Below are 72,089 nucleotides of genomic sequence, written 5' to 3' on the forward strand. Positions count from 1 at the left end.
TTCCATGAAGTAAACAACAACAATTACAAGTAGCCTACAAAAACACATTTCCAAGTCATCATTTGTATTTCATTTATTGCCAACATAAATTATGCGAGACATCATCTTAACACTTCTTCTTCATTATTTCTTTTCCCAAAATAAAAGGCAGGCAAGCTTCTACGTGATACAGTTTCCTATTAAATGCTTCCGTCCTCTTGAATATAACTGCCGAAAGGCGCGGCGCGAAAATATGCGTGCACTGTCGACTGTGACTTTTCCAAAATAAACTAATTGGCATCAATTTTGAACCACGATGTGTGTGTGTGTACATACAGTAAGAATGCACACATTTTCAACATAATAATGAATCATAAATAGTATTTTAGGTTAATAAAAAAATAAAAACAGAAAGTATCAGAACTATGTTGTAAAGAAGAAATAAAGGGAAAATGTGTTGTTTAATAATATATACTGTATTGTATATATTAATGTAAAATCTGTGAAATAGTATACATATAAAAACCTTGAAAATATTGAGAAAGTGGTGTAGATTTTCAATAAATATGACGACCCAGTTATGCAATCACTCTAGAAAATGTATAAAAATGAGTAACCTTTCCTTAACATTTGTACATGTGACCTGGTTCATGGTCTGTATATAAAAGTTAAAATAATTTGCTTTTGGAAGGGGGGGGGGGGGGGGCGGTGGTTCGTGTTAGTGGTGTGGATAATTAATTAATATCTATAATACGTCAGCCTCATTAGAAATTATGTTACAAATAAATACACCAGAATGACTTAAAAATTAAAAATAGATTATGAATTTATGAATAGTACAATAGCAAAAAATAATTTAAAAAAAATATAGATGGCACAGTAAATGCAGAAAAAAAATGTTAAATAGTTTATGGATGGTGAGTAATGTATGCTGATAATACAAACTGGCGAATATGTGCAGTAATATTGACACTCAGTCACGCAATTCCTCAGTTATTTGATTTTCTCGTAGAAGTACTGCTTAAAATAAGTAATGACATCACTTGCAATACGAATTATCATAATCCACTTCTCCAAGATGGTACAGCTCTAAAATAAAGAATCAATAATTACCTAGCATTTCTATCATGTTATAAGGAGTAGTCAAATGGGACCTTTGTTCACTTTAGCACAATAATAATAATTTTCTTATCTTTATAATTTCATATTATTAGATCAGTATTGATGTTCTTTTGTTAGTAAACTGAATTACACACAACGTATTTAAATATATATAAAATGACTTTAATGCTTATGCCAATAATCTCTCCTTACTACTCGATAGTAAACAGACAAAGGAAAAGAGCAAAATAGTGGAAGCATCATATAGCATGAGTTCTTATTGGTTTAACATTTTTTCCCATCACAAAAATTAGATGAATGTAAATTTCAAAGTTAAATTTAATTTCATTTAAATATAGTCTAATATGTCAAATGATGTAAACTTTAGAATGTTTAATATCCGCCAGTATAAAAATGAGAATACACATAAATAATTCAATCGCAATCTTTTCTTAGAGTGCACTTGCTTTAAACTGTATAGCAATTTAAATATGATATAACAACCTGTGAGGTATGTGAAGGACCTGTGCATTGCCTGATGGTCCAGAATCCTTGGTACGCTCCTTCCATCCCTTGGTCATGCGGTAGAGACGTGTGGGGTCCCTTTCAACATTAACTGCAACCTGAAAGGAAGGAAAATTATGACTAGAGTTAGGAGTAACCAGATTATTGATAGATTTACAACAAGTCTCAAGTTATTGTTTTTTTTACAGCACTACCAGCAGGCTTTTAAATTCCAGCTCAAGTATCAGTATAATACGCCATGTGTGTCAAAATATAAGCTGAATCAAAATGTGATAAATATGTAAATTCCTTACTGTTTCTTTTAACCTATGTAACCTCTCTTCTTTTTCTTTGGCTGCTATCTGTTTTTGTTTATCCTTAATTATTTTCTTGTTAATGTTATCTTGGTCACGCTCTTGAAATCGTTGTATCTCTAACTGACCAAAACGTCTCTTTTCAGCTTGTTCTCTTTCTTTTTGTAATTCATTTTCAACATTCTGTTGTTCTTCCATTTCGCGTTTACTTTGAATATAAGATTCCACCTTAGATCTTACTTGAATCTATAAGTAAGTCACAAGATGTTATGTAATTCCACTAAATTTTTCAATTTTTGATAATTATGATTACCGTAATAACTGTGTGAATAAATTACCATAAATTTCTTTGCAGCAGAAACAAGAAAAATTGATTTACTAAAAGGTTAAATGGCAGCGTGAAAATAACGCTTAAAAATACCCATTGGGGGATAGGACGCCATTTGACAGTTATAGCTGTGCATTTTTTAGCTGCAACGCAAAATAATGGTTTTTTTATTGACCGCCATTGAGCTTAAGCCAACTGAATTGACTTTCTCTGCGCATTTCATTTTGGGTAACAATATCCGTCGACTACCACCCGTCCATTTGAACAGTTATTTGGGAGCAAAAATTAGCAGAAATGCAGTCAATATAAAAATTATATTTGAAATTTTGTTTTTTAAACGGTATACCGCAGAAACAGACCCAATAATAAGATGCTGAACTTTATGAAACATTAACCAAAAAAATCAATATTATTGATTTGGTGAAATTGTAAAAATATGAATTTACCTCTCTACCAACATACTAATTAACAGATTAATTATTTTAGTAATTGATTAATAAATTTATTATTTTTCAGAATGAAGAGTTTGAAATATGGAAGGTGGAGGGGGGGGGGGGGGGGGGAGTCTTCAGATTTCATATAACTTTGCCAAAAGCAATTGAAAGTGCATCACTCTTCTTTCCTTAACTAAGTAAAGTTTTAAGTAAGTAAAGGGAATCAGTAATTAAAAAAGCATCATATTGGTTGAGACCATGGTCTGATTCTAAAGCGATAAGCCCTTTTCTGGACTCTTTTGCTAGCCTTACAATTGGAACAAGAGAAAACGCCATGTAAAAGTGATGCAACATATTCTAGAACTGGTCTTATAGTACAGTATACACAGTGATTAAGTCAGCACATATTGGCACATTACATTACATATAAAAACGTCTGGAGGCTCTAGAAACAATATCCTCTGTATTAAGATCTCACTTAAGATTAGTTTGAATAATAACCCCCAGTAATCACATATGATAATAAGAACTGATCCATTTCATAACTTAAGTTAGGCATAGTCATTTCAGGAGTTTTTTGCTTTAGAAAATGTATATTTAGAAAATGTATATTTATGTATCTTTATACAATTCAGCAAAATAGCCAATAGACAAACAAAAAAAAGGAGGAACAAACCACTAAGCACCTTCCACCTACAGCATATAAATAATGTTCATTTTTTGAAGCAGTGGGCCTAGAATTAGATTAACAGCAAGTGACCTTTTAAAAAATCACCAATAACACCACATAAAGATCATATTTTATTCATAGGGTTGAGATTTTGAGCTGCAGTCAACAAAAAGTACATTGTGCTTCAGTCTTATTTGTTTTATGTATTTGTCCTGTCATTGTCATGTCTTTCATGTTATACAGTATAGTTCTTTATGATAAATATGTTTGTGTTTTTATAAGTGCAGCCACATTAACGAGCATTGTTCTTTTGGTTTTTCTTTCATATTTAAAATTCTAATCCATATTATTTAATCACATGCAATTTGAATATAATGTAAATAAGTGCATTAAAACTGCTAAAAACTGTTTATTTTTAAAAATATAATTTTTATACCCATCGATCGAAAAAATGCAAATGCAAGGTGGCCAACTAGTAGACCCAAGTCAATGGCGGTATATTAAATAAATTTTTGTTTGCATTGTAGCCAAGAGTTGCACAGCAATCAGGTGGGTGTTTTTTACTGTTGTGAGAATGCATCCTGAAGTATCCTGTTTCTGCTGCTGCCAAGAAATTATGGTTAATTTATTTACAGGGCTATAATTAATCCTTATTTTTCACAGCAGAAACTGCATGTCCATTGTTTTGTTTAGGAAATGTCTACACACACAAGGGACATTAGTAATACAATTGTTTCAGAGCATGTGACCTTCAGCTTTCATTAGGCCTACTTTTCCCCAAGGCATTGATAAGCTGTCAGGATTACTATGAGATAATATATGTGATGTGTTCCTGCCTGCTGCAAAATCAATGGGTCAGCATTGATGAAAATGTCATCATTACCCAATTAAAATAATAGACTCCTTTGTTTTCTAGTGTACCCTTTTTCTATATGTATTCGTCTTTTACCAATATTCTATCAGTACCTGATAATGATCTATGGTAGAAAGTACTCGTATAATAAATATTTTATTTTGAGGCAGAAACAAGAAATTTGTCTGTTTTATTAAAATAAACATAGTCTATTTACATTGATATTATTTACAGGCATAGAAGAAATTCTAAACCACCTGGACACATACTGAATATTATTAATGAATTACTTTAGTTTTTGTTTCTCTTCTAATGTGTAATTCCCAGGTTTCATTTATAGTCTAGGACCTGGGTCAGATTTGTATGCATTTAATTTAGGAGAGAATATCTCAACTGTTATAGGATAATTTGACCCCAAGGAACAACATGGGATATGTGCCAAATTTGCTATCCGGGGCGAACATGCCCAAAACTGGGGTCAAAGGTTAAAAATGTGTGGTTCTTATATCTCGACAACCACTTGTCGTACAGATTTGGTTTTGGTGACAAATTGTTCAGAATATACATATTTATATTCGGTCTAACACAACTTTTAGCGAAAAAATGACCGGAAATGCTTTTACTGACCTTTGACCCAAAAATGACCAAAAAACACATTTTCGGGTTAAATTATTCTTTAAAATGCAAATGGACAAACTGTATGGTATCAAATGAAAGCATACATAATGTGCTACCCACTGCTACCCAACTTGTATTGAAAATATTTAATTATGAAGCTAATTGTGTGGAAAATGTGCATATTTTGATTAATTTTATAGAAAAAATGAATATTTGGTAGCGTAATTGTTATGTTTATTTATATAATATTAAATAATTTAAGTATTTGGAAAAACTATTTGGTATCAAATGAAAGCCCATAAAATATTCTATCCATTTCTACCCAACTTGTATTAAAAATCTGTATTTATGATGCTAATTTTGTTAAAAATGTGCATATTTTATTATTTTTTTACAAAAATGAGTATATTAAATAGTGTAAATTTATTTTGGTTTATTTATAATATTAAATAATTCAAATGTTCTTTTGGTGTCAAATTGTTCAGAATATACATTTATATTCAGTCTAACACAACTTTTAGCGAAAAAATGGCCGGAAATGCTTCTACTGACCTTTGACCCCAAAATGACCAAAAACACATTTTCGGGTTAAATTATTCTTTAAAATGCAAATGGACAAACTGTATGGTATCAAATAAAAGCATACACAATATGCTACCCATTGCTATCAAACTTGTATTGAAAAATTTTAATTATGAAGCTAATTGTATGGAAAATGTGCATATTTTTATTACTTTTATAGAAAAAATGAATATTTGGTAGCGTAATTGTTATGTTTATTTATATAATATTAAATAATTTAAGTGTTTGGAAAAACTATTTGGTATCAAATGAAAGCCCATAAAATATTCTATCCATTGCTACCCAACTTGTATTAAAAATCTGTAATTATGATGCTAAGTTTGTTAAAAATGTGCATATTTTATAATTTTTTTACAAAAATGAGTATATTAAATAGTGGAAATTTATTTTGGTTTATTTATAATATTAAATAATTCAAGTGTTTGGAATATCTTGGTAAATTTACCAAGAATTTTTATTGTTTTATCACTTTTAGATATTAATTATGTTGTATTTTTTTATATCTAGGCTAAGGGTAGTCTAGATCAAATTATCCTATAACAGTTGAGATATTCTCTCCTAAATTAAATTCATACAAATCTGACCCAGGTCCTAGACTATATGACATTAATTTTAACTAAAAATATGATTCATATTGGGTGTTAATTTGTCCAATATGGTACATTTATTGGTGGACATCTTGTATTTGACACCCTTAAGCTTTTTTAGAAAAATTGCAACATCTTTTTTTTTTTATTTTACAACTTAGAGAAACTAAATCAGCTGGAATTTTGCTTTTAACAAAAAATGACACACACTTGAATTATTTAATATTATAAATAAACCAAAATAAATTTCCACTATTAGTAGAGTAGAACTAATTAAAAAAAGGGGCCAACCTCAAAAAAATTGCAACAAAAGGTTTTTCAACGGATTTTGGTAGTATTGGGTGTACTAAATAACAGAAAAAAAGTCTCAAGAATTTCGACCACCGGAAAGTGTTTTTTTTCAAGATGGCCGCCAAAATAGATAAAAAGTTAAAATGTCCATACCTCCTAAACTACTTGGTCTATTGATATGATTTTGGTACCAAAATACTCATAACATACATATTTATATTTGCCCTAATAGAACATTTTGGCCAAAAATGACCGGAAATGCTATTTCTTGCATGTTTGACCTTTGACCTTGATATGTTGTATCTTGGTAAAAACTGACCGTAGAGAAACAAATTGTGGCTCAAATTGTTCAGAATGTACATATTTACATTTATTGTAATGAGAAATTTTGTCAAAAAATGGTTGGAAGTAAAGGTTATTGACCTTTAACCTTTATCTAGGTAGAATTTCCATATCTCGGCAACTATGTGTGGTAGAGATTTAAAATTGGGCTCTAAATACTGAGAATATACTTATTTATATTTACTCTAATGAAACAGTCTGACAAAAAATGACCAGAAACGACATTTGTGACCATTGACCTTGATATGCTATATTTCGATAATGACTGACTGAGATACACCATTTATGGCTCAATTTGTTCAGAATATAATTATTTTTATTTCGTATAATGGTCTAATCTACCCATGGAATTAAGAGCTTTCCTGGGAATCCAGTAACTGTAATATTTATAAAGACTTTTAGAATATCAGTTCAAGTTCAAATTGTTCAGAACATACTGTATACATTCTTAATAATAATAGTGAATAAAAAACCGAAAAGTAAAAACAAAAACAAATATAATAACTTTTAAAATACGGTATAGCAGCAGTTGATTGGATATTGTGCATGTATTTAGTACGGCATCCTAAACAACTGTTTCAACCTCGTCTTCATCATCGTCATCAATCTCTCTGTCTACGTTGTTCCATTCTTCTAGTTGACACACTCCACAAACTGAAGTACATGCCAATCCAGCATCTACAACTGCAACGTACAGTTTTACATCCAGTTACAATGGATGATTTTCAAAAGTTCTTCTGAAGCAGCAGTTTCAATCGTCATTATTGGCACAAATGTTTTATTACAAACTTTCCATTCCCACTTGGTAGCATCCATGGTATTATCCTTCTTTATCCATTGCATGATTTGATAGTATACTTTAAGACTGTGACATTTTGTAGCAGATGAGGTTGGTGGTAGTAGTTGTTGAGGTTTGATAAATGATTTACCCTCAGCAACTTTCTTACTAAACAGCTTGCATCTGTAGCTATTTAGGGAATCCAGTGACTTGGCTCCAAAAAGAATAGACATGGCCTTTAATCCAAACTCCTCGATAGTTTGAAGTTCCTGATGCGGTTGAGTGAAAATATCGGCACACATCAGTGTCATATTCTGGGTTACTTTCTATGTAAATACAACAAACCGAGAAGTGTACTTCAGATCAGACAAAGGAAAAGATGGGCCTACTAGAGTGATTAATGTAACCAGATTGAAATCTGTTTTAGGATATAAAATGTGAAATGCATTACCCATAGTGCATGCATTCACTGGTTGTGATTCGACGTCTAGGATTTTAGGAATCAGCAAGAAAGCGGCATTTAATCAATTGATTGAAAGTAACCCAGAATATAACATGTGTGCCGATATTTTCACTCAACCGCATCACAAACTTTAAACTATCGAGGAGTTTGGACTGAAGGCCATGTCTATTCTTTTTGGAACCAAGTCACTGGATTCCCTGTAGCTACAGCTGCAAGCTGTTTAATAAGAAAGTTGTTGAGGATAAATCATTTATCAAACCTAGCCTCAACAACTACCACCAACCTCATCTGCTACAAAATGTCACAGTCAAATCATGCAATGGATATAGAAAGATAATACCATGGATGCTACCAAGTGGGGATGGAAAGTTTGTAATAAAACATTTGTGCCAATAATGACGATTGAAACTGCTGCTCCAGAAGAACTTTGAAAATCATCCATTGTAACTGTACTACTGGGTGTATGTTGCAGTTGTAGACGCTATGGATTGGAACAGTTGTTTAGGATGCCGTACTAAATACACATGCACAATATCTAATCAATTGCTGCTACACCGTAATTAGAAATTTAAAAGTTATTATTATATTTGTTTTTGTTTTTACTTTTCGGTTTTTTATTCACTATTATTATTAAGAATGTATACAGTATGTTCTGAACAATTTGAACTTGAACTCATATTCTAAAAGTCTTTATAAATATTACAGTTACTTGATTCCAGGAAAGCTCTCTATTTCATGGGTAGATTAGACCATTATACGAAATAAAAATAATTATATTCTGAACAAATTGAGCCATAAATGGTGTATCTCAGTCAGTCATTATCGAAATATAGCAAATCAAGGTCAATGGTCAAAAATGTCGTTTCTGGTCATTTTTTGTCAAACTGTTTTATTAGAGTAAATATAAATAAGTATATTCTCAGTATTTAGAGCCCAATTTTAAATCTCTACCACACATAGTTGCCGAGATATGGAAATTCTACATAGATAAAGTTAAAGGTCAATAACCTTTACTTCCAACCATTTTTTGACAAAATGTCTCATTACAATAAATGTAAATATGTACATTCTGAACAATTTGAGCCATCATTTGTTTCCCTACGGTCAGTTGTTACCAAGATACAACATATTAAGGTCAAAGGTCAAATTGTCAGAAATGGTATTTCCGGTCATTTTTGGCCAAAATGTTCTATTATAGCGAATATAAATATGTATGTTCTGAGTATGTTGGTACAAAAATTATATCAATAGACCAAGTAGTTTAGGAGGTATGGCCATGTTCACTTTTTATATATTTTGGCGGCCATCTTGAAAAAAACCACTTTCCGGTGGTCGAAATTCTTGAGACTTTTTTTCTGTTATTTAGTACACCCAATACTACCAAAATCCGTTGAAAAAGCTTTTGTTGCAATTTTTTTGAGGTGAAACCTTATTTCTACTCTACTATATTTAATATACTCATTTTTGTAAAAAAAATTATAAAATATGCACATTTTTAACAAAATTAGCATCATAATTACAGATTTTTAATACAAGTTTGGTAGCAATGGATAGAATATTTTATAGGCTTTCATTTGATACCAAATAGTTTTTCCAAACACTTTAATATTATATAAATAAACATAACAATTACGCTACCAAATATTCATTTTTTCTATAAAGTAATCAAAATATGCACATTTTCCATACAATTAGCTTCATAATTAAAAATTTCAATACAAGTTCGGAAGCAATGGGTAGCATATTGTGTATGCTTTCATTTGATACCATACAGTTTGTCCATTGCCATTTTAAAGAATAATTTAACCAGAAAATGTGTTTTTGGTCATTTTGGGGTCAAAGGTCATTAGATGCATTTCCGGTCATTTTTTCGCTAAAAGTTGTGTTAGACTGAATATAAATATGTATATTCCGAACAATTTGACACCAAAAGAACATTTGAATTATTTAATATTACTAGAGGGTGAGCTCGCTTCGCTCGCTCCCCCTCTAGAAAGTGTAGACGATGGTTCTCGGAATGTTCTTCTTTTACGTTTTCTGTCGGTTACCATTATTGAAAATGCTTGACATTCGTAAAACTAAACTATTCTGTTTCACAGTGTCTTAGATGATTAATAACATTTTAAAGTATAGTCTTTATTATTTGGTAGGGCCCTTATAGGGCGGAGGTGGGGAGGCGGAGTTCATTTGACTCGAGGGAGGGGCTTATTCGAGGGATATATGTTACATTTTTTAGTTTTAATAATATGGTAACATTTATAATCAAATGAAATCCTCTATCTAATAGATATGAAAAGTGGTAAAAAAGTATAACAAATGCTTGGTAAATTGTAGATAACAGTGCGAAGAATTCTACTACAAATAGTATAATTGTGTTATTATCTAACTGCCGTGACAGAGTGGGCCATTTCGGCCCAAGAAAGAAGACATTACGGCTTGCAACATGGGCAGACATCTCGGTCCTAACAGGACACAGATAGCCTACAGTTATTCCTGCCAGCTTACTTAATAAAACTCAGCTATCGGAATTTCACTCGATTAATGTCTTATCATCAAATCTCCCTATGTAATTTTATAATACTATTCCCCACAATATATTCCGATTCTTTATGGCGTATATTTAATTTGATCTTTATTAATTTGCAGTATAATTACTGTATCTTTCACACGCGCGGTCCGTTTCTAAAATAAACAAAAAACTAAAATGGCTATGACTAATGGCCAACTTTTAAGCTCCAGTCCTACTATAGTATCTGTTTTTTTCTTCTGTCTTTCAAAGGGACACTGTATTGATTGATGGAAAGTGCCTGTTTCCAGTCACCTTTAGGGTCAAATCTATTATTTTAACTGCTCCCTTGTGTATAAAAGAGAGAAAATAGTTGAAACCAAGTTGCTGCAGTGAACTTATCATAAACCCGGAAATAACTTGACCGCCAAGAATTGAAATTGAGTAGAAAATCTACTGTTGAAATCATAAATGTTGTTAAAAAACTCTTTATAATATCTTGCTAAGATAGAAATATGGAAAAATAGCGTCGAACTGCACATTAATGTTATCAAATCTACGTTTCGCGGTACATCTGAGATAGATAAGGTAGGTATCCAAGGCGGAGATTTGTACCGAAGTTTTTGCATTGTGCTCGCCTATGTCAGAATTAACCATAATTTATATATAGATAAATAAACCAAAATAAATTTACACTATTTAATATACTCATTTTTGTAAAAAAATAATAAAATATGCACATTTTTAACAAAATTAGCATCATAATTACAGATTTTTAATACAAGTTGGGTAGCAATGGATAGAATGTTTTATGGGCTTTCATTTGATACCAAATAGTTTTTCCAAACACTTAAATTATTTAATATTATATAAATAAACATAACAATTATGCTACCAAATATTCATTTTTTCTATAAAAGTAATCAAAATATGCACATTTTCCATACAATTAGCTTCATAGTTAAATATTTTCAATACAAGTTGGGTAGCAGTGGGTAGCACATTATGTATGCTTTCATTTGATACCATACAGTTTGTCCATTGGCATTTTAAAGAATAATTTAACCCGAAAATGTGTTTTTTGGTCATTTTTGGGTCAAAGGTCAGTAAAAGCATTTCCGGTCATTTTTTTGCTAAAAGTTGTGTTAGACCGAATATAAATATTTATATTCTGAACAATTTGACACCAAAACCAAATCTGTACGACAAGTGGTTGTCGAGATATAAGAACCACACATTTTTAACCTTTGACCCCGGTTTTGGGCATGTTCGCCCTGGATATCAAATTTGGCACATATCCCATGTTGTTCCTTGGGGTCAAATTATCCTATAACAGTTGAGATAATCTCTCCTAAATTAAATGCATACAAATCTGACCCAGGTCCTAGACTATTAGGAATACTGTCAAATAACTATAAGTCAATCATAGTCTTTTAATTTAACTTGTTTTATTATATTATTGTTTTTGTTATATTTACGTGTTTAATGCAATACTTTGTAATTTTTATATTTTTTATTTTAAATTATAAAAGGATCCCAATGGAAATAAGCTAATAAGCTTTTTGGGCTATCCTGGAAAATCTTTTATAATATAAATGTATTATTTTGTAATGTCACTATTTTATGTTATCACTTTGTATGTGTTTTTTATGATGATTTTCCTAATAAATTCAAATCAAATCAAATCAATATTTTGAGAACATTACATAAGCAATCAGGAAATGTTGACAATACACTGTATGATTTCTATGGCAAAGCTGAATTGACTAAACAAGATAAAAATATGGTTGATATGATTATCACAGTTCAATAGTTTGATTGACCAAATATAAATTAAATTTTGTGATGCTCAGATTTTGTTGTTGAAATCCATGATTCAATAACTATTTTATTCATTCTATTTTAATTCGTTAATCATGTAACCTTTAAATAGTTAGTTATATGCTGTTAACAGTTTGCCATCAATCTTATATTTATTTATTTGTTCGACATTACTTCTGTTCTGTTGTATTTTTTATTTTGAAGGATGCCCCTTTGTATTAAAGTGTGCCAAAGATGTAAAAGTGTAAATCCAAATAAATAAACATGGTATTAATAATACTATAATAAACCTCTGCAATAATAAAACACATCTGCTGGAAGCCAATGTGTATAAAAAGTACAAGTTACATACATACAGTATTTGCGAATGCTGCAATAATGTTCACGTTTTATTGTGTTTATATGCCTAATTGCATTTCATCTTGGAATGGATGTATTTAACTCCATTTCCATACATCCTAATTGGGCAGGATGTTTCTGTCTGATATTTTGACTATTGTCCTTCATTCAATGTATGTTTTCAATTATGTATCATTGATGATGAAGAGATTGTACCTAGTTGACCTTGCCATTTACTTGGGCAGTGTGTAAATGTAGCAATGACATCATTATTGACCATTCAGAAAGTAGAGGATTTGTAATTGGTAAATGAGAAGTGTGTAATTGAGAAGGTTGACTGTATAATCATGGCAGAATTATCTAAATGGGCCTTCATGGTATACTATATAATGAAACAGGTTATATATGATATTAACCAATTGTTTTAAACAAAATATAAAATCAACAGATTATTACAAGGATAAATAGATGGGAATTAAAAATTAATTAAATACCTGCATGAAATTAATAAAAAAAAAAGTTTGTGGTTAAAATGTTGCTATATGATCAAGAATGGGGAAACTATACCCATGTACCTGTCTGAAGCGTTCTTTTTCCCTTTCTTTATCCCTCTTCATTTCCTGTTGCAGTTTTGTCTCTTCTTCCACAGCCTTTTCTAATTCCTTTTGAGCCTAAAGTTAGGAAAATATACATGAATACAGACGATACAATGTATGCGGTTTGGATGTTCTTCCTCACTATATTCTATGTTTTTGGTGGTTCCTAGGCCACAATGACCGACAACACATCAATGCATAGGTCAAATCAAACAGATCGAGATATGCCTTTGTTGCAAATGCTATTCATATAATTAATTCACGTCACCATCGATAAAATGTTATGTTATACAAGACTATGTAAACAATGAAACTTTATAAAATGTTTTTATATTTTTAATATTTTAAACGTTTTTAACATTTTTAGCCTATTTGAATTTTAGCAATTTATAAATTGTAAGGTTTTAGGAACATTCTAATGGTTTGAATCCTTTTAAAGCTGTTTTTAATCCTTTTAAAGCTGTTTTAAACTATTTTAATCTCCTGAATCCTATTCAATTTTAATTTAATACCTTGTCATTTTTACACCGTGTTTCATAACTTATATTTTTTTGTGCAATTATGTGTGTGTACATAATATATTTTATTGTATATCTATTAGAAGAATTTCTGTTGTTATTTTATGATTATGATGGACAAATAAAGCATTTCAGTATTCAGTATTCAGTAAATCAATAGCTCCCTATTAGTATTACATTTCCAAGGCATTTGGCAAACTGGATTCAGGAAATTGGTTGGTTGGATATAATATTAGTAGTGAAACAAAATATTTTGACTGTAATAAGAAAATACAGAATTTGCCTACCTTCCAGGCATTTAGCCGCCTTTGTTTTTCCCTACGTTCTTCTTCAAGTTTTTTCAATCGAACTTGCTCCTTTTTTGCCTTCTCTTCTATGCTTCCCACATCATCTTCAAGTGTTAAAATTTCATCTCGTTTTACCTGAAAATAAACGTGTAAAACGATAAATTTTATCTGGATACAAGTTACACGTAGATTACGCAGCCAAATAAATAATAGTTTCATATCCACTCCTTCACCAAATTGTTTAGCCACATGAGTTTTATTACTATGACATACTATGTAAGAACACTGTTATGGTGTAGTGATGTAGGCTAATCTTGTAACATTTTACAGTAAAAATTATAGTGTTAAGGAATCATAACTTTTAATTTGTAAAGAGTAACTTGTCCTCCAAAAATATGCAATGATATTTTTGTTGGGAAAATTATAGGCCTACTGTAGATAAAGTTTTACAGTTTTGGAGCGCCTTCTAGTCATTTAATTTATACCTGCTTTTGTGATCTCCATTTTTCTATAGCCTGTTTTTTCTCCTCTAATAATTTGTTGTACTGCTGATACCAAGTTTCATGTTGTACTATATCTGTAATGGATCGTATAGGTAACTCATTGACTGCAACATCCATGAATGCTGGTTTTCCCTGTAAAATAATTTAGGTTTTTGGGAGATTACTTTAGAAAATACTGAAAAACAAATGTACAATTCTGTAGATTATTAACAGTATTAATATCTATAAAATATCAAGTAATTCTACAGCAGTACACGTCTATAAATGTAATACTGTATCTATGTTGTGCTTGTGTACACATGCATTCAATTTGAACAAGTCTAATGGTAGGAAGTTACTTTAAAAGATTCCAGATTTGAATCTTGATTGGGACACTGTTTGAATCTTTTTTGAAGCACATATATAATCAATTTTCAATATATCACTGGGCGGTTGGAATTATTTATTTATTATTATTATTTATAGGCTGTACATACATAATTTAACTTTGATTGAAATTCAACCCACAATAGTGATTAATTATGAACAATACTTAAAGCCCCCTTCCCTACGTTTTTTAGATCTAATTTAAGATCACAAACTATATTTAATGTAAAAATAATACTATATGGTCCTATTGCGATAACTTTTTTCGTCTTTAAACGGTTAAAAATGTGAAAAATAAGTCGATTCTAATAATTATAGCGGCCCGCTATAAATCCCAAAATGCATTGCGCGCGGATTGATATTTTTGTTTTTCACCTGTAATTCGCCCACTTTTCGATCGATCGTGAGGCCAAAACAAATGGAAGACTCCTAACTTTTCAGCGAAAATACCGGGTTTTCCCCAATTTGTATCAACGGAGTCTGGCAAAAATAGAAAGACAATTAATGCAGCAACTATACAACGTCAGGCTTGGTATATAGCTAGCGTACGATGTTCGTACTTTACCGATGTTTACCAGCTAGGCCTACAAAACTAAGCCTAGCTAGGCTAGGCCTAAGACCGTCCACGAGAGGTCGATCGCCGCAAGCTACTTAGGTAGTGCATTGTTTCTCACTTTTTATCATAATTTACCATAAAACGTACATTTAAGACAAGGAATGACATGGTTTAATGTTTTTAAAGTGATATATATGTATTATTTTCCAAAAAACGTCCAAAATTGCAGGGAAGGGGTCTTTAAGTCATGATTAAATACACCAGAACCAATGCATACACCCCCACATCCCCCTCCAAACACACACATTAATATACAACAAATACTATGAAAAATAAAATAGCATTCACATTTAAAATGTACTGTAGTTGGTAACAGCTAGTAGGTAATGGCCTGAGGCACATTATGAAGAGTTTTATCACTAATGCAGCAGCATACCTTACTATAAGAGTATGAAAGTTCAAGGTGCCAGATTAGACACTCTGATGTTTATGAAAGTGTTGACCTTCATTTCAATAAATAAAAATTGGAACTGACCAGGAACCATTTATTACTGTACTAGATTGCAAATGGCAAGTGAGTGCAGAAACAGAATTTATTTAGGCAGCATATCCAGCCTAATTTTTAAAGATAAACAGGGGGAGTGGGGGTGGTGGGGTTCGAAATCTGTTGAATAATAACTTGGCTATGGTTCCTATTATTACTATATTCTGTGCGGAGATAAAGTTGGCAGAAACCAAATACAAATTCATACATCATTGAAAATATACTACGATATGAATTTATTAAGATACTTTATAAACCCACTGCGTTGTATTTTTTATGCTGCAACATACATTTTAATATTTATGTATATTATATGAACATCATAAAAAATATTGAATAGATGGAAAAGCATATATAAAATAATAAATAATAACTGGCATTGTACTAATAGTGTAGCAAATGCATGAACTAATGCCTACTACACAATCAACACAAAGCATAATTGCAAATTTGATAAGGTCAAAAAAAGTGGGTTTTTTATTGAGAGTTACTTTAATCAATAGAGCTTAGAATAGTAACACAATCTTACCATCACAGTATTATAACCAACTTACTTTGAAAGTACTACGGATTTTAAGAAATGTTTGATGATCATATTCATCCCATCCTCCTCGATTACCTCCATTTTGTTGGAGAAATTTCTACATATTAAATGAAAGATAAATATCAAAGGCATGCAATTTTGAATATATTAAATGTTCAAATTGTGAGTCACTATACTGTATTTACTGTATTGTTTCTAATAAACGCCCCGCCCCTAATAAACGCCCCCTCTGAGATTTTTCCATATTGTAATGAGTGCTCAAATAGAATTGCATGTGTATCCTTAGATTGTTTTAAAGGGTATTATATTTATTTCACCCACTAGCGATGGACTTATTGCTGGTCAAATAACTAGCAAACGGGATATGGCCTAGATATAGCTTGCACATTAATTGGTTTTCAACAAATAATTAATGTTTTAAATCAGCCTGTTTAGGTAATTTTGGGTGTTAAAATGTACCTCCAATAAATTCTCCACCACCCTTTTTGAAAAAATGCAGCGCCCCCGGGGCGTTTATTAGAAACAATACGGTATTTGAATAAATGCCTACCTCGAATAAACGCCCGCCAAAGAACATCATTTTGAATAAACGCTCCCTTGAATAAATGCCCCAGGGCCTTTATATATTTCCTCTAATAAACACCCCACCACATGCCATAAACACAATATTGTATTAAAATACAGTTGTAGTAGAATTCATTGATTGACATGATCTAAAACTTACCAAGCAATTTTATAAAGTTTTTACTGTAATTGTATCTTATAAATTCTCTATATTAATTATGTTGTTGTTTAAGATGGGGCGCAGAAGGCACAAACAATACAGTAGGCTGGGACATGGTTTCTTTATTTATAATTAACTAGCAAAGGTTTGTAAGTTGATAAAAAAAGTATTTCTAGCCCTGGTTAATAAACAAATATCAAGCATTAACAACCTCAAATGTTATGACTTCTGTGGGGTAGTTGTGAGCAGTAGTAGTAGTGGATGACCTCTGTTTATGTTTAGCTGATGTGCTAGGTTTTGTCTTTGCAATTGGAACACTTGTTATTTTTGACCAGGCTTCAAATCTCTTCTCAAGTGCTATTACTTCCTGGCAACAAATCTTCTCATCCCGAATCAGTTCTTCATAACTGGTAAATTAAATAATGGAGAATTGCAGATTTATATAGTTAGTTATAAAATATTATCATTAAAAGTTACCAACCTGGGAGATCCTAATTGTGTGACAGACTCTACTTGTTGTACTGTTGTATAGACTCTTGTGGGGTGGACACATTTGGCACTTTTCGATTGTTTCATAATATTTTGACAATATCAATTAAAATTGCAGCATCGTTTTCACCCATCCTTCTGCACGCACACGACTTACTAGAGAGAGGGCCGGCTGGAACAACAACGTATTTTTCATTAAAATCACTTTAAAAATGCGGGACCCGCACGATAGTTGGTTACTATGATTCATCAAAAATATAGGCTCCTCATTTAACGAATATAAACATACTAATTTCAGCTGTGTCTAGTAAAACTGTACTTTACTAGAATTTTATACTGAACTGAACAAGATAAATAATTATTCAAATGGCAAAGATACATTATTAGCCTGCCTAATATTATCAATTATTAAGTAACACTAACTGTACACAGACAGTGGCATTATCAAATAATTAAAAAAACACAGAAAAGTTTAAACATAAAATCACCTCCACTGTTAAAAAGGATTCATTTTCATGTTACATCACCAGATTAGAAACCGATACAAATAAAACAAAGCTATAAGTTTAAAGAAAAGCAAAGTTGGCATGATATTGATCTAAATTATTTAATTCGAATAAACACTTTACTCGCTATTATTTTTTCTGATTGCATTATTCTCTAGTTTTTCCAAAAACAAGTAACTAATGATGTACTTTCATAACATAACCAAGATGTTTTTAGCTGTAAGTAATGTTGCCAAAAAAAAAAAGGTCCAAACAAAAAATTCTTAGAATAGCTTAAAAAATTCTATTCCTATTGACTTTCAGAAAAATCGAAATACTGTCACAAAAGCATCTTGAGTTTTTTATCTTCAATATGGGCCGAATTACAAGTGTTTAATTCATTTTTATTTTTACTTACACTGTTTTCTGGTTTTCTTTGAAAGTGTTCATGTGAGTCTCAATGTCTTCCATCATAATTTTTAGTTTTTCAACAACTAAAAATAGTATAAACAATTGATTACATTACTGTGAACATTTGATAAAAAGTATGTATATTAAAAGGAGGTTGTCATAGTATATGAAAAAACCATTTGTTAGAAAGGATGTTGATCGAATTAACTTGGGTGAATACAAAAAAAAAAGAGATTTAGGGCTAGGTTTATGTGCAAGGAATGTTCGTATTGGCATTAGTTATACATTTTAAACTAAAAGCAAGGGAAAAAACCTAGCCTAATTAATAAGTAACAGACAATTAGCACCATCTATCACTAGTGTTAAAAGACATTATATCGAATTACTGTATGTGAAATGCTTCACCCATATATGAATGTGGGTGTTCGTGTACATACATATTTATTGTTGGTTTTATATTATTATATATATATGTATGTCTACTTTTTCAACTTTTAAAACTTTATTTCATGGTTTTCTTTGCGATAATATATATATTTTTCTTTAAAGGGTTTTACGACTACAATTACTTGTCTTTGTAAGATCCCTGGAATATTGTAACAATGTAAATATTTATATATTGCTGAATAAATGTGGATGATGATGATGACTTGGAGATGAGGAGGATGAAATGGAGAAAATATTTTTGGGAATCTTGGTAACTATAAACTGAATTTAATGGACAATAACAAAAAAAAGATGATTCATAATAATATAAAAAAAGGAGTTATAGTCAACTCGAAATTGCACTTCCTCAACAGGATATTCTCTAAAAAGCATAATTTTCTTTAATCCATACATTATACTAGGAAGTTTTCGGCAGAATATGTACCCTCTAATGGTTAATCTCACCATTAAATAATACTATGTATGCATATGAGCATAGCGGTGCAAACAGTTATTAGTAACAACTATAACATACAATTTCTTTTAGATTTTGATTCTGTGCTTAATAAATGCAAAATACATATTCTGTGCATAATTCACTACTTGTATCTAAAACATCATAACCCGATGGGAGACTTTTTATGAAAGTGCATTGATGGTGATTTGGAACTGAAATATTCATTTTTACAGATTGACTTTTAATAAAAATATTATTATGCTCTTAATTCTGCAAAATTTGTAATAAATTCATACATGATTGTAACGTTTCAATATCCCTTGCTTTGATGATAATTAAAATAAAGTTGTAATTGATGGTTTTGCATAAATTAAACTTTAGGCATGCGCACACAATTTGTTACCATATGCAGAATTTGCACATAGTATAAAGTTTACATGTTCTGCCAAAAAGTCTCTATAATATTTAAAACATTCTGAATGAAAACTTTGTAAAACAAGATATACTTTAGGTACAGTATGCACACATCATTTTGTTACCAGAATTTGCACATTGAATATATAAAGTTTAAATATTCCACCAAAAAAACTCTATTATTTAAAACATTCTGATGAATAAAAACTTGGAACAAGATAATTTGGGTAAATCTCCAGGTGTCTGATTAGTTTGAACTTACATTCAGGAGATGGTTTAACATTCTGTAACTCCTTTTGAAAACGACTTACAGCTCCTCTCATTCTATCCAGGTGTTGCTTCAATTTGATTTCTTTAAAAACAAAAATTAAATGCAAACATACTGTGCAAGAAATGTGATCATCAAACAAGGTTTTTGAGAATAATATATATGTATTTTTATTAGTATAATAAGATGAAATACACTATTACTTAAATTACACTTAATGACATCCTTAAGACACCAAAATCGATTATTGTGTTTCGGGCTAATGCTAAAAAATATTTAATTTCTTTATATAATGATTAATATGATGCCGTACTGCTGTTTGCTTTATTTTTTATTGATTTATTGTGTCAATTACTTTATTTTGTTTACTTGTTAATTATATTATTTTAGTTTGATAAGGGTCTTATACGTGACAAGAATAATTTATTCTTCTAGTAATGTATAGACCGTCCTTAATATGATATTTAAATAAAATTAACCATTAATCGAAAAAAATAACAAAATTAGGCACTTTGATAATTATTATAGGCTTATTACAAAATATGATGATGAAATGGAAACAAATTTATGATTAATATATAACACTATCAATTAATGTATCTAACTAACTCTAACTCTCATTAATTAGTCCCTCCTGTTTACATAAATAAAAGTCAATTGGTGATAGGCCTATTCTTAACTTTGACCTCCCCGCGACCTGAATGTGTGAGGTTAGAAGATGGCCGTTTCAAAGAAGAATTATCATTCTAATAACATAGCTAAGGTGAATTTGAGGGTTGCCCAGCATGAATGGCTCCATGGTTTAGGAGCAGATACAGCGCATAGAGGGTCCAACGCCTCAGCTATTATAAAAGCCATTGCTAAACAAATTGGCTCACATGGGCTCAAAGTATCAAGTCTTTCTATTATAGGTTTTATGCCTAGACAATAGGGAGGTTTCGCAACCTTACGAATACGATAACGAAAACGGATACGTCATACATTTGTGAAACTTTTGAGCTGATCCCCATTTCATATTCGTAAGGCGTATTCGTGTTGACGAATATCACCAGTCATATTCGTAACTACAAAACGAGTATAGTTTTTGATCTATTTTGCACATTTTGCATTTGAATCAGGAATGATTCATGATTATAATATAATTATAGATTTATTGAAAGTAATTTACTAAAGTAATTTACTAAAATGCCAAGTCAATTTTGATAAATAGCAGTTTTTAAAGTCCTCACTCGCTTTGATGTTTACGCTAGGCCTAGGCAGCCAAGCACCAAGCAACACGTACCTGCGCTTCGCTCAAATTTACCGCAGTCATATTTTGGACGCGCCTCAATATTTCGTTGCCATGCGAAACAGATTTATTTATGGCTTACGAAAACGAATACGTGTGCGTTACGTATCCGTTTTCGTTATCGTATTCGTAAGATTGCGAAACCTCTCTATTACTGTAAGTCACTGGTAAAACCTTTTAAAGGCCAAGTACGGGCAAAACATTTCTATTGATCATACATTCCAATAATTATCTATCTACTGTTTTCCCTATGTTTCATAATTTTTGGGATTCTATTTGTGTTACACCAGCTTGTTGAAAATAAGCACTTTCTTATCAGTGGGGGGGGGGGGGGGGTTGTTGAAATTACACAGTAAAATCTCTATTCTTTTGTACACAAATGTTGGAAATAGAGAGGCATTTTTAAAAACTATGAAAAATAAACGGTGTGATAAAAATGACTAAATATATGTAATATAACTTGAATTTTACATTTCTAGTATTTTATTTTCATGCTATAGCAAAAATTATCCACTGTATATCAACCATCTTTTTTCACCTTCTAGGGAGTCACCAGACATGTCATTACATTAGATATACCTAACTACTGAAAAAAAGTCTTCCTGGTTTTTATAGCAGAATTTTTGCCAAATTTTGTATTTGACCATTTTAAGGGAAATTCATGTTTTTTCGTCTTGATTTCTATTACAAATATTTGATTTATGTACAATTAACCAGATATTATATTTAAAATTCATGCCTGTACCTGAGCTTTAAGATTATTAGACTATACTTTCTTATCCACTACTGGTAGGGAGGAATTTTAATGAATAGTTAATTAATTTATTGAGCTTAGTTCCTATAGGATGCAACCCAAGGACGATTGCACAACAACACTGCAAGTTATTTGATTAATCTCAATTGCTTCAGTTTGGATGATCCAGCGCTTGTGATTGGCCAAATGACTTGTGTTGTGTATAGGTCATTGCATTACCATAATCATGTAAGAGAGCATCTGATTAGGGTAAACAGCAAAACTGTTTTAATGAATATTTAATTAATTTATTGAGCTTAGAAAACCAATAGAAAAGTACTAAATTTGTGCTAATAATTTCATCGATCATCTACCATCAGCATCGATATAACCTGGAGACTCAGATACTATACAGAGAGTCACCTACCGTATAGGAAATTCCAGATTTATCATCATATTATCATAGTTGAAAAATATAATTTTTATACTAATAGTTGTTTTCCTCTTTTATATTAATGATGACTCTTTATATACCTTCTTTATTTATGTTCAAAAGGTACTGTACTCACAAAACAGTGTATGAATTTCAATGGAAATTTTTAATATGGATTTTTAGTCGCGTACAAACGTGACTCTACAGCTCACTATGTTGGTCGGTTGGTCAGTCGGTCGGTAAACACTAACTCAAATTTGCGCACACAACTTCAGCCATGTATATGGCCTTGTTGTATTTCAGGTTTTAATTTTCTATTGCGTATTGTATTGATGTGTTTTATTGTTCATTGATTTTTGTGTACAACCCATATATTTTTGCTTTTTGTATTGATTTTCCATATCGAAATAAATAGGACTTGGTTTAAAATATAGTCTTTGATGTGTAATTGTGTAAATAAAAATGATAAAAAGAACTTGTTTCAGAGTTTATTTAAATGTTTTTATAAAATTTATTATTGAGTATTTTAAGAGTTTAAAGATGAGGGTTAAAAAAAAATAATGAATCCTAAAATCCAAATATGATCATCATCAGGAGAGACATGTCTGAACAAAATAGTCACCACCAAAATTGTGTTGATCAGTTTCCTTCAGGGGAAATCAGGTCAGACAGACCTGTTCCTTGTACATGTTGCAATGCATGGTAATAAATTAGATGTTTTGACCTTAAGTTAATTTTCATGTCATGTTACTAATTAAGATCCTGTTTCTACTGTGAAAAAATAAACATAAAATAATTACCCAAATGGTGCAGAAACACAAAACATTGTCAATATCTGTTATATGGCAGCGAGAAAATAACTGTGTTAAACCGACACTATTTAACCAGTTGGAAACTTGTAGGTGCAATATGCAAAATAAAGGTTATTTGATTGACCTTGATTCAACTACACTGTAGCAACATTTGATCACTAGAGTAATGCTAACGATTTCAGTTGGCGAGAAATTGAGCAGAAATGCATTTGATATTAACATTACATTTTAATTATATTTCGATTTAAACGGTTTATTCGGTGATACGCAGCTAAAACAGAACCTATGGGCCTGTATATGCTGCAAATATATACCCGATTAATAACTGTGTGAATATATAGAAGAAACAAGCTCTAAAGAACCTAACCTCTTTAAATGTATTGTGTTTAGTTGACATTCAAGCCAAGTTAGTTCTGAATCTTAGCCGGTAGCAATATCGGTGGTATCTCACAAGTAAATATGTTAATGTTTAGCATCCCTGACCATAGTGAAATGTGTTCAAATATGAACTTTCCTTTACCATAATCTCCAGTAGGTAAGTAATACTATATAGTATTTTCATGCTATTTGGTTTATTCCCATAACAACCTGAAACAAATTAAAGACCCCTTCCCTACGTTTTTTAGATCTAATTTAAGGTCACAAATTATATTTAATGTAAAAATAAATATTATATGGTCCTATTGAGATAACTTTTTTGTCTTTAAACGATTAAAAATGTTAAAAATAAGTTGATTTTAGTAATTTTAGCGGCCTGCTATAAATCCCAAAATGCATTGCGCATGGATTGATATTTTTGTTTTCTTCTGTAATTCACCCACTTTTCGATAGATCGAGGCCAAAACAAATGAAAGACTCCTAACTTTTCAGCGAAAATATCGGGTTTTCCCCAATTTGTATCAACAGAGTCTGGAAAAAATAGGAACACAATTAATGCAACTATAATTAAACAATTATACAACGTCAGGCTAGGTATATAACTAGCGTACGATGTTCGTACTTTACCGATGTTTACCAGCTAGGCCTACAAAACTAAGCCTAGCTAGGCCTAAGACCGTCCACGAGAGGTCATTCGCCGCGAGCTACTTAGGTAGTGCATTGTTTCTCACTTTTTATCATAATTTACCATAAAACGTATTTAAGACAAGGAATGACCTGGTTTAATGTTTTTAAAGTAATATATATGTATTATTTTAACAAAACGTCACAAATTGTAGGGAAGGGGTCTTTAAGTATAACCCTCAAGTATTATTTTCCATAAAAAAGTTATTACTTAGGTGGTGCTTAGCCAACCTTATCATGAATGTATTGTATCACATGTCACATCTTGCTCCACAAGATAATTTTCAATGTGTAGGATACCATTTTCTTTTAAAACTGTTTATATTGTTTAGTAGGGCTACTGTATGTTGAACACCAACTAAATTCAGAGGAAACAACTGTGTGTGTATTGTGGTTAAAATATTGATATTAAACTAGATTGTCCTTTGACACAAGCACATCCACAGCTTAGCAAGACACCATGGAGGTGAAAGAACATCCAATATGGCTGCATAATCAGATGCCAGTGTCATTGCCCCTAGCATCTATCACCACAAGTAATTAATTGACATGCTTGTATGGTTCACTGCACTCTAGCACATACAGTAGAGTAATATTATATAATACTGTATTATAATTTTATATATTATCATAAATATATTAAAGCCTTGATATTAACAAAGGAATAATGTTCAATATTACATAAAGATAATTTAAAATTCAATATTTTTTGCAAATAAATCCCACACTCAACTAATAAACTGATTTTTATTAGGTGTCATCATTTATATTGACATATTATAGTTACCTCCGCCTTCTGTATGTTATATGATAATGTTGTAGTAACCACCCTCCACCCTGTACGTATACTGCGTAGAGGCGACAGTTTTTATCTGAAACCAAACATTTAGCCACAATGTTCTATGACCCAACATATTGATTTTGAAGGGGCAGGGTCGAAGGTCAAGTTTACATACACAAAAAAGTAATTCCTTATATTGACAACCTACAGATCACGTTTAATTTTTATTTGATTCTTTCCTATGATCCATCATCTATGCTATAGTTACATTTTGAAGGGAAAGAATTCACGTTAGGGTTAGGGGGGTGGGGGCGCTATCAGCAGGATCTGAACCAGTTTCAACCATCACCGCTGTCTAGGATAGGAAAACTTGCACAATCACTTGAGGGCAGCAGTCAATTCAACTGGATTGAAACATTTTATTTGTTAAAGGGGTAAACCAGTGGGCACATTTTCGAACTCTGATTGACTGTTGAATGACTGTACGATCTTCTCCGGAAAATTCTGATTATAAATCTGAAATTCCCTTGCTCACATGTCTTTGCAATGACTTTTTATTTTGGACTCGAATTGGGGTCAACCAGCGGGCAAATTTGCGAACTCTTATTGACTGTTCAAAAAAAAATGAATGACTGTACGAGCTTTCCTGGAAAATTCTGATTACAAATCTAACATTCCATTGCCCCTGTCTTCGCAATGACTTTCCTTTGGACTTAAATAAGAGAAATCGAAAACATGCTTAGGATTTTTCAAAATATCTAAAACAGTGTACACCATTGGTGTATAGAGACTAGGAGCATGTGGCTAGTGTGTTGGAAGTTGGACTTCTGATTGCTTGATTTGGGAGTCCAATGTTGCATTGGCTGTGTCCTCTCTCCACCCAGGTGTACAAATGGGTACCTGGATAGGTCAAAACACCAACTGCGCTGATTACTGTCTGTAAACATTATGGCAGTACAGTATGTTTTCATACGTGTTTGATAAAAACTAACCGGTCAGGGTAATAATGCGAAAGCTTCATTTGAACATAGAATTTGCGCTATATAAATGAATACATTATTACAATATGTGAGCTCTTGATATAAATGTCAAAAGCTTTTATAAAATGTATCAATAAAAATAAATGCACTATAAAATATATCTGCTGGTCAACTAACAAAAAAATTTTATTATGTTGCAGATTAGATGGTATATTGATATTTCCATAGAAATGACTTACTCTCTGCTTTCCTCTCTGTGTTCAGTTTAAGTTCCATTTCTTCTAATGGGCAAAACTCTTTCCTGAAATCGTTTCGTTTGTTATATAATTGAGTGTTCTTCTCGCGATCTATTGCTGTAATCCTGTATTTAATTCAAGAAAATAAAATAAGGTTTCAATTTCATTAAAGTATTGAGCTTTCTAAACCAACTGAAAGTTCATTAGAGAAAGAAGGAGAAAATCATACAATTAGCTGTGGTTACTATATTCAATGTAATACTTCAATTTCATACTTCATTCTTGGACATCTCTCTAAAAACTCTCCAGCTCAAGTATTTCTTGAATAATAGGGCATTAGCTTTAAAATCAATGTCTTACTTGTGTGTTAACTGTTCAAGTTCCTTGAGAACTTCAATTTTTTTGGTCTTATCCGATTTGGATTTGACGGCCCATGAGGTGCCCTTGTCTACAGACATATTCTAAAGAAAACAAGATTCAAGCAAGTAATGCACTTGTCAAATTTGTATGACCCACTATACAACCCCCGCGAGAGGTGCGTCATGGGTGCGTCATTTACAAATAATTACTGACAGTGACACAGGGGTGTGTTAAAAAACCTAGAAGGTACGTCACATCAATGAATGATGGTGTGTCTGTCACTTTACCACTAAAAATATCATAAACAACATGGTCACAGTGCGTCAAAATGGGTGCGTGGGTTTTTATTGTTGTGATAAAAGACATGAGGTGAGTCTGTAAAAAAAAAGTCATGTTCCGTAAAGAAGATGGTGAAATGAAAAAGGTGGAACCGGTGGGGGTATATCCTATCCGGGGACTAACTAGCATTGTGGCAGAATTATTGGCCTAGGCCTAGCCTACTACTACTAGCTAGCTAGGCCTACTAGAAGGGCCTCCTCCTAGCCTACCTAGGCCTAGCTAGCTAGCTAGCCTAGGCCTAGGCCCCTAGCTAGTAGTAGTAGGCTAGCCTACTAATAAGGTAGGGCATAGGCTAGGCCTAACTAACTATACTTTATACTACAATAATCCATGTATTATTAAACATTAGGATTAAGCCTTTTCTTTCTTTCTTTTAAGTCATAACCTGCCATGGCATGATGTGTAAAAATACAACAACAAAAAGTGTTTTTTACCTTCTTCGCGGACGTCGCCATTTTGCTCTTTTATCACAGAAATTCTAAAATAATGTTTTTATAAAATATATTAGCTATAAATAAAATTATATTCTGTTCTTATTTTATCCTCTAAAAATGTTTTTATGACTAAGTGTTATTTTATATTTAAATTATTTGTTTTACTATTTGAATATCAACATTTATTTAAATCGTATTATAAAATACAATATAAAGTCCGTGGCAACGGCTTAGCAACGCTACGCGCACTGAATGAGACGTTTTTTAACAACATAAAAACAGAGTCAGAGCGAGGAGATAGGTAGCCTAATTAATTGAAATTGTTGAGAATGACCACTCTTAATGCTACTAGAACTATCAATAATTCTGATGGCAGGTGCCTTCTAGAGAATTGGGTAGAAGAGGTAAGATAAGAGACACCTTTCTAGCCTAATTAATAATACTAGGGCTAGGCCAGGCCTACTAGGACTCTAGGAGGCATAAACATAGGCCAAGGCTAGGCCTCTAGATAGGGTCAGGAGTTAGCCTCCTATACTTTGGTAGGCCTAGTAAATAGGGCCTAGGCTTATCTTAGAGGGCCTAGATTATAATACTAGGCTAGGGGCCTAGCCTAAATAAATTAATATCTATTTTTCTTATTTAAGAGGTGCTGTAAAGATTTGGGGTACGAAGAAACTTCACATCAAGACAATGAAAAACCAACAACTGCAGCCTTTAAAGATGGGCACCCAGGAATCATGTCAATTAATACAAACGAAACTGAAAAATTAACAACTTGCAAAAACTCCTACCGAGAACCTCCAAAGTCACAAGTTCGTACTAAAGGTAGGTCACACATTTATTCCTCTAAATAACCTGTATTCCTTGATACATTCCTTTTTTGGCAAAACTGAGCAATTTAAATGATTACTGTTAGTGTTACTACTACAGTACTACTGTAATGCTCAATTAATATGTGTAGTCTTTGCTGTGGTTTTAGTCTTTGACTGTTTTTCATTTGAATGATAAAAATATGCATTGATGTACTTGATAATGTCACAGTGTAACAGTTTATTATTAATAGCATTAGTAGCATTTTATGATGATGATGATAATTTAAAAAAACCACAGTACAAGTTTTAGGATTTTAAAATCACCCCATAAAGTTATTTAATATTAAGTTGTCAATGCGCTTATGCCTTAAATAAAAAGTGTGGTACTAATACTAATAGAAACTCATTCACTCACAACTCGGTGCATACTTATCATGCTAACATTGACTGATAATTCCTTGCACAATACATAAAAATGTTTTAACTTATTTTTTAGTTTTTAATAATATATTCATCATTGTTTGATAGGGCGGAAACGTGAGCTTTTAGAGAAGGCACTGTTTGAACAAGTAGCACAAGAAGTAAACCAGGAATTCAATCCTCCTCCTCCAGATGTAGAATATGTTTCTATTACCAAAAAAGACTTTACCGTGGAAGGTTTTCAATCGAAGGAAATACAACCTCAATTTGAGCACAATGTAGAGACAGAACAACCAGTAACCTTTTGGAGTACACACAAAAATAAGATCCATGTAAGTAATATTTGTGCACTCTAGAAAATGAATTTCAGTAGTCCTGATTAAAAATGTCTATAGCTAGCAAATAGAAAATGTCAGTATTTTTTTTTAATGCAAACTTAACAGTAATATAACCTACTGTATGGTGCGTCTTGAAAATAAAAGGCCACCATAGAAAGACATTTTTGCCATGTGGGTCATTGATTTATTCATAATTATTATTGTGTTTGCTGGTGTTAACCATAATTTAAGGAAAGGCTTCCTGAAATTCTTTTATTTTTATCACACATTTTATAATCTACCTACTATACTAATAACTATTTTTTGTAAATATCCTTGCTCCTTTAATTTTTAATTGGCAAAATGCTTGCAAAGAATTTGCCAAGGATTGTAAATAATAGATTTCAACAGTCCATGATTAATGATTTTCTTAAAAATCAATATGGTGATGTCACAAACACTTATTACAATCTTGAGTTACTGTATCTGTATCATCAATATGTGCTGAGATATTCAATATTACCTCAGTTTATTAACACTTCATTTATTCAACGTAATTCATATTAAACACATCAGCTACAAAAATATAATATAATATTTACTACTATTCTTTTAATCTACACTCATATACCCGAGTCTCACTATTTATCTAGATTTCCTCAGCATCATAGGAAAATGTTTTTCACATGTATCATAGACCATAAACCTAATCCTACAGGTCATGATACAGCGGTAGACATGAGAAATGCTGTATTAAAGAATTTTTCTATGATACTGTAGAATTTTGTTTTATATGGTGATACAGTTCTGAGAATGTTGTGTAATATTGTATGTTATGTCACAATTGCACATCTATTTTCAAACAATTATTACAATAAACTGATTTTTTTTATTTTTCATTAATTTACAGGGTGTTACCCAAGTTAAAACTGATACACCATTCAAGAAGAACACATCATTTAGTAAACCAATATCAGAATACACTGATGAATCTCAACCATATGATGCTGAACGATATCCATGGATGTGATTGTCTACCGTAGCAAGTGTAATACATACATTTTAATGGATTTTCTTCATAATAATTGTACCCTAATAACACCACTCTTTCTGTGGGGCATGAACATAATATTTAGATTAAAATATAGTACATAATGTGGTGAAAATTGTTTTGTTTGTGTAGAGAACATATTTTATATGAATAAAATTATCAAAAACAATACAATTTGCCCATTTTTAGTCGCGTGGACGCGACTCTATAGTTCACTATGTCGGTCGGTCTGGTATCACTATGCGTTTTAGCACGCGACTTATGGCTGTTGGCCTTGTTCATTAAAATGTCTATTTACTAAAGTAATAAATGTAACAGTTGGCCCTATAACATGCTTTTCCGTGGTTCGGTATGACTTTCATTTACCATGCACTAATAGGTAACTCTATCTTTACCATGCAGTGATATTGCAAACTGTAGGCCTACCATAGATGGATTTAAATAATTTATTGATTTATTTAAACTTCTTTGCAGTGTGGTCTATTGATAAAACACCATAAATCCTAACACCCCGGCCAAATATGCCTTCCATAGATTGTCTAGCTTTATATGAAAATGCATATCAAAGAATAGAATTTGACCTGTACATGGTTTTTCACTCGACTAATTGTGTCCATTTATGAATTCATAATTACGTGCTGTTAAAAGGCATGAGCCTGAACGCCATTTACTGAAGTCTCATTAACCTTTTTAAATAATTTTTCAAAATTAGTTTCTAATAAAGTCTAGTTTTGCATAAATCTGGAATGTCAGTTTTTCAGGGAGTATTTGAATGTTTTTTGTTTGCATTTGAAAATAATACATGTACAATATAAAATAGTAATTTTAAAATTAATTTCATTGTCAATTTCTGAGATTTCAGAGAAGTCTTTTTGACTTATCTGACTCTCCCGCCACATCACTGAACTACTTTTTTTCATAGTTTAACTATTTTTATAATGTTATTGTATAATATAGTTGTTATGTGGAAATAAATAGAAATTGAAATTAATGTCCTTACACCAATGCATAATTTATTATTCTCATTTATGCAATTTTCTATGCGTATTCTTATTCATTGAACAAATATTTATGTGGAAACAAATTGAGTACTGTACTTAAGTGAACTCGATTATCTTTTATCGATTATACCTGATGAGGCTATATTCTTTATACATTTATCATATATTTATTTATTCATACACAATTATTATTTATTCATATGTACACTTATCAAATTTAGATGTAAATTATACTTTATGTAGCTCTCATGTGTAGATTTTGGAATAAATTTCACCATATTATTTGATTATTAACTAAAAGATAGAGAATGTCTTCACTTTTGTTAATCGTGATGAATGCTTTTAATAAATAATATTGAGTTTTCAGTAACATTTTAACATTTTGCCAAATCAGGATTACAAAATACTGTACACTTGACAAAGGAGACAGGAACAACCAATAATTTTGTTATGAGTTATTATTTATGAAAAATCACTTCAAAATCAAGGCATATTTAAGTTTTTACTTGCATTAATACTTTTTTTTTTAAGTCTGTAGTAAATGCCATATACCATACATTCTATTCTGTAGTCTACTTTAGAAATCAAACATATATGAAAAAGTTATTCTCTATACAAATGTTTTTAATTATACTACAGTTATACACAGTATTATATTTCTGGGTTTAAAATATATATTAATTTTTTACTTTATTACCATCAACATTTTAAATATCACTTTGTTGACAGGAGTGAAACAGATCAAGGCTTGTGAAATAAGTCATTGTGTTAAAATTTACTCTAATGCAAATCTATACAAATACAAGATGTCAAATACAGTGGTACAAATTTTTGAAATATGGAATGTCTATTGATTGGGTATATGCAAAATATTCATATGAAATAAAAAACATTTTAACACTTAATGAAAAAAAAATGTGCTGTTACACCCTGGTACTATTCAGTACACAAATTGAAAGCATCAACAGTACAAATATTCCATAAAATATGTCAAAATACAGTAGTTATAAAAAACTATAATATAGTTTTATGAATCAAATTTACATATTTTTATTACATACTATTACTGCAAGCCATTAAAATTCTGAAAAATTCTTTGTTATCACCAATATATGTATATTTTTCTAATAAAAACAAAATATTTTTCACCCGCATGTACCGTTTATAATTATATATTCTATGTTGAAATATTTCCACCACCAAACAATTTAGCATTATTCTATAAAACATTGGTACAAAAAATCTTTACCTAGGTAACCTTTTAAATTTATTTTCAAAAAGTGCAAGGCAACACTCTCAAATATATTATAAAATTATAAAAAAAATTATAAAATAAGAAATGTGAATAATTCCACTTTATACACATGTCACATACTAATAATTCATACTACTAATTATTATTACTATTAATAAATTAATTTGCATTATTAATAGTAAAAATTAATTATTTTTAGTAGTGTATGATGAATGAACTTTGATACATTAATACACATAATTAATCAAAATTGTTCTAAATTTGCACCATAATTTTGGTTCACAAAATATAATATTTTAAGAATTATAGTGAACTAACGCAAGTCTTTCCGTTTACAAGACTATCACACAATACTGTATTAACATTCCCAAGACTCTTTATACTATCGTATTTATCATAAAATGTGATATCCAGGCAAATAAGCGATATTCTAGGTGGTTTATTATAATTTATTTTCTTTTAAACAACTTTACTTCTTAGAAAAAAATGAGCGAATACTGCCAGCGATAGATGTTCTTTTATCTTTATCAGCGGGCTTCTGTAAATTAAAAAGAAACCAAAAATATCAAAAATTACTCGAGTTTGCAATAGTAAAAATTAGAATGAAAAAATATTTGAATGAAAAAATTATAGAAAATATTTATTATATAATGGTTGTAGTATGTACCTCTTTTACTTTTCTGACTTGCACAGGGGCAACTGGTTCCTGAAAAATATATATACAAAATACATTTTGAACAAAAAAAACAATGTCATATATCATATATCGGTCATTTGGTTGGAAACTTTCTAACACTGTTTCTTAGTATGTGGAGTTATTGAATGGGAATTACCTACTGTACTTAGATAAAATATAGTTCTCTCATCCTGTACGGCATAATACCATTTATAAAAAGCTGTACATACAAAGTACAAAATTCATTCCCATATAAGAATGTATGTAGTTATCGTGAATTAATTAGTCACATTATACTATCACTATAGATTACAGTAACTGCTAGCTATTATACTAGTGTCATTAATGTTGAAACACCATTGATGGAGAACAAACCAGTATTAATTAAGCCCTGTAATTTATACAGATCACTCACAGATGTCAACAGACAGCAGCAACTTTATAGACAAATAAAATAAATTGAAAATGTGATATCATAGTGTATTATACAGTGTGTGCAGTGAGGTTTCATACAGTATTAATGAGTGATTAAAGTGGGTAGTTAATGATTCTGCAATAGAAATAAACTGAAAAAATATAACTTTATATAGCTAATATGAAATTGACACATTCAAACAACATAAATAACACCAAGAAATCATCATGTATTACTAATAATATAATCAAATCATAAAAAGAAAAAAAAAAGCTGGTTATTAAGGCCAAATGCACATACCATATGCACCATCACCCCTTCCCCCACTCTCCCCAAAAAGAAGAAAACAACAAATCTGCTTATAAAGTAAGTTAATTAGCAAGCTGAAAAATGTCTCAGCTGCTAAGGCAATGTGAACCAAAATTATAATATAAAAATGAAAACTTGTTTTTAAAAGAAATAAGCAGGCAATGAAAACAAAAATGCACTGAAAAATAAAACAAATGATGGTATTCATAAGATGAATGAAATGCAGTTGCAGAACTAAAAGCAAGCAGGTGTCAATCATTTTTGGCACCAGTCATTTTGGCCGCCGTTTATAGAATGCCTAAATTCATGATACGCCATTCTCATTACGTCATAGCTTTACTTACCAATCTTCTAATATGAGAGGGTAATAAATACATTCTCAACTCAACTTGGCCTAAGCCAAGTGAAAATGATATTTGGCCTTTTTGGCGAATCATGAATTTGGGCGCTCCATACTCGGTGGGCAAAATGAACAGTTGCCGATATGCACTGTGACCAAGCAAGCATACCTTTTCCCCAATAAGACTAATGTAGGAGGCTCGACTTACAGCTGTTTCGCCAGACGCATTTGTAGTTTTTTCCTTAGATGTGAGACGGTTTGGCGTTCTTCTAATTACACTGGCTGTATCACTGCTTGCACCTTCACCAGCCATAGCATTTCTTGGGGACAGATAGTCTTCTTGGGGCTACGTGAGGAACAAATTATTTTTTGCTTTTGCCTTTCTTTTAACTACTCCAAAAAGTAGTTGTATATAGGTTTCATTGTACATTATACAAATAAAATATGTCAAATTGTTACGAATATTTGAAAACATGGAATGTTCTATTTGATTAAATGATTGGTAATATGTAAATATTCATACAAAATAAAAACATTTATTTATTTTGTATAAATATTGTATTTATAATACAAAATGTAAAACTGTGCTGTTACACCCTTGTACAGTAAAATAAATGTGCAAGACAATTACAATGACATAGAGTTTAATAAAATAACTCTGGATTTTAATTTAATTTTTATTTTATTTCTAAAATATTTAACAAGGGTGGTCCATTCAGCCGAAGCTGATCATTATCAATGCTTATAATCCACAATGTAGTATTTAAATAGTCATTGATATATGGACAATACTTTAAACCTCTCTGCTTTAAATAAGCTCATTTTAATGCATGTCCAGTCCCACCATTTTAATGGGGCCATTAACAAATGAGATAAAGGGGGGAAATAATTAGTCATAATAAAAGGAATAGAATAGAAATATCAATGCAAGAATCTACTGTGTCAGTTGATAGCAGGTGATGTGATTTTAATCTTTTGTAAAAAAAAGGTGAGCTCATGATAAGGCCAGGCAAATTGCATTATATGATTCTCATCAGCAACTCTCAACATTTTGGTGCAGGATTTTGGTAAACTTTCATCTTCAGATTATAATCACATGCGCAAACACATTGACTAACAGGTCATAGTATTATAAGTATCCTGTTAGGCCAACACTTTTACTATGGATATATGAATATAGAAAGTCATTTTTGTGAATAGAATGTAACGTACTGTCCTATTTTCATTTTTCACTCTCAATCTCAGTTGTTTATTATATTTCTGGAAGAAGCAAGAACATTTTATGACGAATTTCCAATGCAATCAGTTGATGAGAACCATATAATGTATTCCCCATGGCCTAAGACTAAAATAGGATTAATTAATCATGTCACCAACATTGTTATCATCACCATCATTTTTTTTTTTGGAAAGTTTGAAAAATGTGTAAAACTTACTGCAATTGGTTCAATTCCTTGGTAATCATCTGATTCCGATTCATTAATGATCAGCTCTGCATAATCAAAGTCATCAGATACCTGAATAAAAGTTACTATTCATTATCAAATTTCCAAACAAAATGGTTAATAGGGCTATAGTTGTATGGAAAATTCCATCTCAAACTTAGAATTTGTTTAAAATAGTTATAAACTATTTATTGCATTATATATACTGTCACTTCAGTACTAGTGTAATGTGGTAAAGATTTATAAAACTATAGGGCATTTTGTTAAATTTATTATAAAAATAAACTATAGTCTGAAATATTATATTGTAATGAAGAAAAGCATACACCAATCCATTGCAGTATGGGTTACTATCAATGGGTTACTATTACCGTATGGTATTAATAGGTTACTATTATTTGGTTACTAAAATACTGTATGTTGTTTACAACAGTAGGCCTACAGATTACTATTACAGTATGGTTTACTCAGTATGGTTTACTATTACAATCAATGGCTCTTGAAATGAAATGTTTGAATCTATAGTTCATAATATAAATAATAACAGTACAAATTTGTATCTATCTTAATTAAATCAATCTCCAGATGTTCATATCTAAACCTATTCCCCAAATAGGCATAATTTTCCAGGGCCTTGCCACCTGACTGTTTGGTCAAGCCTTTTAACAGTATAAATATATTGATTGATTGGTTGATTGATTTATCAATAAGTATTAAAATGCATCTACAATAACATTAATGTTAATAGTAGCAAATACACATGACAGGCACACCATCCACTTTCACCTAATCAATCGTAATAATCCAACTTAGTCACATATTACTAGGTTACAGTTTTGGTACCTACTCCTGCATAATGTTATTATTAGAGAAATATGTTTTATTATAAAATCTTTACAGCAAATAATATTGTATTATTTGATAAATTAATACCCACCTGTCCACATGCTTCAGTTAAGTAGTCAGAATAAGGAGATACTGGATTCTGTAAAAAAAAAATGAATTTTATTTGAATTAAAACATTTAGCATAATTTTTATCTAGATTTAGTATTAAGAGTATTAATTTATTTACAAACATTTAGAATTGTCAGTTAACTAAATTGTCAATCAAGTATTGCAAATCCACAATGAAAGCGGCATTATAAGCAAAATGAAGGTTCAGATATATTATACAGTAGATGTGTATCAATACCTTTTGGTAGTATGCAACCATCTCATTTAGTGTTTTAAATACTGGTAGCTCCCCAACCACAACATACTTGCCATTGCGTAATTGATCAATCATAAAATGCTTAATTTTTGATGGTGTCCTAAAAGAAAATTTGTTTTTTCTTATTAACATGTACACTATAAAAACACTGCAACACTTCATGACGGAAATGTACATAGGTCGTCTAGCATACGATGACATACGGTAGGTGTGTAGGCCTACAGGAAAATATTTTTAACATTAGAGTTATAGTAATTACCACTAAAGAAATATGTACAACATTTACATAAAAAGAACTTATAGTCAAAATATTTAAGTCAAATAGAAGCAAAAGGAATTAATAATTGAAAAACAAAATGAATAAACACATGCAATGGAAATACCACTAATTACATAATATTGCCTACCATTAAGAAGTTAATAGTGAGAAATACAGAAACAATGATGATACTGAAATATTATGAATGAAATAATTTCTAATATTGTTTGGATTGTGGTATAATTTGATTTTTTTTCTTTTCTTTAAAAAATACCAAGGCTACAAACTACATTGTGATCTGATACACAAAACTGATACACAAAACTTACTTAATTGACAATGAATAACCAAAGCGACTTTCACTAACACGTATCAAGAAACATCCAATTGTTTTATTTTCCAGTAATTGCTCAGATGCTCTGGAAATTGAAAATCAATACATGTAAAACAATGAACCATCAGAGTATTCACAAATCATGTTCATCTTTAGCCGTAAGGGATTGCTACTGGCAGCCATAGGTCTGTGGATCCTCAGTTTTCAGTTACAACCTCTACATTTGATATGTCCCTTTACATTAAATGAGGCCAATATTTCATAAACTGATAGACAAGTGAGTGAAGTCCAAATCTAATAATCTAATGACTCAATTAAAATATTAGCGATGGTAGACGAAGAATTAATATTAAATCGAGCATACATTCCCAATAATGAATTTTTGAAATTACTGTACAGCATTCTCAATTATTCTGCTGTGATTTGACAAAGGGTAAATCTTACTTTACATATTACTTTTTCCTGATACAACTGTATAGAAGTGATCATAATTCTATTATTATAAAAACAACTAAAAGTCAAGGAGACAAAGTCATAATAACTTTGACTAGGTTGATAAGGACTTATACTAAAAAGGTCTTAACAATTTGCATTTAATAATATCATAATATTTTCTCAAAACTTATTCTTATCTCTCTTTTACAACAATTGGTAGATTGTGTTTGGAAAAAGGAAATTCAGAATTTAATCTGTTTTAAAGTAGGCCTATATAAATTTATACACAAGTACAGTATATAAAGATAGGCCTACTCACCTCCTCGTAATGATACCATGAAACCAAGGAGCAAACTGTCCATCTGATGTCTGTCTAACTTGTTCTGTCTGTGTCTGTTGAAACCAACGTACAGATGCTGCCCGTGTTCCCTTTTCGCCAAACTTTCCAACCTCTTTTGTACGAATAAATTCATCTTCCAAAATGTCCTCTTGATCTGTATCACCCCCTGACTCATGGGCCTAAGTTAAAATATTTTTGGGTAAATTATGAGTGCTTGATCTGTCACTAACTGGCTCTCAACAGTAAAAACGTGTCACCAGAATACTAGGTTACCTCACACCGTTCACTCTACCCGTAAAAAAGGGCATTATTGATACATGTACTACAAAAAAGGTGCCTCCCTGAATGAAAAGGTCATACTAAATAGTTCAAACTACTCACTTCATCTCTATTCTCTGCTGTAGTAGATGCAGGAGCAAAGTTTACCGTTGGTGGTGGTGGTACATCAAGAATTTGAATGACTGGTGCTGGTTCATTCTTTTCATCAAAATAATCTAAGAAAATTGTATACAGCAAAACAAACAGGTCAACAGGAGTATTTTAGTATGCAAGTTACAAAGTGAAATGCTATGAGCACATACTGTGTTACTATTTACGAATGTATATTAAAAGAAACCATAAGTTAACAAAATTGTTTTTTTCCATTGAACTGGGAATTTTAAAAATGGTATTATTGAGCCCAATAAGTTTTAATTTGTTTTATAAAAAGCACCTTATTGTTGAATGCAAAATCATGCAATTAAAATTTACCTGAAGGAATATCCTTATCTTGTTCAACTAATTTCAACTGGATTTGTTTGTTCTCTAAAGATAATTGTTTCATCTTTTCAAGAAACTCCTTTGCCTCTCTTGCTTCACGGCGTGCAACTTCCAACATTCGTCGGAATTTGACACGTACCAAGAAGCCTCGTACAACTTTCTGCATCTGAATGGCAGACTTTCCCATTTCAACCATTTTTTCTTCCAGTTTTTCTTGATGATAGTACTTCAGGAATACTTTTGTCTTTCTACAGATTTAGGATGAATATTTATTTATAATATATTTAAATTTATAGGCAGTGAAACTAGAAATTAATTAATTATATACATTTAACTCATTTAAAAATTCTAAACCACCCAGTGATATACTGGAAATGAATTAATTAAAAGGCATAGAGAAATTCTAAACCACCCAGTGATGTAATGGATTGATTAATTATTAGATCATTATAGACCACTGGGGCTTCATGATATGGTTTTTCAAAATCAATTATAATAATACAGTAATAAAACAATACAAGATGACTTCACATTTTATTCCCTTGAAGTTTAATAAAATAGATTCATCTTGTATTTCCTTATTGCTTTAGATATGATGTCCACATGTTAGTAGTTGTGTGTTAATACAGATCTCATTATCATTATAATACTCTGACTCATGCTGAAATTGATTTGTTTCTGTGGCAAAAGAGTGTGAACTATAGCTAAATCCAAAATGGGTCAGACCATCAGTTCACAAATGTCAGTACACAAAGCCTTGCATATATTTTAGGCTCAACTTATCTTTAACTCCAATATCATGTTCTATTCTCATCATGGACAATTAAGCATTGAATTTGATTGATTAATCTGTGCATACATCATCACTACAAATTATGTTAAATTGAAAAAGTATACAAATAGGCCGATTTTTGGGAAAATGTAAAATAAAAAATACAATATAATTAATCCTACCCAATCTGCCAATCAGTTAGTTTCATGTCAGTCAAAATCTTGATAACTCCACGGTTATCTGTTACAAGGTTTGGACTTAATGCCAAGATACGGTATCTGTAGAGGAACAAAAAAAATTTGTAAAATCACTTTACACATTTTTAAATTTTGAACGTTTTTAAATCTATTTTTGCTATCATACTTTCATATTCATGTTGTTGATTTTAAGGGTAACACATTTTAAACAGAAGTAGGTTGATTGCAAAATGTAACTAGAAATTGTGTATTTAGACAAAATTCAGCATCGTGTTATTTATGCATAATTAGTGATCCATTACAGAGTTTCAAACACGTACACATTTATTTAATGCAAAGTTTAATTTTAAATGGCATCCCTAGAGAGACATATACAATAAAAAATATAACAGTAATTGATATGGTAACCTTTTAACAAAATCTGCAAAAAGAGGTCGAACTGCGTATCCAAGCTTCCTAATCCTAGTTGTCTCAAGCATTCCTGTGTAACGGAGCTATTAATAAAGCATAATGCATTAGTGTAGTACATAAAATCTTTTCTATAAAAGCATCATCAACCTTTTGTATATCTCAATTTTTTAAGTTAATAGTTGAAATAAATTTTTAAAAATGCTTTTTTCAGAGAAAAGTAAGAAGAAAAGAAATATGTAACATAAATGTTTTGTCCCTTTCGATTTGACATTGTACATTGGCTACATTTGTGATGCTCGGTGTTTGATATTAGACAATTATCAGGTCCATGATGAACACTGTTATTTATACTCTATTCACGTGAGGAAATAATATTGTTAAATAATAACTGTAATGTATGATTCTCACCTGAGCAGTGACAAATTTTGCTTCAAATTTCCGAGCAGCTTTTGAAGTGTTTGGTTTCACACATCGAATAAAATGAGGGTTGGATAGATCTAATCGTTCCATTAACACTGACAGTGAGTTCTGAAAATTTAATTATAGTAAATGTAGGCTTACATACAGTAATAGTATAGATATTAGTTTTATCTATTTATTTGTTGACCTTTGAATCAGTGGTACTCTTTATGTTAATATTTTTAAAAATTGCAATTAATATTAAAAACAAATTACAGAAGAAAATATGTTAAATGTTGATGTATACTATGTCTACATAGTTTGTAAAACATTATTAGTTTATTTTTATTCCATTGAATATTTAGTTCACTACTACTCGGCCTTAGAAATATTTTAATAAAAATTACCTTAAACTGTGCACATACAGTAAGTTTCTTCTTTCCAGCTGCAGCCTTCATTACTTTAGGTGTTCTCTATTATGTAATATACAATTTACATTAATATGGTATATATATAAGTAGGCCTATAGTTCTCCTACAGTTAAACATAAATCTGTACTCTTGTTAGCCGTTTACACAAAATTTAGTGGGTTCTCTTATATATGCTACTTTTAAAACAGAACGCACGGTGACCGCACGCTCATGGATATGCACCAAAACTTTGGTATAAGCTTCCTGCTGAACTCCGAACAATGAAATTTTACAAGTTATTTATTATACAATATCAGCAAAACTTGAAAACAAAAATATGGCTTCTATATTTTCTATACATTTTGGCTCGCAAAACTTAACCCAATTTTGTGTTTGGTGTATCAGGTGAGTTCTATAGTCTATGCTCTTTTCACACATAAATTACAGCATGCAGTAAAGAAGCTAGTATTGCTACAGAAGGTAGTTCTTTTTAGTTAATTCTATCGTTTTATGTGTGAATTGGGAAAAAATTGCATCTTTACAGAACAAAAAAGATTTTCACACACAATCTGGAGTTTTGTGAAGTTATTGTAATATAACCGTCTCACTGATCTGTGTAAAAGGAACTATACTATAGAATTCACTTCTTTCTATCAATGTTCTTACCCTTCGTCTTCTTGATTTAACTGTTGATTTTTTGCTGCTTCTCCTCTGTAATGCAAGTGTTCCTGTGCGTGATATAGTACCTAAAAGATTTTTTTTAAATTAATAATGGTGCAACAGTAATAATGCAATGCTGACAGACAGTTAAATCCAGTTTGTATGTGTAAATTGATATAGGTAAATATGCACAATTGGGCTTAGTTAAGATTATATTTAAATGTCAGGTAATTCAAGTAATTCACTTCTGCAACTACCAAAATCACAAACAGTGTGAGGTGTCCCGAATGATTGGTTTGGTCTACTAGTGTTCCTCTTCCCAGACATGAAAGAAATTGAACAAAAGTTTTTTTAGGGCCTGTTTCTGCTGAGCAAGAAAATACAGATTTAAATACCATATTTTGAAAAAACAGTAATTTCTTGCCAGCAGAAGAATTGTTTATTGATTTTAAAAACCCTAATTGATTGCGATTCTCGCCAAATACCATTTTTTAAAACGTTTTCTGTGGAGAAATGTTTAGTTGCAAAGCGATCCTTTTCATAAAAATGGTTTCGTAGGAAACTGTTCTTTTGAAATTTTTCAGTAGAAACATAATTTTACAAAAATTGTTCCACTAAAAATATACCTTTAAATATAAGGCTAAGAAGATGGATGCTTGACCCCTGAAACACTTGCATAGTTCCATTTGGTAATGAGTCACGATTCTTCTCAAGAAAATTGTTAGCATTGTATTCAACCTATAAATAGAATACAGCACTTTAATATTTTAACAATTAACACAAATAAAATTTAAAAAGTTCTTGTCATAATACAGTACAACGCCTACTTTGGGACACTCCAATTAAGGGGATATTTTTCCATGAAACAATGAGGTTGTTTTAACAACTTTGTTGGATCTCAAAGCTTTTATGTAGATACTAAAAGAACATTTTATTAGTGTGTTAAAACCTCATAATCACGGAGTGTGGTGGTGATGATGATGATGAACCAGTGATGATGATGATATGATGATGAAGGTTTGAACTAAAATTCCTATGACTCTTTTTCAATATGGTAAGCATAATTATACTGACCCGTCCAGCATAGTGGTCAATGCTGAAATTATTACTGGTAGACACTTTAGCCTTTATGTAGTGGTGATTCTTAGAAAAGTTTTGACCCATCTTCTCAACCAGTGAATGATCAGTTCCCTGTACATACATAACAAATATTATAAAACTTATTTGAAATCAATTGAATATTAAATAAGTAGGAAGATATAAAACTTGTTAAACTCATGGTGATAATGTTGAGTTGACTTTATAAACATTTTGCTTTATAAACATTTTTGCTTTGTTATACAAAATAAGACAATTTTATTTTAAATGGTGATATAGATTGAATTCATTCATACATGCAATTTATACAATTTTGAATTATTATCATTTCTAAGGCATATAATGAGAGAAGATCAATATAATGTTGAAATATGATCATACAATTACAAGTAGGCCAAATAAAAAAAATTGTAGTTTCATGTCTGAGATTTTATTTTTGACTATTTATTTTATTTTTAAAATTTATTTCACAATATTTTTTGTTTTTAAATTCTCATATGATAATGAAAAACTGAAAATGATAATAATTTTACTAATGATTACTAACTAAGTGGGTTTTTGTCTATATTTGGTAATTTTTTATGTTTACGGATTAGATTTCCTTTGGTTTTCCACAAGCACCTTGAGCACTTTGGTGGATATGTGCACTCAACAATTTTGATAGTAAACAGAATAAAATTATTTGTATTTTTTATGAAAAATAGTATGCAAATTATGCTAATTATTTTTATAAGGGAGGGGATGTGAAACTAACTCTTTTTTTGATTTGGCCTTATTAACTTATGAACTATTGCACTCTGAGGAAGCAATATCTTGAATGATTTATAAGAGAGCCTAAGGACATGTGATTGACAGATAAGACAAGTGATATTTCTTGTTTAAAATTAATCTTCACAAACCTTAGGGAAATGGCTTTCTTCATCCAGGAGTGCAAATATTCCAATTGGTTTTGCAAGAAACAGATCCTTCATAAAAAATAAAGTTATAATATAGATTAAACTACAGTACTTTCAGGATTGTTTTACAGGCTTTGCACAAACAATCACTATAGCCTACATACTACTATATACATTATTGAAACAGTGCACATATTCGGCCGAATATGAGCACTGTTTCAATAATTTGAGAGTATGATTTATATATATATATATATACACACAACAGGCACAGAACATGAATTCTAAACCTCCCGCTGATATACTATACATGGGCAAAAATCTGACATTTTGAGACAGTGATGTAAATTGTGAACCATGATAATGTCACTAAAAATTTTTTTGTTTGTGGTAATGTTTTTAAAAAATATTCGAAAAAACATGTAACACCATGAATATAGTAGAACAGTCAGAACAACAGTTAAAACATCTTGTCTGAAGACATTTTATTTAAATTATATTACCTTAACTTAAAGAAAACTACTAGAATAATGGTTTGCCTCCCACCTTTTATAAAGTTTTTATAATAGCATATCATACATACTATTTATATAAAATGTTTAAAATCTATTTTGTATAAAAACAGAACGGTGCATACTAACCAACAGTGGCTGATTGTTGACAAATGGTATATTTTTCCAATCAACTCCTTCATTCTTGTACTCCTCTTGCTCCAGAAGAAAAATGTGCTATATAAAAATATATTACAAAAAGATTAAAATGGGTGTAATGGTCAATTTCTATTGAGAAGAAGTTAATTTAAAGTTTTTTTAATTGGTATTTTAGTGCCAATATAATTGGTTCCTCACAGTAAGAAATGAATTTCATAAAAAGTTAACATATAATTCTTCTTATTTAAAAAATAAATAAATAAATTTACATGTAAATTTGTATAGTAGCATGTTATACACAATGATTTGCAGAATTATTACTGGACAGGTGGTTTTTGCCAACTTCTTTCCATCCATTAACATTTATGGTGCCATAGGCTATGTATAATGGGGCAATTAAGCAATATGATATTAACAACAAAAATTAACAGTGCATCTCTCAACCGTGATGGTTTCAAAGTGATTGACATTTTCATAAAAATGAAATATGAATTTAGGTCAGGGTTAAATCAATTGAATATTAAACTCCTTGATTTAACAAAAGCTTTTGTCCATGTAACATGTACTAAGATTGTAGAGGGGGCACTACATATTTTGAAATGTATACTTCTATACTATGTTTGCTCATAAATTCCTTGAGTGTTCATTTACTTACCTGATTGAAGAAGAATTGAAGCTGCTCATTTGCAAGGTTAATACAGGCTTGTTCAAAGCTGTTGGTTTGTAGATGTTCAAATCCAAATATATCTAAAATACCTGTGAATATACAGAAAAGGAACATTTGAATAAAAGCTGCCCTTTTACTGTTAGTGGTAGTAGGAGGTGAGGCAGTGCATCAAAACATGTTGGGAATATGGATCACTTTTAATAGATGCCTAGTTGAACTATGTTTTTACAAATGTTCAACACACAGATGAGCTGGTCCACCATTCAATGCCAAAGCCACTGACATATTCAGGTTTAAGCCTACCCTAAGAATTTGATAAAGCTCCAATTAAAAATAAATGTTCTTACCAACTTCTGTACATTTACTTGCATCTAGATCTTCTTCAGAGGCTAGAAGCTGGTTAATTTTATTTACAATCCAACTAAAGAGACGGCCATACAAAGCTTTAGTCATAGCATCTCTAGCGTCACAGGCTTGCTCTGCAGTGTAGTTACGTTGAAAGACTTCTCCATGAGCAGAACTTGTTGCATATGTCAAAATGCCACATAACTCATCCTTCTGCATTCCAATCAAGTCCTGCTCAAATACAACATTTAGAAACATTTTGAAACTTGCGTTGAATCAATAACTATAATAGATTAAATAAAAGAAAACAATAGGGTGTATTATTTTAGAACATAATGTGACCGCTGAACTAAATACTCACACAAATAACTTGCACTGCCTGTGGATTCTTAATGATGGCTGCATCATTATCATTTGTATCAAACTCAATTTGACCGAATGCCAGAACCGCTGCAAGAATAACAAACATGTCCTCTTTTTCCTAAAATACAATCAAAAGTCAACAATTACAGAATAAGTACTTTTAGGACCACTTTTTAATTAGTGACCATAACAGAACATGTTTAAAAGAGCTTAGGGTCTAAGCAAAAGAAAAATGGAGCTACATAACATTTGATTAATACTGTATCAAGAGCGTACAAAGAAAGAACTATTCATTTCATTTATCTTTATTTCAGACTTAATATCCATAGGAAACTGTAAATAACAAATATCTTTAAAAATCCACAAATTATATATATACGGTAAATGTCATGGTAATGATGGTTTGGCCAAAACAAGAGGGAAAAAAGGCATGAATAACTTTTACATTTTTACATTACCAGATTTCTCCTGAAAAGTTGTAATTCCAAGTTGATAATTACAAGAATAATCTTCTCAGTTGAAGATCATTTTATTTACATAAAAAGTAAAAGACCAAGAAAATAGAAAATTACTATTTATAACTCACCTCATCAAGGAAACCAACCAGATCCATTGCATTATTCACTTCAGAAAACAGTTTTTTTGTTTCTGCTGATTTTGTCTGAACTCTTCCAGAACCATTTGTTAAATATCTAAACAGAAGAAAAGATTTTCACAGTTTATCTATTTAATTGTTTTAATACTACTGTAGGGTAATCATTTTTTTTATTAACGCCGGAAAGTTCAGAACTTATACTGGGTAAGTTTAGCACCAAGATATCTTGCAGTGCTTATATTCCTATTAAGCTTTTTAAAGGCCAATTACAAATACTAAATAAACAGCTTTATAAATACTCAATATAAAATAAAAATCTGAAACTGATTTACTAATCTTACTTGTAGTTTTCTGCATTTTTCAGTTTATATCTTTTAGAATCTTCTGGACTTAAACCAGCAAACATATAGTAGAAGATATGAAAATTCTCTTCTTCTGAATTTTGATAAATAACACGTGACTTCTCAAGCAAATATTCTGAAATTTTAGCTCCCATGACTTCATAAAAAAAACACAGTTGTATTAAAAATATAAAAATGAATTTCTACAAATGGTCACAAATACCAATTGATAATTGTGCTGCAGCAATACTTCGGCATACTCTTACAATCAAGAATATCTATTTTTCTACGTTCTACTTAAGTACAAATAATGTGAACTTTCCATACAACTTGGACATTCCTTGTATTTGGAAAAGGTTTTAAGTTTCAAATAGAAAATAAGGCCCAGTGTTTTACATTCATACTTTTTTATTTACAAAAATGTTTTTTATTATTAATTCAATTAGAATTTTGAGAACAGAAAGAAATGATATGATGGCAGAAATAAAGTCCCTAAGATGGATGGGACATGTTCTAAAGAAATGATGAAAGGTTAAAAAGTTAGAGGTTGGATGTAGAAGAGTAAAGGTGACCTGGAAAGATATGGTAAAAGAAAGATCAGTTTGGAAGAACATGATGCACAAAACAGGAAGAAGTGGAGAGATCGTGTAACAGCATGGGTGAGTGTCAGTGACTGCTTGGAAGAAGGAAAAAATTGCTTCTAATGAAAGATGATGATTGGTATGCCTTTTACTTACCAGCACCATTCATGAATTTAAGCTGAATATATTTTCCAAATCTACTTGAGTTATCATTCATAACTGTTTGTGCATTGCCAAATGCCTCAAGTAGGGGATTCACCTATAAATATAGAAAAAGAAAAATCCATTATTACTTAATTGTTATTTACAGTTATTTACAGGTTATGGCCGAGAAAGCATTATCTCTTACTCTTTTCATGCATATAATTCCAGTTAGTTATTATTTGATTGTTTTTAACTTTTCAACTCTTTGATATGAAGTTTATTATATCTGCATATTTGTAATGTTTAATGTTATATATCTTTCATATTTATATTTAGTTTATATTTTGTGTCTCTTGATAAAATGTCTTCTTTCTTCTTCTGTAGGTATATTCTATAATATAACTAAAATAAACTCATTCTCATTCTTAATTACCTGTAGAATCTGTTGTTCAAGTTGAGATTTGCCATGACAAATGTCAATGAGGTGTTTAATGATCAATTTGGTGCTCTCTGTCTTCCCAGCTCCACTTTCACCACTTAACAAAAATAATAACTTTTACAAATATCATTTTTAACACCATACAGTTCATTTGCATACTTTGTTTTTTTTAATATTATTCATTCTCAATTGAGGACATTTGGATTGGGTCCTCTGCATGCCAACAGCAGCTACAGTGCAACACTTACAATGCACTACATGGCAGAGGCTGATATGGACCAGACCCACCAAGGTCACCCCTAAACTTCCGGAAGATGCACTAGGTTCTTAAAAGTGCCGACGAGTCAGATGTGTACGCTAGAACTTCAGGTTTAGTACTTATCCGAGAAGACTTGTTCTATGATCGAGGAGAGCATTGAACCATTTGTCCATTTTATGGCACTATATACATATTTTGTTTCACCTGTTTATCTGTTGTAAAGACCAGATAAACCACTGCTTTATACTTATGTCAGAACGCAAAAGCAATGGTGTCACTAAAATAAATTACCTGATAACAATACACTGGTTTCTTTTACCCCCTATTGAGCTTCCCGTCACCATAGCCTGATATGCAGCATCAGATACTCCAAATATATGTGGCGGATTCGCAGTACGCTTTTGGCTCTTGTATTTTTCAGAAACCTAAAAAAAACATTATTTTTATTGAATTGGATGAGATACTGTACATTATTTTCTTTGATTGTCTGAAATGTAAGATTTAAAAATATATATATATTATATCAATCCAAAGGCAAATTACTGAAAAATGACAATGCTGTGGGTATCAGTGGCTGGATCTCAATGGAGAAAAAAAGCGAAAAGCTAAATAAAAAAGATAAAGTAAAACAGGCAGAAAAAGAAAAAATATATATATTATATATTTAATATTATTTTCTTTCATTTCATAAAAAAAAAAATTCAAACTTCATTAATTTATTTTAAGTTTTTTTGCATATCAATATATTGATTCCATTTCAAGGGTACACATTCTCAGTTAGTCTTTTTGATTTATACCAAATTTAAAATTTAAAAAAAAAATACTAGGTCAGGTTCAGGAATTGAAACTTCAGTCTTTGCAAACATATTTGTAATGAGTTTTAAATTCAATTTTCATAGATGAAATTTTCATCATCAATGCAATTATCATCAATTTTCATTTTTTGAGAAAGTTTCATAATAATGATGCAATTTTTATCATCTCCAAAACTTGCGTTCCATTACTATATTATTATATTGTATTGATAGGCCTTATAATAACAACAATGCACTTTAGTACTAATGTTTAGTTATATTGGAAAGATAAAAGGCATTACAAGTGTTTGTCAATTAGGGTAGGCCTAATAACGTACATTGGTGCAAAATACATTAAATGGTTTTGTTTCAGTCATTACTATGCACTATTACTGTAACATTTCCTGTTCGCTATCAAATTAAACAGTATGCATACATTATTACGTTCTCTGTAAACATTGACCTTGGATTTATTTACTATTGTTATGATACGCATGGCTTTGTTATGGTAATTTGTAAAGAACACCTTCTTACCTCTTTGCCATAAATCCCAATGTCTCGAAATGGATTCACGGCTACCAAAATATCTCCAACATAGGTCTGAAAAGAATATATAGTATTACTATTAACATATTGTTTAAAATGCATTGAATTTTCAGTACTAGGCCTACTACGACTCTTGTACCCACTACTAATGACGTGTACTGTAAACAATCAAGAAGGGGCTCTAATTATTAGCCCTGAACTTAACTCACGTAAATTTTATCCTGGTTGTAGCGGCATTTCAGTTCTTCAAGTAGAATTGCTTCGTCAAGATTAGAGAGAGTTGCTAAATCGTCTATATTTCCAATATCAGTTCGAGACATAGTTAATGATTTATTATACTACTACAATCCTCAAAGTGTCTACAAAATACTATTAGGTAGTAATACTACCAACTCATTATATCGACAACAGGTGCGGTCATTCCGAATAAAAATAGAAGAGGTATTGTCACTAGCAAATACAATACAAACAATATATACCAGTATCTGATTGGTTACCTTTATTTAATGTATGCGTCATAATGCATCATCAGGTAAGTTATTGAAGTTTACCGATCAACCATGATATAACGGGCGTATACAGACGTTGTGTTACGTCAATTGCTGTAACACTTAATTAATCATCACACAATTTAATGAAAAATACTAAGAATTTAGGTTTTAGGTTTCCTAACATTATTTTGTTCTTTTTGCATAGCTACCCAGGTGATCAGGTTTGGGGGCCGCGCTTTACAAAATTAACGTTACACTATTTACTTCCACACTGTGCTAGTACCTTGCAATATCCATAGTATTTTGGACTACAAAATAAAAGAAAAAATGACATGACCACTTTTCTAGAAAACTGTACATTGAGCTCTGACATTATTTTCTATCGACATAAATATTCTAGAATCAGAATAAATTCTAGTAAAGGACAATCATACGGATTAACATACAACCTAGAAGACAAAAGTCTTTTAAAGAAAATTCGTATAAGTTGTGTAACAATAGAATGTTTATGAGCAGTTACAACTTGCAATTTCCTAGCTGTTTCCAAAATAAATGTTTACCTATTGGTTTTTCTCACTTTATAATCCTTTTTTGTGATATAAAAGGCATTAAACTTAATTAAAATTGGTAAACACGATCTTAACTTAACTCAAATATATTTTTCCAAATCCACTGAATTACTTTGATCCAGGCATTGTCTCTTTTGGTTTTGTAAACTGATGTAATTCCGTCAGATAATTTGATTCCATCTCGATTTGGGCTATTTCATATACCATCAAGTTTTCGTGGCATTTTTGCATACGTGTTCGTCTATATTCTTATCTGCTTACTTAAACATATCCCCTTCCTATTCTCACTATCGATAGGGTGTCATTGCTCAATTGTTTTTATTGTAACATTTACAAGTTGACAAAAAATGAGCCAATACATCTTCTGAATCGGCTGGGTACATTGGATTTGCGTTCAGGCACTTCTTTAAAAAAAAACACGGAACCCTTTTTGAGTGATTATCCTGGAAAGCATTTTCGGTTCGTGGTTCAAACATATCTCCATTGTCGGACTTGAGGATCCCCTGCTCCTGGTAAGTTGTTGTTATTCTCTATTGGGTCACGTTTGAGAGATTATCAATATATATATATTATTGTTCTTGTGCTTTTCCTCACTCCTCAATTACCAATGACAAACATTATCAAACAAAACAATTCATTCAATATCCTTCTCAGTCATGGGTGCTATCTTGTTCTTAAAAGACAAATAGGCCTACACACATGTCTCTACATAAACTTTTAAGACTTTCTTTAACAACTTTGTCTTTGTGATTTTAGTGGAGTTGCTTGGTATTCTCGTACGATTAGGGTTACTTCTTTTGTTTCAATTTACGAAGAGTTCGTTGATGACGTCAACCACTTCAATTATCTAGGCTCAGTTAAAACATCCACTGCAAACTGCATAATTGATATTAAAACAAGGATCAGAATGGCCAAGATAGATAGAACTTCAGGAATGATCACGGTCACGGTCTTACAACAGCACTGAAGATGAAATTAATCAACACTCTTGTAAGAAGTTTATTTCTTTACGGCTCTTAAGAAAGCCGATGAGAATATGATGCTTGCTGCTGAAATGTGGTTCTTAAAAAGATTACTAAAAATCACATGGGAAGAGGAAAGGACAAACAGAACAAGCATACTTGAGGAACTTGGTGTGAAGAGACAACTGATCGTGAAAAGAAAGCTAGCCTACTTTGGTCACATCTTAAGAAGAAGCGGAAGTGCACTAACACTACAGATTTTTTATCCGTCAACGGTTTATTTCAACATGACATGAATACAGAGAAAATGTGCATAATAGACAATAAAGCGTGGTTCCCACTAGCGACGCAACGTAACACAACGCTACGACAATAAAGCGTGGTTCCCACTAGAACGCAACACATCGACGCAAAGTGCTGTATTGCGTAATCACAAGTGGGAACCGACGACGCAATAGTGCTACAAACATCGTAGGTTTGATTTCACGCAGGCGGGGGCAACACAATTATTAGAAGGGAATTGTCTTATGTTGCGTAGGCTGCGTTACGTTGCGTCGCTAGTGAGAATCAAGCTTTATTGACGCAAAGTGCTGTGTTGCACAATCACAAGTGGGAACCGACGACGCAACAATGCTGCAAACATCGCAGGTTTGATTTCACGCAGGCGGGGGAAAACACAATTAGTAGAAGGGCATTTACATACGTTGCGTTCCGTTGCGTTCTAGTGGGAACCAAGCTTGAAGCAGCTATAATCATATTGAGGATCTACACTAGAAGAATAAAATATTCTTGTCATAAGACCCTTTCTAAACTAAAATAATAATTAACTAAGTAAACAGATAAAGTAAATGAGACAATAAATAAAATATCGAATAAATGAAAAAAAGAAACAGCAATAATTACGACATCATCAGATAATAGAAGGAAAGGTAGAAGTGAAGCGAAAGAGAGGACGTAAGAATAAACAATAGTTTGATAACATCAATGAATTGACAGGATCGAATTTAGTGTAAGCAAACGTCTTGCTCAAAACGGACCTGCTTTGAAAAACAGGTAGAGATAAGAGATGTGAACAGATGGTAACCAATCATCAGTATTGACGACGGCCAAACTTGAACACTTGAGTATGCATTGTGATTGCATTTATTTTAATAATAATAATAATAACTGGTACTTGATATAGCGCATTATGATGAAAGCCTCAATGCGCTTTACAAAGACAGACAAATTTAGAAAAAATTACAAATTAAAAAGGTGGGTTTTGAGGAGAGATTTAAAGATAAACCCCATGAATATATACCATATATTTCAATTCTTCTCTTTTATATGCAAATAAATCATTTTGTGATAAACCCCATGATTATATACCATATATTTCATTTCTTCTCTTTTATATATGCAAATAAATCCTCTTGCACTTAATAATGTCATATCGTGGTAAATAATAAATGGACACTTCTTAGTGAGAAATAGTCTAATAAATACAATGTAGACTGGTTTTTGGAGTTGCATACATTTGATATATTTATTGTATCTAAAACATAATTAGCATAAAAAAGACTATGGTCAACTTTTAAACATAAATATATTATATTAGCATATTTATAAACAATAGTAAAATGAAATATGTACAAGATGAAATAGACTACTAACAACACTAAAGTCAGTATTTACATTATTTTAAAAAAAAGAATGTTCAGCGCCACCAATCTCCCAAAACCGCGTAATTCATGTTGGAAAATAGACATTATTACTGTATATTACATTGTTACTTGGTAGATAGCCAAACATTTTTTTTCCTTTAAAAATTTAAATATATTGAAATGTTTTTTTTAAATAGTTCTACAAATAAAAAAAACTAATCTATGTTTTTTCAAACTTAATAAATACTTTGTATAAATTAAAAACTTCAATTAAAAACAGTAGTTTTTTATGTTTAAAACTGTTAAATTGATATAGTAATACTGTTTGTAAAACTTGAAATTAAAAAAGCATTATACGGTTTGTGTTTCAATCCATTTCTAATATACATCATACATGTTCTTATAAACTTACACTACTTTCTTTGGTGTTTGGAATTTGAAAAGTAAATCAAAAAGATTATCAAATTGATATTGTCATAAAATACAATAAACGAATAATACTGTATAAATCATCAATTGTTTTTAAACTACAGTATTATAAAATGTATGAAATAAAAAATAAAAAACACAGGTATGTTACAGTAGGTAACACAAACAAAGCTAATATGGGTTTAGTTTTACTTTCTGTGGATAATACTGACAATAAAAACCAACTGACAAACCAGTAATGGTTCGAGTAATAAGTTAAGCTACAATGTAATCTTGCTTTGTTAAGAAACAGGCCTGTACGTGCTTTACACCTTTTAGGCAGTGCAACTGAGCAGAATTGGGCACTATGGCTATTATGAAAGCATACAATGGTAACTTGTATTAACATAACAAATATCAGAGATCATGCATAATTATGCAAAATAAATCTTGAGATATTAGACCCAATACTGGCTCTTTTTTAATTTAGGAGTATGCATTCCATGAGAGTCATGAGATAGACTATAAGACAATGAACCTGTGCCATTTGAATTTATACTTACCATGGACGATTTCTTAATAGAGGACGGAGAAGGAGGACGTCCAAGTGCTGTGACAGTTACTTGTGGTACTGCTGGACTTGCCACAGGACGATGTAGTGAACCAGATCCATTGTATGGAAATTCATGCGATGCTGCACTATAATTCACAGCACACACATTGAGAGGAGGTAAAATACCAGCTCGTCCTGGTATTGTTGAAGCGCCCGGGTATGGCCCACCATCCATGTCTGGATATGGCGACTCTCGTCCACTATTACTTTCCTTTCGCTTTTTTTTCACTACAACTAAAACTATTACAAATATTATGATAAGAAAAGCAATGATTACAATAATGATTGGAATGATAATTGGAAACAGACTACTGTCAGAAGGAACAGTGTCAATATTCTCTTCAATATACACAGGTAATGTTGTAAGTGGTTCTTCTGTGCCAATATCTTTGCCAACAATGGACAGATCAAAGTCTGCATCAAAATTAGGCCCACCTACTGTACCACTACCTGTATCAAATGAAGTTGTTTCAAATATTTCTGTGGTAGGCTGAAAGGGAGAGGGGAATATTGTAAAAAATCCATTTAATTGAACAGGTTGGGCTTTTGTTGAGCTAACAAGTAAACTGTACATATCAGTCAATGTTTCATTATCCTCAAGATCAACATGATGCATTTCAACAGCAACAAAACCTTCTGTTAGATCCATGAATGTAAATTCTGATAATTGTATCGATGTTGATGCATTTATTATGGCACCATAAGCTGGGTTATCTGCAATGGTAAAGAGAAGATCTGTCCCAGTACTCTCTTGAAGCTTGGTTGCATTGATTTGATCTGTAGAAAGTTGGAATGTATCTTCAGTAGTGACATTGAAACTGTTAAGAACAAATGCAGGTACAACAGTGATGTTAAGCGAGTACTCTTGAGAAATTGTCTCATCAACTGTTGCAACATATGAGAAACTATCATCAGATACAGAAAGATCCCACTGTACGTACTGAACCAGTTCCCTGTCAACGTCATCTTGTAAAAATACTGTTACAACTTTCCCTTGCATTACAAAATTTCCAAATGTTGGTGCTGTAGTAATGTTGTAAGCAAGTTGCAATTTGTTACCATTTGTTGTTGAATTTAAATTGGATCTGTCAAGGAATTTTTCAGTGTTTCCTTGAAGAAGAAAAATATCTTTACCAGGCATTACGTCTATTGTGGTTGGAATGATTTTAACACTGAGGAGTTTGAACAAAGGTTTATGAGCACCATCTGAGACTTCAAAGGTAATGGCACCTGGTGTTGTACTGCCATCCTGAATAAACAGTATATCATGTGAGTTTATGTCTCCTTGTGTGAATGTCATGACATGGAGCTGTCTGTTAGATTTTAAAGCAATATACCCATTGGTTGGTTGAGTAAGAAGTTTGTATACTATCTGATCTGGTGGAGTGTCTTGATCGATGGTCTGCAAGTCATTTTTAGTGACAACATATTCTGCTCCTTGTGGAACCTTCATCAATAACTGCTTTGTAACAATCTCAAACATTTCATCATTAACTGGAGTAATAGTAATATTAATAAGTTCACTTTGACTAGTAACAACCAAATTCTGTTCATTTACAAGTGCAACTTTGATTTTTATGAAGTCTTTTTCAGTGTCTGAATCATCATGCACATACGTAAGCTCATTCTTTTCTATGTTTTGATTTGTAAAGGTTTCATTTAATCCCATATCAATATTATTTAACTTGAGAATTCCTTTATTTGGAAGTTCAGTTATAGCATACAGAATTTTGAGATTTTCATCTTTTCCATCATTTTCTGATGGAAATGTAAAGAGTTTCTCAGTAAACAGATTTGTGACACGAATGACAACTTGTTCGCCTTCTGTTACATTCAAACCACTATTATGTATCTTCATGCTCTCATTAGCCTGAAGTGGGGTAATAGTAATGTTAACCATTTGATTAGTGAGGTTTTGTGAAAAGGGAACAAAAACATCAAATCTGAAAGAATCATGTGTTGCTGGATTATGTATATCTGTATGTAGATAACATATAGTGCCTTTTGTGATGTCATTCTGTGTAAACTGGCTAACTTGAAGGTGTGAAGGACTGGTTGCAGAAGTTAGGTTTACAAGCTCTCCATGCTGAGGATTCTGAGTGATGACATAAGTGATAGAATATCCTTGAATTTCAATGTCCTGATTGGCAGTAACCAGCATGTTATCAATTGTGATTGGTTTTAAAGAATGAGTACTAACTTTGAAAGGTTGGTTACTTGTTAAGCGTATTCTAAGTTCTTTTGCTGTAATGCTGAATATCTGTCGATTTGAAGTGTGGGTACCATCTGTAACATGAAAAGGAAATCCACCCGTACGGGAACCTAGAAGAAAAACAAATAAAATGGAAATTACTATTTTATACAATAAATAAAAGGCATTCAGACATTATTAATAACATCTGCGTCATAACTGAATAAAAGTAAATACACTAATTCACAGCACAGTAATTTCTCAAGAAATCTCTCATTTGGAGTGACATATTTTTGAACGAAACATGTTTACTTATTGCAAAAACTGATTAGTACACATTGAATATTGTATTCTGTTTTAGTGTATTACCTGTGTGTACAAAAATGACTTTTCCCTCATCCAGATCTTGCTGGGTAAATGTCAAAATCGATTGGTTCCTAGCTCCTTTCATAACCAAGTGACCATTATTTGCTGAAGTTAATGTGTACACAAGTTCATTAGGACCAGAATCTTCATCAACGGTTCTTAGTACATCTCCAGAAAGAATTGCAGTAGAGTTAATGATAACCCCAAGTCCTTTATTTACCAGAACATTTGGTTTGTGATCATTAACAGTTATCACATTAACCAGCATTTTGTATGTGTTGCTGACCTTACCAATTTTGGTGAAATTTGCAATGAAAGAGAAGCTATCAAGCAGGGTATTGCTACCATCATGAACATAGTAGACAAACTCATCTTGGATATCTTCCTTTCTGAAACTGGTGATAGGAACTCCTGCATATCTATAGTGATCCAATATTCCATGTGATGGATTGGCAGTCAGTTGGATGATGTAATCATCTCCTTCATAGTATGGATGGTCAATACTAATGATTTCTGGTGTTATTGCTTTAGATCCACCTTCTTTCACGGTGATATTGTTAATAGTTAGTGGAATAATATCTGGTGCAATTTCAATAATAAATGTAAGATTATAAAGCATTGATTGTCCATTATTAACATCGTATGTAAATGTATCTTGACTTTCACCTGCATCTTTGGTTTGAATATATTCTACTCTTCCTTGATTGACATCATGCTGGGTAAAAGTGAATTCTGCATCTCTTCTTTTTCTTGTATGTCTATTGGAGTTCAATTGTAAAATACCATATCTAGGTAATTTATTCACCATAAAAATAATATCGCCTGGTAAAGAATTCTCATGGTATACTCTAAGGTTTGACTTGCTCAGGACAACAGCTTTGCCTTGTTCCACAAAAAAGGGCTTGTTCTTGAAAATCTTTGGCGGAACCTGATGACTTTCAACATAAATGCTAATGGTAAGTGATCCATCCGTGACTAGATCTCTAGAAACAACAACAAAATCAAAACTATCCTTTAGATTTTCTTGAGTATTTGTCTGTTCCGTACTCTGGTACTCAATTTTCTCCAAATACATATCTTCAAATGTAAATGATGAAACTGGGGAACCAAGATTCAGGATTTGTCCAAATACTGCAGGTTTCACAATATCAACAACAACATTTTTGTCCTTTATATTCATATTTGTTTCAAGTTGTAAGTATGAACCAGTAATAGTAGTGGTAGCACCATGTTTTACAGGCAATTCAGAATTGGTTGTAACAGTGAGAAATGGATCAGAAGCTATGACTTTAAAATAAGAAGTTGTTAATCGACTTTGATCATCATCTCTAACAACCAACAACATGCGAGCCTCATCCACACCGTTGTGCTTAAATAACAATTTTTCGTCATCAATATCTCTCTGGCGAAACCTATATACTTGCGTTTCAACATCATGAACCCAAACAAACTGTCCATTGCGTATTCCCTGTCTTCTGTATTCAATATCAGCGTTATCAAAATTGATATCGTCATCTACAAATTTCAAATCTCTGTTGGTGAGAAGTTTCTTCCCATTCCGGACAACATGAAAAGGTTTGTCTACAGTACGTTTAGGTTTATGATCATTGATCAAAATCACAGTTATATTAAAGTATCCAGGCTGTTGCACTTCATGCATTATTCCGGCTTGGTCAACAAATGAAGTTGATGCTAAGAAATTAAATGAGTCGTTAAAACCTTCTGAATGATCATGTTGGTAGCGAACAGCACCATCCACAAGATCACTGTTAAAAAATGATGAAATATTTCTAGATACAATTTTAGATGTTGAATCAATCAGCTGCAAAGAACCATGCTGCAAAGTTGATGTTAAAATGAACTCAAAATCCTCATTTTCCTCAACACTCACATATAATTGTTGAGCAGTTATAAGGCCTGATGCACCTTCTTTAACTGTGATTCCCAAATTTGTCACATTTACTGGTCCAACTTCCGAGACAAAAGAAAGATTGAATTTCAAGTGTGATGATTGCGCATTAGAAACAAAAGCTTGAAAGAGGAAAGAATCATTAATAGTTTGACCAACATCATCATTTATTTTATACTCTATGATTCCATTATTTATATCTCTTTGAGTGAAATTTTGACCACCCATTATTTTGTCTCCATTTTTTAGCAAATGACCTTTCAATGGAGGTCTGAGTATATTAAATCTTACTGGTGATGGAAAGGGTGCATCTATAACATCTGCTGACAAACTTTCCTGTGTAATCAATCCTTGTCGTTGTTTATTAAGTGTTAATCCAGTGTTGTTCAAGATTCTAATTTCAGTTATAAGTATATTTACTAAAACTCGTATATCCTCACTGGTTTGATCCAAGCAAGTCGCACGAACAGAAAAGCCATCACGCTTTCGACCGGTTCCATAATTATTAAGAATGTATCGTAACTTGTGTTTATCAATATGCCGTTGAGTGAATATGTTAACCTTTTTCCAAAGTTTTCCATTTGTATTTTTCTGTATCTCACCATATCGTGGATTAGCAACTATTTCATAGCTTACGTCTAGTTCTTGATTGTTGGCATTTGATTCTATATCTAAATTCTCTTTTGTTATGATGACAGAATTTCCTGGATTGACACGCAATTTAGTACCATGAATCACAGACAGCTCTAAAGGGACTGCTTCAATTCGTAATGGCACTGGCCGGCTATATTTAAATCCATCATTAACACGTAGTGTAACTCGTGATTTATTTGTAGGCCCAGTGTGTACAAAAAATACCCTCCCTGCATTAACATCAGCTTGTGTAAAATCTTTTGTACGTAAATTGTCTACCGTTACATAGCCAATTTTTCTTGAATCTAAAACAGAGTATGTTAAATTGCTTGGGTCTGTATCAGGATCATTAGCATTTAGTTCAGTTGACGACAATACAATGCTGGACCTTTGAATTATTTTAAGAATGTTATCAGATGGTATCAAAAGTTTTGGTGGGTCATTCACAGGTATTACATTCACATCTAAATTAAATTCAGCATTTTCAAACTGTTCTGGTAAGTTGTTCTTCCCAAGCACTTCCAACACTAGCTTGATCTTATCTTTGAAATGTTCACTACCATCATGCCGATATGTAATCTTAGAAGAACCACTTAAATCGAGTAGAGTAAATTGCTCTGTTTTATCATTCTTCCTTAAAACATATCGATACAATCCACCATGCTTCGGCGGTTTTTGCTGGCGAAACAAAATTTGTGATGGACGTAAACCGTATAATGTAAGATCAATGTTCAAGCGAATATTATTTGACGTTATAGTGACCCTGCCACCTTCTAGTAATGTCACCGGTTTTGTGCTAATTGGTTCGTTAATGACATCTACTGGAGGAAGCGTTGTAATTGTTTTAGTTGATTGGGAGATGTATAACGTTGGGTCCATTGTAGTGGTAAAATCTGCATTGCAGCTTTGTGAGGCACAATTACATTCATAGTTCTCTGTACCTACATCTGTGCAAAGTTCATCTGCTTTGCATGGATTATCGTAACAAGGAAATTGGTAAATACATCCCATGCTAACGCCATGTGTAACACGTGTATCAGCTAGGGTTAGCTGTTGATTATTTACTTCAATATCACGTATACATCCTTGAAATGAACCACCTCTACTTGAATGCGTTATAGAATGAATGCCACTTTGAAGTGCATCAAGACGCGACTTTAGCACAACACCACCGATAAACATCATTCCATTCATGTTAAATATTTCGGAATCTGCTTCCAGCTCTTGGACCTCTGCTTCATAATCAACGCTAATACTTATTGATGTGTCTGTAAATTCAATGATTAAATAATGCCAATTTGAGTTATCAATTTGTATACTAGAACTGAAGTCTACAGCACCGCTTCCTCGATTAAAAGTTGTACGTACTTTCCCATCTTTTAATTCTACAGCAATGAAATCCTCTGTGATTCCTCCTTGATAGAGAATTAAACCATTTGAAACGGAAGTTTTCAACCAACAAGCAAATGAACCTCTTGTTAATATAGCCCATCTTGGCATCTGTAAATATGCTGTGTCCGATAAAAAGCTTATAGGGTCATTTGGGGCAGCAACAAATTGTGCGCTGCAGTTTGGAGTGATGTCATTTGATGTGGCATCATCAGTTTCCAGAGCCAGCTGGAATACATCAATATTATTAAATAAGACATTCTCAATGCAGCCCCTAAATGACTTTTCCACTTTACTTGAATAAGTGTGATTAAAGTAAATTGATGTGCCTCCGATATATATTCCATCTGTCACATCAAATACATAATTATTTCCAGGGAGAACAACTATTTTTGAGAATTTCTGATCAACAGAAAGCTTGACTGATCCTTCAAGTTGCTCAATAGATATCTGATGCCATTCAAGGTCATTGACCTTGATCTTCTGGTCAAGGGTCATATGAATTTCACCTGATCCAACTTGCATCCATACATGTATTCTGGAAGATTCAATCTGTATTATGCAGTAATCTGTTTGGCCTACAGCCATAAACAATAGTCCTCTTGTACGACTGGTACGGAACTGAAAAGAGATTTCATTCTCAGAGGAGACATCTTCAAGTGGAAGGTGGATGAAACTTGTTCCATAGAATGAAGCTGAAATAAAAAAAAAAACATGATTATTAGTATACAAATATATATTTCTACAAATTAACATACACCATTCACACAAAGGTGGGCTAAAAGTCTTCATTCTTTAAATATAACACATTGCCCCAGTGTCAGATACAGGATTTGTTGCCTAAAAATTGTAAAATGAATTGCTATACTTAATAGCATATGTTCTATCTGTATATATGTTCTGTGTATATGTTCTCTCACTGACATCAGTAAGCGGGAAGTTAGTCGAAAGCGGCAGACTAGTTCTCGATGAAAAGTCAAACTATTCCGGCATATGACACTCCCGCTCACAAGTTTTTTCCTCAACCTTGGTATACTCTTCTCCTACACGGTCAAGCTACCAAGATAGTGCAGTGGAAATGATATGACGCCATTTTACAGCATTCAATTCAATTCATTCAAAACATTTCATTCAAAACATTTCATTTTATTAAAACAATTCATTCAAAACATTTCATTTTATTAAAAGCATTTCATTCATATCGCATAATTCAATTCATATCGATGCATTTTATTCACATATCGCATCATAAAATACATCGAAATGTTGGTAGATAAAAATATGGATTTAAAACATTTTCATTCCCAAAAGCAGGTTTTGAATAGAGTAATCTGTTCTACATATTTGTACAGAATATGGTAATTAGGTATTTAATGACATTTATGTTATGTACAATTAAGTTTTATTTGCATTTAAATTTACACAATCTTGGAAATAGTGAATATCTTGATTTCAAAAGTGTAGTCATTTTACATGTAGTTGTTTACCTAGAACAGCTGAGATGATAGCCAAACTAAAATAACTTGTACTACTATAACCCTACAAATCTCTCACATTTCACCCAATCTCATCTGACATAATAAAGGCATGTTGTTTAGTTTTTTGCAATAAGCTGTTTAGGAGTATTTAATTCCATTGAAATACACTCTACTTTTAACAAGAGGCTAGGCCAAGGCCTAAACCATTTGTGGAGGTAGTTCATTCCAATTCTATAGACGGCGCACACTACAGGTTGATTTTCGAAAGTGCCCAGTCAACAACCTAGTCTCGTGTTGCGTGTGGTTGTTGCTCATTTTGTAACAAGGATGAACCACATACAACAAAATTCAATGGGATAATTTACAAGATTGCACTTAAAATGCATATAGTAGTTATTGAATATCATCTGACCCACAATCCTCCAATCAAATGTCAAGAATCTACTATGTTACAATAAAGGAATAAACTCTTTACATTCAAACAATTATTGTTTATTATACTGGGCAGGGCACTAGGAAAAACATTTTTTTCGACAAAATGAAGATTTTGATTCACATTGAAAAATCATTATATATATTCTACAATGGACAGGCAGTACTGTAGAAGACGTTTGTATGCCAAAGGTTACAAAATTTATATTGAAATACATTCATCTGGCAACAACAACTCAAACATATCAATATGCATTATTTGCAATTAAGTAAATTAAAACATTGATCTTTCAGCAGGAATTATCTGATAAGTTTCAAATAACATTAAGCTTTATACTAATCAACGCGATAAGCACATGACCGTACAATCTGGTCTAGTGAATACATTGACATAATTAATAGGATTCAAATTTTACCAATCATAGCGATATTATACATAATAAATAGGACTACAGGGCATTCTAGTTTATAATAAATGCTGTAATATGTGCAATTAAAAATACTACTGTATGTTATGTACCGTATGTTATTGAGCTAATGATGTGTTTTGATTTAAAGAAGATGACTGCCACCTGGAACTCAATGTTTAATTTCTTTGCAACTCATAACAAAGCTATTCTGGGTTTGGGTGCAAGTGAAGCCTCAGAGCCAAAAAAATGTGCAATAACTTAATTAGGTTACTGAACTGAGGAAAAACACTAGTGCATTGAAACTCATATTCTTTGTCAAGTAAAAAAATGGAGGAGATTTTGCACCCATTGCACAATGAATTACTAACTTGAAGCAAAGCAAACTTCATCCTTAAAAATGTAAAATAACTTTTATGTAAATAATTCTTTGTACACATCCGTGTTTTGAAATCAAACTCGAACTAAACTCATTTTAAGGATAATTAAGTTTTTTTTAACCTATACATGTTAATATTATGTGATATCAGTATTTTAATTTTAAAATGTTATGTTGTCATTAAAACCAAATTGCATGTTCAAGGTTAGAGGTCACCCAGTGAATGACATCAAATAATTATCTAATTCTGAAGAGATATAAAAGTATTTTAAAATTTCATTTGTAATATTGTATTGTATTGAAAGTCCCAAAAATGGTGGAGACACAGTCCCTTCAAGTCTTCCACTTAAAATAAATTAAATCGACTTTAGAGAAATATAATCCAATTCATAATTCCAGTTTGTTATCATTAGCAAAACTACGTTGTTAAAAAAACAATTAATGATTCACACATCAGCAGTCCTACAGTATAGCAACATAATTCTGATAAGTTTTATTTTATGGGTTCTAGCATTGATTCTAGCAAACATCCTATCCAGCAAACCCCACCTTAAATAGACCTTAGTATTATTATTTTTTTTAAGGGTATACCATTTCTAACCTAAGGGTTTATTTCTAAAATAAAAGAAGTGTTTCAAAATTTGGCCAAAATTCATGATATGAATAAGCTCTCATGCTGAGAGTAGGCTATAACGTCAAAATGAGCGTTCAATTAAATCACTGACGCCATGTTGATGACAAACATGTTTTAGTACAAGCTTAGTACAGAGAGAACATTGTTTTGCGAGTAACATCCTATCTATCTTTAACATCTAACTCCTTTTATTTGAGTACTTATCCAATTCTTCTTCAGTTTTGCTTCTAAAGTAATCTGTTAAAAACAAGATCTCCACTCAACTCAAACTAGATTTAGAATGAATTGGAAATCAATTTGCCTTGCCCTGAGTTGAAGAGATAATTTTTGTCAGTTTTCTTATACTTATAATTTACTAAACCATATTTTGCATATTAAAGAGACAGTTTTTTAATAATTGAAATAATGGAAATTTTAATTTGTAAATAATAGTAATATAGTAATTAAACACACACTTAAGTGTATTCTTGCCATTTGATAGGTTAATTTCACATGTGCGCTGCTCACTATTAATTAATTACTCCTACTAAATTAAATTCAATGAATACAAAACATTAAAAATATTTTCACCATTTAGTTTCACCATTTTATTTTTACTGATTTATGTCAACTAATCTTAACATCCAAAACAATGATATTATGCAACATAAAATGATAGATTAGGATTTAAAGATGTATTGTCCCCCTGAAAAATTATTTATAAAATTTGTTTTGTTGCGTATGCCATTTTAATATTTAATAGTTATCCACTTTGACCAAAAATTGGATATAAACAAAATTTATTTACCTGAAAAAAACTGTGATTTTAAAGCAAAAAATGGCTAAATTGGCTGCCAGCCAATGGATTTTTGGTTGAATTTAACCATTTATTATGTTATTTTATAAGTGAAAACATTATTTTTTTCGTTTTTTTCTCTACGGAACAGAAGTGATTAACTTTATTAAAACTACAAAATAACCTAAATCAAAGTATGATTTAATTATACAATACATACAAAACATCTTTAAAATTTAAAATATTTTTTTGTTGGTACTGATTCACACAAGACGATCACTAGATAACCAGTGACCATCTAGTGTGTACATTAATGTTAAATGATTTTGTTTATTCTTGCGATACTTTACAACCTACTAGGAATGAAGGAGAAACCTGTCAACTAATTGCTTTCAACCTTAATAACGAAATCAATAAAATTAATTGAATATGGAAACGTGATAATAGCCATATTGAAGCCTGGATGAGAGAGTCTAGCTGCCTTTGAATGAAACCAATTACAGTACTTTGTTAATGAAGACTCTAAAATTTACTCTTTCCATCAATGAATTACGAATAATAAATTTGAGAATGGGTCTAATAAGAATTGTGTGAAGTAGCATAGATTTCAGGTCACAATATATTATAGCAAGCCAAGAATACACCAATGTAGAAAACAGTATATTCATTATTTTAAAAGAAGCTGAAACAGTATATTATTATTATTACTGCCTTTCCGCTGAAAAGTCTGCCGACATTTCCGCTTGGGCTGCTCCGTAAATCTCTTTTACTAGTTTCTTCCAGTCTGATCTTTCATTGGCTAGTTCTTTAAGTTGTTTCATGTCTTTCTTGGTTTTCAATTGTCCGGGATACTTAATGTCTGTATTATGCTTATAAAGGGTGAGTAGGTCGTTGCTGAGAGTTATTGGTAGGGTGGTTCTCGGTCTTCCTCGAAATTTTATATTGGTAGTGTTGCTGAAATAATAGCTTATTGCTATGTTGGCTGGTGTACATGGGTCTTGTCTAAGTACTGTATGTGACCCAAAAACAGTCTTCATAAAAAATATTTATTATATTTATCTCAATTGTTTATGTGTCATAGGTAAAAAAAAATAGGTATACATTTGTTTTATAGTATTGCGATGTGTAAAGTTTAGATTATTCTACACAATATTCATGTTTTTAAAGTGCACATTCTCAGTTTACATGACTCATGTAATTCAAACATCCAAATTAATGACAATATAAGCACATTGTAAACAATTGCATTGACATCAAACCAATCACCATAAAGACCATTGCTCTTACACATATAAGTAGGCCTAAACTAAACAAGCTTAATTGTCTGTCTGGTGGTAAGAGAATTCCATCAAAATAGCATACGACCAAGGAAAAACCATAGTTACCAAAAATTGATTGCAAATATAAAAGGCACTTGCACTACTAAACTATCATGAAAAGTTCTTTTACTGGTAAGTGCATGATTGTACTTGATCTAACAATTATCATAGGCCTAAACAAAAAATTAAGAAATTCTTTTATTGCTATCAATTGTCAAAAATTCAAAAAACTTTAATAAATGTTAATATTTTCTGTACTGTACAGGGTATGTCATTGAGAGATTTTAGTGTAATTAAATATTGCTGTATGTATTATTTTCCAAATAAATGGATATTGTCTTTTATTTATTAACAATCATGATATACACAGAAGCTATTTTCAAATGATACTCATCTAATATCTAATAATACAATGAAAATTAAAACACAACTGACCACCAGATAGGGATCTTCAGGTCAAGTATATTGACCAATGAGCAATTAGTTAACATCTGGTAATGTTTAACTTCACATGTTTTTTATGATATAAACTAGAAAGAATGGAACAAATTACACAGTTCATTAATTTCAGGGATATGGTACCTCTTTAGCAATAAACACTTTATAAAAATGTGACCTGACAAAAAAAAAAACTTTTTCTTTGTAGACTAGCAGATTACTTTTTCTTTAAAATAATTTAAAAATTAAGAGTATTCTAATACTTATTGTATTTTAATAATTAGACATAGATCATACATACTGTACACCATTCTTATTTCTTCTGCAAAAAAATAAACGATTGAAAACATCCAATCGCTGAAAACTTAGGTACAACACAAAATAAGTTACTTTCGCCATTGACCTTATTACAGTAGCATCTTGAACATTTGACCACATGAGCGCATTGCATTTTGGGTAATGTTAACATTTGTTTTTGACACCACAGATATAAATGTTTATTTGGCAGCACACATTTAGTAGTTTATTCAGCAGAAACAGACCTTATAGTGTTACATGAACTAATTAAGTTTTAAAAATAAGTTCCAGCATGTTTCTATTACACTATCTGCTATAAAAACAATGAACTGATCACAATGATTGACATGTTGTGTGTTGGTATATATAGTAACCACTCTTGTCTTATATTGGTATCAATTTCATCAGTCATCAATAAAGCATATATAATTGTGCATTAATATTAGATGAGAAATTATTGATGAATTCTAGGTTTAGTCATGTATAAGATATCTTTTGCAGCAGGGAACTTGATCTATGCCTTAACACCTCTTCCTTGTCACCTGGCAATTAATTGTTTTGTTCATAACTAACCTACTGATGCAATTTTAAAAATATGATTTTAAACATCATACCAATGGAAATCACTGAGAAGCAGCAGCAAATATGAGATAAAACTAAAAGGAACAATTAAAGCATTAAGCCTTTTACATAATTCTATACAATCAGTCGTAGGCGGTGATTTGCTTTTAATTTCAAATCATATCCAAATCCAATTTTTGATTATTTAACTACAATGGTATTAAACTACAAAAAAGATAAATTAATTTCTTCAAATTTATATCTATCACCGAAATTGCTATTTAAGAAAAATTTGTATTAAATTAATACTTTTCAAAATATGAAGTATTTGTATTTGTTTGCTGTAGATGTGTTACAGGCAGATGACTAGACAGCCTCGCCATCTAACTGCTCATGGTATAAAAAATACACATTCAACCTATATTTATTTTATAGCCTAAATAATCAAATAGTAATAGCCAAAACAATGAATTTCATAAAAAGACATACAGTAACTCTTCTCTACTACAAATTTGTACATTCTCCTATATAGTAAGTTCAAAGCATAGGCAAACAACACTCTATTATTCTCAATAAATATTTTACTGAATAGTAAACAAACAGCAAATATATTGTTATTCATTGTTCTGCCACACTTTATACAATAAACTCATTCACAGATAACTAATAGTCTACACAATTGAATACAAAGTTTGTTAACAGGCTATTGTAATTGCTTACAATTCCACATCTCGTTTTAACTGCCAGAAAAGTACTCAAGGATTAATATATAAAATGATGTGATGTATATCATTTTTGTGGTAGCAGAATTAAACCAAATTGTTTCAAAAATTAAAATAAATTGATTATTAACTCAGCTTATTGTCTGTTAGAATTTCATTTGAGATCTGATTATCATGGTGCAACAACAGCAATGCAAAATATAAGAGAAAGATGTTTGCCTGACACTTTGAAAATGTCAACAAATCATTTAAAACAAAATATTTTACAGAAGTTGCACAGAAGAACACAAATAGTTTTTAAATATGCCTAGGCATAGTATAGGATGTGTAGTATTCTAATTATTTTCAAATATATTTTAGTTTAGGCAATAATAAAAAGACAAGTTAATATTCACTTTAAAGGCCAGGTACGGGCAAAAAATGTCTATTGATCATACATTCCAATAATTATCGATCTATAGTTTCCCCTATGTTTCATAACTTTTGGGATTTTATTTGTGTTACACGAGCTTGTTGAAAATAAGCACTTTCTTATCAGTGGGGGGATAGTTCAAATTACACAGTAAAATCTCTATTCTTTTGTACACACATTTTGTAAATAGAGAGGCATTTTAAAAAGCTATGAAAACTAAACGGTGTGGTAAAAAATGTTATCAGATGACTAAATATAGGTAATATAACTTGAATTTTACATTTCTGGTATTTTTATTCAACTTCAGATTTTTATTTTCATGCAATAGCAAAAATTATCCACCGTATATCCACCATCTTTTTTCACCTTCTAGGGAGTCACCAGACATCTTATTACATTAGGTTAACTACCTAACTACTAAAAAAAAGTCTTCCTGGTTTTTATGGCAGAATTTTGCCCAATTTTGTATTTGACCATATTAAGGAAAATTCATGTTTTTTCGTCTTGATTTCTGTTACAAATATTTGATTTATGTACAATTAACCAGATATTACATTTAAAATTCATGCCTGTACCTGAGCTTTTAGCCTTGATGCTTTTCAATAGTGTACAGTAGTGTTCTTGTTTACTTTAGTAAGTCAAATATTGAATTTAGAGGTTAAAATAAATAATTACATAGTAAACATAGTAAATCATTTTCAGTGCATTAAGAATTTGCAAATTCTTTTATCCTTCAATGCATCTCTACAATTACAAGGATCCCAATGGAAATAAGCTGATAAGCTTTTTGGGCTATCCTGGAAAATCTTATTTAAATGTATTATTTGTAATGTCTGTAATTTATGTAATCACTTTGTATGTATTTTTTATGATGATTTTCCAAATAAATTCAAATCAAATCAAATCAAGCATGGGTTATAAATATTATTAATATTGGCAGGTACAGTATGCTTTCAAGAGTATCTATGATTTGTAAAAGGTAGTGGTACTGAGTGAGGTGTACAGTATATAAAAGTTAATATAGAAGATCTAATATACTGTTAACAGATTTTGTAGCCTTATAGCTGTTATATTTTTTCTGATTTTAAACATAATCTCTAGAGTAAAATTATAAATTATTATTTAATTAAAAAAATATTTTCTCTTCCATAAACAGATTATAATAAGTGAAGTGAAAGAATTGAATCCAGGAATTGGACATCAAGCACTGTGCAATAAGATGGTTGACTTTCAAGAAATGGTCGAAATCTTCACCAGGAGGGCACAGAATATTACAGTATAAGGGACAGCCCTTATTATTTACGAAATAAAACAAAGGCTGTCTATTTAAAGCTGTAAAAGATAATGAATACATTACTGGTGATATTAAAATATGGCCTGACCGAAGTTACGGTTAGAGCTGAGACCATCTGGGAATACCGGGTGCTGTATATGGAGCTGGGGTTCCAGTAGGCATTTGAAATCAGCACTGTTATGGCAGCCTCTGCATCTAGTATCTGCCTCAGGCGTATTAGCTTATGCCTCTCCTCTGGTTAAGGTGGGCACTGGATGAGAGAAGTCCTTGGTCAATGTTGGGACCAGCTAAAGGTGCTTTAAACAGTTCTGGCTTAGTCATCATTCAGATGAATGTAAGACTAATTGACATTTTCGTTTACGACAGAAGTCGGCCATATACATATAAATAACAAACTCCATTCATGTTCAGTTTACAGCAGACTTTAATAAACATGAATACTATAGTGATGACATCCTTCTAAACCTGTACACTCTTCTTGGTAATTGAGACAATCAATCAAGTTTTCACTGTTAAATCACAACACATGATGACTAGACAGTGATTAAAGTATTCATGCTTAAAGTTTTAATAAGCTTACACGCTTCAAATACAAGTCGATGAATCATACATTATTTTAATATCACAAATTATTAATGAGGTAATTTCAATAAAACATTAAATTGAAATGATAGAAAAAGTACTTTATGACTTTAAAGGTTTAGTGCAGCCAACAAAATCTGTACATTCCTCTTATTCTTATCTTTAAAAAATTGTTAATAATAATATGATTCTTTTTAAATTTTACTGTGAGATACCTGTAGTTCAAAATTACACAGTAAAATCCCTATCCTTTTGTACACAAATGTTGTAGTAGATTCATCAAAAAATATGAAAAATCGGTGTGGTAAAAATGTCATCCATAAAGCTACATTCTTTCACACACATTTCTGCTTCATGGAACGGAAGACGTTAAAAATGTTTCAATAACGGAAAACTATATAAAGAATTTAACTCTGCCATCTTCCAAAAAAAAAGAACAAGTGTGAATGTAGCTAAAGCACAGTAAACCATAGTAGCATACTATATAAAAGTACAGCTATTTAATAAAGTATGCCTGTCTATCTACAAATATTTTAGCATTACTCTCTAGAGTATGCAATATAGAAATGGAATTATAATTGAAAACATGTGTGCATTGGATTAAATAGCCACCCTTCTGTGTACAGGTCACTAGGGGTTTAAGAAAGAAATGCTGGACTGGTATTGATGTTGGTAAATCTATCATTCATATTTACAGTGGTGGAGCCAGGATTTGCCCAAGAGAGAGACCAAAATAAGAAAATCGTTATTCTCCATAGTTAGCAATTCCACTGGATAACAATTAAAATTTAAAAACAAATCATTAGAAAATACTGTACTATATCAGGCCTTTTCTTTTGAGGTGAGCAAGTGCCATCACTCACCTAACACACTCCTAACTGCCCTTGAGGAGTGTGATTTACAACAATTAAATTTGGTAAACTTCTACACACCAAAACGACACGCCTATAGCACCCCTGAATGTATTGAGGAGTGCAATTTGTAGCACACCTAAATTTTAAAAATGCAAGGCCTGCTATATAACACCCATTACCCCCAAACACTGTTGACTTGCTTGCCACAAAAATAAAGTCAATCAAAAAACAGTTACATTCAAATCAAAGTCAGCACAGATAAAACCGGTCTTCAGGCCTAGTAGTAAAGTACAGTTAGGGGCTAAATGTTAATAATACAACATGAAATTATGAAACTTGACTCTTAAACACAGCAGGCTGAAAATTAAATCAATATTATAAAGAAGTTTGAATTTCCAAGGTGTACTTGAAACTAATTATTATATATTATCAATACACAAACTAGAAAGAAACAATTTTTATTGTGACGTTCAAAGAATATGAGATCTTATATTTCAGTCCAGGCTGAATTATACAAAAAAATGAACCCTATATTTGAAGTCTGCCCCAAGCCGACCTAAATTTAGTTTCAACCAGTTTAAAGTCAGCTCAGGTGGATCACTCAACTTTATATCTAAATGAAACAAGACTCTAGGTCTGCACAGCAGATAAGAATAGTGCAAGCAAAAAAAAAATGTCTTCTTTGTGCATGTACTGGAGTGAGGGCAATTTTCTTTCTGCAAATTTTTTCTTTTATTTGAATTTAAAGTTGGACATAAAAAAATGCCTATACAAGTATGCCTATGCAATTAATAGATTATTGCACAGAATAAATACTAAAATTAATACA

The 72,089-nt window shown here is 31.4% G+C and overlaps 4 protein-coding genes across 7 annotated transcripts; 1 reads left to right on the forward strand and 3 right to left on the reverse strand.

Moving 5' to 3' along the window:
* Positions 1-787: 787 nt before the first annotated feature.
* LOC144844641 (coiled-coil domain-containing protein 112-like) lies at positions 788-27,585 on the reverse strand. 2 transcript variants are annotated; one of them, XM_078701644.1, is made up of 13 exons: positions 27,557-27,585; positions 26,784-26,884; positions 26,427-26,548; positions 20,093-20,182; positions 18,541-18,616; positions 17,360-17,555; positions 16,435-16,521; positions 14,397-14,546; positions 13,912-14,046; positions 13,086-13,181; positions 1,899-2,144; positions 1,585-1,703; positions 788-1,068 (listed from the first exon to the last, which is right to left on the reverse strand). In XM_078701644.1, exons 1-13 carry the CDS (start codon positions 27,575-27,577, stop codon positions 1,038-1,040), a joined length of 1,470 nt encoding a protein of 489 aa, XP_078557770.1. In that variant the 5' UTR covers positions 27,578-27,585; the 3' UTR covers positions 788-1,037. The 2 variants fall into 2 exon arrangements, with proteins under 2 accessions (XP_078557770.1, XP_078557771.1); XM_078701645.1 differs by lacking the exon at positions 27,557-27,585 and adding an exon at positions 27,508-27,523.
* A 235-nt stretch (positions 27,586-27,820) lies between these two features.
* On the forward strand, positions 27,821-30,271 carry LOC144844111 (sperm-associated antigen 8-like). Its single transcript, XM_078700841.1, has 4 exons — positions 27,821-27,960; positions 28,201-28,381; positions 28,897-29,120; positions 30,016-30,271. Exons 1-4 carry the CDS (start codon positions 27,886-27,888, stop codon positions 30,133-30,135), a joined length of 600 nt encoding a protein of 199 aa, XP_078556967.1. The 5' UTR covers positions 27,821-27,885; the 3' UTR covers positions 30,136-30,271.
* A 996-nt stretch (positions 30,272-31,267) lies between these two features.
* On the reverse strand, positions 31,268-49,827 carry LOC144844109 (myosin-IIIb-like). Of its 3 annotated transcripts, none has more exons than XM_078700838.1 (29): positions 49,712-49,827; positions 49,491-49,556; positions 48,454-48,587; positions 47,898-48,000; positions 47,477-47,579; positions 46,740-46,896; positions 46,390-46,495; positions 45,802-45,921; positions 45,443-45,671; positions 45,084-45,184; positions 44,420-44,506; positions 43,782-43,847; positions 42,859-42,975; positions 42,411-42,522; positions 41,791-41,870; positions 41,122-41,187; positions 40,724-40,843; positions 40,313-40,398; positions 39,890-39,985; positions 38,927-39,183; positions 38,558-38,670; positions 38,156-38,355; positions 37,397-37,486; positions 36,791-36,908; positions 36,535-36,582; positions 35,589-35,669; positions 34,322-34,498; positions 33,080-33,118; positions 31,268-32,950 (listed from the first exon to the last, which is right to left on the reverse strand). In XM_078700838.1, exons 1-29 carry the CDS (start codon positions 49,820-49,822, stop codon positions 32,882-32,884), a joined length of 3,252 nt encoding a protein of 1,083 aa, XP_078556964.1. In that variant the 5' UTR covers positions 49,823-49,827; the 3' UTR covers positions 31,268-32,881. The 3 variants fall into 3 exon arrangements, with proteins under 3 accessions (XP_078556964.1, XP_078556966.1, XP_078556965.1); XM_078700839.1 differs by having other exon boundaries at positions 31,269-32,950; positions 34,361-34,498; XM_078700840.1 differs by lacking the exon at positions 34,322-34,498.
* Positions 49,828-52,996: 3,169 nt separating this feature from the next.
* On the reverse strand, positions 52,997-65,602 carry LOC144845724 (chondroitin sulfate proteoglycan 4-like). Its single transcript, XM_078703152.1, has 4 exons — positions 65,490-65,602; positions 63,974-63,987; positions 56,749-61,371; positions 52,997-56,510 (listed from the first exon to the last, which is right to left on the reverse strand). Exons 1-4 carry the CDS (start codon positions 65,600-65,602, stop codon positions 54,034-54,036), a joined length of 7,227 nt encoding a protein of 2,408 aa, XP_078559278.1. The 3' UTR covers positions 52,997-54,033.
* Between the last annotated feature and the right edge of the window lie 6,487 nt (positions 65,603-72,089).

This window comes from Antedon bifida, chromosome 6, assembly GCF_963402885.1.
Source record: "Antedon bifida chromosome 6, ecAntBifi1.1, whole genome shotgun sequence".
NCBI lineage: Eukaryota > Metazoa > Echinodermata > Crinoidea > Comatulida > Antedonidae > Antedon > Antedon bifida.

Excerpts from the sequence above, each read along its gene's own strand:
- LOC144844641 (XM_078701644.1), bottom strand. The coding sequence starts at position 27,577 with ATGGCGACGTCCGCGAAGAAG. Across the intron at positions 26,549-26,783 it reads CTTGAACAGTTAACACACAA|GATTACAGCAATAGATCGCG; the intron begins GTAAGACATTGA and ends AATTAAATACAG. Across the intron at positions 13,182-13,911 it reads GGCGGCTAAATGCCTGGAAG|GCTCAAAAGGAATTAGAAAA; the intron begins GTAGGCAAATTC and ends TCCTAACTTTAG.
- LOC144844111 (XM_078700841.1), top strand. The coding sequence starts at position 27,886 with ATGACCACTCTTAATGCTACTAGAACTATCAATAATTCTGATGGCAGG. Across the intron at positions 27,961-28,200 it reads TAGAGAATTGGGTAGAAGAG|AGGTGCTGTAAAGATTTGGG; the intron begins GTAAGATAAGAG and ends TTCTTATTTAAG. Across the intron at positions 28,382-28,896 it reads GTCACAAGTTCGTACTAAAG|GGCGGAAACGTGAGCTTTTA; the intron begins GTAGGTCACACA and ends ATTGTTTGATAG.
- LOC144844109 (XM_078700838.1), bottom strand. The coding sequence starts at position 49,822 with ATGTCTCGAACTGATATTGGAAATATAGACGATTTAGCAACTCTCTCT. Across the intron at positions 38,671-38,926 it reads AGATAAGGATATTCCTTCAG|ATTATTTTGATGAAAAGAAT; the intron begins GTAAATTTTAAT and ends CAATTTTCTTAG. Across the intron at positions 36,583-36,790 it reads TGGTTGCATACTACCAAAAG|AATCCAGTATCTCCTTATTC; the intron begins GTATTGATACAC and ends TTTTTTTTACAG.
- LOC144845724 (XM_078703152.1), bottom strand. The coding sequence starts at position 65,602 with ATGAAACAACTTAAAGAACTAGCCAATGAAAGATCAGACTGGAAGAAA. Across the intron at positions 56,511-56,748 it reads AGTCATTTTTGTACACACAG|GTTCCCGTACGGGTGGATTT; the intron begins GTAATACACTAA and ends TTTTTCTTCTAG.